Here is a 72089-nt window from a genome sequence, read left to right on the forward strand (position 1 = left end):
TGGCGCATTGGTCAAACCAAAAGACATCACTGTGAACTCATATAAACCATACTTGGTAATGAATGCCGTCTTCGGAATGTCCGAAGGTCGGATCCTGAGCTGATGATAACCTGACCTCAGATCGATCTTGGAGAACACACTGGCTCCTCTCAACTGGTCGAACAGATCTTCTATTCTGGGCAAAGGATACTTGTTCTTTATCGTGACCTCATTCAAAGCTCGATAATCGATGCACATCCTCTTAGTGCCATCTTTCTTCTCCACAAACAAGACAGGGGCGGCCCAAGGCGAGGTGCTTGGCCGGATGTAACCTTTCTCTGACAGCTCATCAATTTGCTTCTTAAGTTCACCCAACTCTGGTCCAGATATTCTGTAAGCTCTCTTGAAGATAGGGGCGGTTCCAGGAAGAAGCTCTATAGCAAACTCAACTTTCCGCTCGGGTGGCATACCCGGTAAATCCTTTGGAAACACATCTGGGAATTCAGACACAACCTTGATACTCTCAATTGGGTCTGCTTCACTGCTATCGACAGCCATCTGATAACAACTTCCTTTCTTTGGCTCAGGCGGGACTAACTCGGTCACCACTTCCTCTCCTAGTGGGGACACCAACTTGATTGTCCTTTTATCACAACTGATAACTGCCTGATACTTATCTAACCAATTCATCCCTAGGATGACATCTATTCCCTGAGTACCCATTACTATAAGGTTGGCGGGAAATGCTATCCCCCTTATTTCCACACTTACATTTAAACAAATGCTATCAGCTCGAATTCTACCACCGGCTGAGTCAATTTGAATGGGGGTTAACATGGTAGTAGTTGGAAGATTATGTGCTTCTACCCATGATGCAGTAATGAAAGAATGTGTTGCTCCAGTATCAAATAACACTTCTGCAATATGGGAATCGACTGGGAACATACCTACTGTCATGTCGGGGGTCTCCTGAACTGCTTCAGCCTCCAAGTGATTCAATCTTCCATGATTATAGCGCTGCTGAGAGCGATTGCCTGCTCCAGGCTGAGGCACATTCTGCTTTGCTGGGGCATTGGGGCCTGACTGCTGCTGGGCTGCCTTCTTCGGACATTGCATCACCCAGTGGCCTTGCTCTCCACAGTGGAAACACGCTCTGTTTCCAACCTGAGCTGGTGCTGCCTGACTGTTCTGCTGATTTGCTGGGGCAGGAAGACGAGGTGCTTGCTGATTCTGCTTTTGAAACTGACCTCCTGACTGATTGCTCTGACGATTCTGGTACTGGTTCTGAGGGTACTGCCTTTGGAACTGCTGATACTGCTGACGCTGCTGATGCTGCTGAGGTGGACGCTGGTTCTGCCTGAACTGCTGAGGTTGATTGCCTGAGAAACGGGGACGGCTGCTGCTTCCAGGCTGGGGTCCACTGATCTTGCGCTTACGATCTTCCATCTCCTTGCGCTTTCTCTCTGTCATGATCGCTCTATCAATCAGGTGCTGGAATGTCGGGAAGGTGTGGTTCATCAGCTGATACTGCAGAGGGTCAACCAAGCCTCTCAGGAAACGGTACTGTCGCTTGGCGTCGGTGTTGACATCTTCAGGAGCATAGCGAGACAACTGCAGAAACCTGTCCCGATACTCACTGACAGACGATGACCCTTGCTTAAGGGCCAGGAACTCCTCCTTCTTCACTGTCATCAGACCTGCAGGCACATGGTACTGACGAAAGCTACTTCTGAATTCTTCCCAGGTGATGGTGTCGGGGTTGGCATGGGTGGCGAGGTAAGACTCCCACCATGACTGGGCTGCTCCTCTCAACAGACGGGGACCATACAGAACTTTCTCCCTGTCATCGCACTGAGCGGTATGCAACTCCCGCTCCACAGTGCGCAGCCAATCTTCAGCATCCATGGGGTCAGAAGAGTGAGCGAACGTTGGTGGATGACCTCTCATGAATTCAGCACGCTTGTCTCTAGGCATCTGAGGCATCTGAGGCTGAGGTGGTGCTTGCTGCTGTTGCTGCTGCTGCTGCTGAATGGCGGCCAGAGTCTGACCGATGGCTTGAACTGCCTGAGTCTGCATCAGAAACATCTGCTCAATCGACATCGGGGGCGGGGGCGGCAGGTGCTGCTGCTGGGGCACCTCATCCTGCGGAGCGGCTCGCTCCTGCTGAGCACGCCTTCCTCCTCTACGCCTGTTCTCTGACATCTGCAGAACGCAACCACACATCAGAACTGATCTGGCAAAGCTTGCAGCATAAGAAAAGAGTATAGAATTCTCCAACAGCACTGAACAGATGAGCATCTTCACTGATCTCCAACACAGACCACACAGCTTCTCAGATAAAGAGGAAAGGAGAATAATGGGTTTCCCAACTATATAACTAACTTTATTGACATAGTATGTAAACCAAAATGCAGGGGATACCCACACTCTGGTGACAATCATTACAAAGATCCAAACCAAACATAGTTCATCATGACAAACATAGATGCACAGGATATAGCAAACTACCCTGTCTAACTAAGACTAACTAAGACCGAGACTAACGCTAAGACTGAAGCTTCTATATATATATTTCGTATTAATTACAAGATCCAACTCTAACGAGCTATGGTTCCAGATTTATCTTGGTCTTGCAGGCGGGATTGCCATAAGACTGGTGTCCACGCTGAGGTGAGCGGTACGGGTGCTGAGTCCCAACGGGAGCGGGGGAACCACCGTCCAGAAAACGACGTTCCGCGCGCTCAGCCCGCAGCTGGGCGATCTCAGCACGAGCCCTACTCAGCTCGTCTAGTGCATGGTCCAGCTCCGTGTTTAGCACGGCGGCTAGGTTGACTGTGCTGCTCAACCTAGGATTGCCCTCACCGACAGGTGAGACAATCACGCCTCCTGTGCTGCCAGATGAACGGCGGGGGTAATACTTCAGGTCAAGACCGTCAGCTGCCCCACCGAAAACCGAGCAGTAGTGCGAAAGCGCACGCCGTGCAGCATCTTGCATGGCTGCCTCAGCTGAGTCCCGCTCAGAGATAGAATAGTGCTCTGAACAGGCCTCTGCACCCTGGAGACTGTCCTCCGGGCAGCGCACCAAGCAAGTTGCCTCCCAGCGGTCCGAGTAGACCCCGCGACTATGCTGGTAGACCACACAGCGATACTCGACAGACCAAGTATGCCGGTCAAATGCCCGACGTAGCAGGGTGTCGAGCGCATCGTGGAAGTGACACCCGCGAGCAGCGTCGCGAGTGATGGGTCGAGCAACCCATCCTTCCGGCTCAGGGTTAGCAGAGAAGTCGGTGTCGTGGCTCGAGCTGTCGTCGCCATCTCCGTCGTCTGGGTCTCCTCCAGCAGCTACTCCAGAAGCTGGGGCGCCCAGTGGTGGTGCAGGGGGCGGCTCCAGAGGAAGCACAGGGGAGTAGCTCCTCACAGACTCTATCTCCTGGTGGAGCGAGAGGGAAGAGCTCTGCTGCTCCTGTCGTCGACGTTCCTGCTCCTCACGCAGGCGGTGGTGTAGTCTCTCCAAGTGGCTGGACTGTCCGGCCACGGGACGGCGAAGCGGACGCTCAGCAAGGCGGGAGGGTAAGAAGGGGATGACTGACTTTCGTGCAGTGTGTCTAAGTCGAGCCATCTACAAAAGACATCGCAAGCAAAAGGGTGAGAACAGAATTAATATGACCAGCAAGTAATGAATCATAAATAAATGAAGGATCAGAATAAAACATGATTTTCAGCAAGGTATAATATATAGTAGAACATAGGTTTGGTCAGTAGGACCAACTTTTGAAGGGATATCAAAGTCAAGGAAGAGACAGAGGTCTATAATCCTTAGAACGACCATTCTACTCTAGGTTAGCGGTCCTACAGTCAGCACGGCTTTGATACCACTTATGTCACACCCGGTTTTAGAAGGCAAACCGAATGCGAACCATGTACGTGCCAGGATCAGTTATTCACGTACACAGCAGTTACATAATATGGACATCATCACACAGTGCTCAAAATAGTATTAATAAGGGAAATAGTCGATTACATCATACGTCTGAGACGTCCATATAGGTCTTACAATAAATCAAAGTGCGGAAAAGAAACGTAGATAACGCGGCCTTCACAGGCAGCCGACTGGGGGTTGCCGCTAACCCACACCTAGAACTCGTCGTAATCTTGGAACTCCTGGAAGTCTCCTTCCACAGCTTCATCTTCGCCTGAGCAGTGGTTGCAATGCTGACAACCTGGGGGGGGGTTTGGTGTGTAGAGCAAGGGTGAGTACACATCAACATACTCAGCAAGTATCCTGTTTGGCTGTAGTGGACTAGCTTTATGTGGGGATAAGTCAAGCAGTTGCTTTTAGTTGGTCAGATTATTATTTACTAGTAGAAAGCCAAGTTTTAGCATTACCCAAGTTATTAACCCGATGTACCCTTTCCAAACGGAAAGAATACCACTTACCAGCACCATAGTCATAACCAAAACCATCAATCTCGTAACCACCTGTACCACAATGTCTCTGATCAAGTATCACTAATCTCTGGAGCTCCCTTGGCCGCTCATAACCGCGAGCACGGCTGATATATCAGTTTCATAACACTCTGCAGAGGTTGTGCACTTTACCCACAAGCCGTGATTCCCTCTCTGGCCCGGGCTTGCAAGACCCTTATTCACTCCCGAGGTGAATGGCCAGGGATTCACTACGAAGCCTTTACAAAGATTCCCCGGGGCTGTAGCCACCCGTTAGGTTTCCTAAATGCACCGCACTCCTCCCCAAGGGGCGAACCCAAACTTGGCAGAGCGAGCCGCATACACCGAGCCCCATTGACGGCACGACGGCTAAGTGAACTACACCCCGGATCCTCTAATTATTCAGCTAAGGGCACCCCATTCCACCCTCATGGTTGCACTGTTTTCCCGGGCGGTCATCCATAGAACAGGTCCTTACGGAGAGGCACTCGAGAAACCGCTCGAGTCCCCTTGAAAACCACAAGTATAATCATAAAGAAGAACGGGAAAACAGCGTATCATAGATAATCACATCATGTTCATTGATTAGAGTTGAGCAATAGCATCAGACTAAGTAGTAATAATCCGACCCAAATAGGTAAACAAGGACATGGATAACAAAAGCTAGTCAATCCTTAGGTTTAAATGTGTAATGCGGGAGGTGAATTAAAGAATAAATAGGACAGAGATAGGTCAAAGGACACTTGCCTCCACCAACCGACTGCTGCTCAGGGGCTTCTCCTGCGAATTCCTCGGGCTCTTCGACCGGATCGTTCTCTATGCGAGCGCAAACATACATACATACATCCACATATTTAATACAAAAGAACAGTACACCATACAAGATAACAAATAAAGCGAACATGCATCAAGTATGACATTCGATAACGCATTTGTTATGGTTAGAAAGAAACGGGAAAGGTCTCGCAGGGGGTTAAATCTTATGCACTAATGACACAATTGGTTTTTAACAAAATAATTCTGTTATACATATTTATATATACTAATGGAAACCTAATCACTTTTAGTTGATCAACATTGCACAGGGTAAACAATTAACTACGTGAATCAATAACATAACGGAATTTTAAATTAAACTTCCTATTTTCCCATAGCATGAACAGTGATTAGCCTACTTAAAATACAGTAATTATGATCACAGAAAGTAAATAAAATAAAATAAAAATAAAAAAAAATAAAAAAAACAGAGGGGGGGAGGCGGTTGAACCGGCCCGGGGGCAGGCGGCCGAGCTGGGGCGGCCGAGCGCGGGGGGGGGCGGCCGAGCTGGGGCCGGGGGCGGCTGAGCCGGGGCCGAGGCCGGCTGAACCGGCCCGGGACAGGGGGGGGCGCGACCAGGGGCCAGGGCGGGCGGCGGGCGCGGCCAGGGGGCCGAGCGGGCGGCGGACGCGGCCAGGGGGCCGAGCGGGCGGGGCTGGGGGCGGCCGGGTGGCCGGGCGGCGCGGCCAAGGGCCAGCGGCCAAGGGGAGAAGGAGGGGAGGGGGAAGGAGAGAGGAGGGAGAAGGGGGAGGGGAGGGGGCTCACCGGCGAGGGGGGTGGCCGACGGCGAGGGCGCGCAGCCGGGGTCGGGGCAGCGGCGGCGGCTAGGGCAGGGAGGTGGGTGGGGGCGGCGGCTTGGGTGGGGAGGGAGAGAGGGAGAGAATGAGGGAGAGGGAGAGGGGATTTGGGGAAAAAGAGGGGGGGTGGGGGCGGCTGGGCCTGCTTTGGGCCCAAGAGGGGGGGCGCAAGGGGGCGGCTGGGCCGGCCGGGGTCGGCCCAGGGCGCGGGAGAGAGAGAGAGGGGAGAGAGAAAGAGAGAGAGAAAAGAGAAAGAAAGATCTTCTTCTCATTTTCGAAATCCGATCTTTCTACATGAATGCATTTGCACTTTCAAAGCAATCAAAAGAAATGCAAGGTTCGGCATGATGCATCAAACAACATAAAGCATTTAGGGTTTTTATACGTACGGGAATTCCAAACCGAATCCCGCTAGAACTTTGGAAAAGGTCAAGGTTTAGCGAGGGGAAAAAGAAAAGGGAAAGGTAACGCCCGAATTTTGGCGAGTAAAGAAAAGAAAAAATTCAACTGCAAAAATTCGGGGCGTTACATAAGCCCGGTCATTTTATTGCAAAATGTCCACTATCTAGTGACAGTGACAGGGGTGACGACAAGAAGGGGAGAAGAAAGGAGAAGAAGAGGTACTACAAGAAGAAGGGCGGCGATGCCCATGTTTGTCGCGAGTGGGACTCCGATGAATGCTCTAGCGACTCCTCCGACGACGAGGACGCCGCCAACATCGCCGTCACCAAGGGACTTCTCTTCCCCAACGTCGGCCACAAGTGCCTCATGGCAAAGGATGGCAAAAAGAAAAAGGTTAAATCTAAATCCTCCACTAGATACGAATCCTCTAGCGATGGTAATGCTAGTGATGAGGAAGATAATTTGTGTACTCTTTTTGCCAACTTAAACATGCAACAAAAAGAGAAATTAAATGAATTAATTTGTGTCATCCATGAGAAGGATGATCTCTTAGACTCCCAAGAGGACTTCCTAATCAAGGAAAACAAAAAGCATGTTAAAGTTAAAAATGCTTATGCTCTAGAAGTTGAAAAATGTGAAAATTTATCTAGTGAGCTAAGCACTTGCCATGAGACAATTGACAACCTTAGAAATGAGAATGCTAATTTGTTAGCTAAGGTTGATTCTATTGCTTATAATGTTTCAATTCTTAATCTTAGAAATGATAATGATAATTTGCTTGCTAAGATTGAAGAATTGAACATTTCTCTTACTAGCCTTAGAGATGAAAATGAAAAATTGCTTGCTAAGGCTAAAGATTTTGATATTTGCAATGCTACCATTTCCGACCTTAGAAGTAAAAATGATATATTGCATGCTAAGGTTGTAGAATTAAAATCTTGCAAACCATCTACATCTACCGTTGAGCACACTACTATTTGCACTAGATGTAGAGATGTTGATATTAATGCTATACATGATCACATGGCTTTAATTAAACAACAAAATGATCATATAGCTAAACTAGATGCAAAAATTGCCGAGCATGAAATTGAAAATGAAAAATTTAAATTTGCTCGTAGTATGCTTTATAGTGGGAGACGCCCTGGCATTAAGGATGGCATTGGCTTCCAACAGGGAGGCAATGTCAAAATTAATGCCCCTCCTAAGAAATTGTCCAACTTTGTTAAGGGCAAGGCTCCCATGCCTCAAGATAACGAGGGATAGATTTTGTACCCTACCGATTATCCTGAGAGCAAGATTAGGAGAATTCATTCTAGGAAGTCTCACTCTGGCCCTAATCATGCTTTTATGTATAAGGGTGAGACATCTAGCTCTAGGCAACCAACCCGTGCTAAGTTGCCTAAGAAGAAAACTCTTAGTGCATCAAATGATCATGACATCTCATTTAAAACTTTTGATGCATCTTATGTTTTAACTAACAAATCCGGCAAGGTAGTTGCCAAGTATGTTGGGGGCAAACACAAGGGATCAAAGACTTGTGTTTGGGTACCCAAAGTTCTTGTATCTAATGCCAAAGGACCCAAAACCATTTGGGTACCTAAAGTGAAGAACTAAACTTGTTTTGTAGGTTTATGCATCCGGGGGCTCAAGCTGGGTAATCGACAGCGGGTGCACAAACCACATGACAGGGGAGAAGAAGATGTTCTCCTCCTACGAGAAAAACCAAGATCCCCAACGAGCTATCACATTCGGGGATGGAAATCAAGGTTTGGTCAAAGGATTGGGTAAAATTGCTATATCTCTTGACCATTCTATTTCCAATGTTTTTCTTGTAGATTCATTAGATTACAATTTGCTTTCCGTTTCTCAATTATGCAAAATGGGCTACAACTGTCTATTTACTTATATAGGTGTCACTGTCTTTAGAAGAAGTGATGATTCAATAGCATTTAAGGGAGTGTTAGAGGGTCAGCTATACTTAGTGAATTTTGATAGAGCTGAACTTGACACTTGCTTAATTGCTAAGACTAACATGGGCTGGCTCTGGCATCGCCGACTAGCACATGTTGGGATGAAGAATCTTCATAAGCTTCTAAAGGGAGAGCACATTTTAGGATTAACCAATGTTCATTTTGAGAAAGACAGGATCTGTAGCGCATGCCAAGCAGGGAAGCAAGTTGGTGCTCACCATCCACACAAGAACATCATGACGACTGACAGGCCACTGGAGCTCCTACACATGGATCTATTCGGCCCGATCGCTTACATAAGCATCGGCGGGAGTAAGTACTGTCTAGTTATTGTGGATGATTATTCTCGCTTCACTTGGGTGTTCTTTTTGCAGGAAAAATCTCATACCCAAGAGACATTAAAAGGATTCTTGAGACGGGCTCAAAACGAGTTCGGCTTAAGGATCAAGAAAATTAGAAGCGACAATGGGACGGAGTTCAAGAACTCTCAAATTGAAGGCTTCCTTGAGGAGGAGGGCATCAAGCATGAGTTCTCTTCTCCCTACACGCCACAACAAAATGGTGTAGTGGAGAGGAAGAATAGAACTCTATTGGACATGGCAAGAACCATGCTTGATGAGTACAAGACTTCGGATCGGTTTTGGGCCGAGGCGGTCAACACCGCTTGCTACACCATCAACCGGTTATATCTACACCAAATCCTCAAGAAGACATCATATGAACTCCTAACCGGTAAAAAGCCCAATATTTCATATTTTAGAGTCTTTGGTAGCAAATGCTTTATTCTTGTTAAAAGAGGTAGAAAATCTAAATTTGCTCCTAAGACTGTAGAAGGCTTTTTACTAGGATATGATTCAAACACAAGGGCATATAGAGTCTTTAACAAGTCCTCTGGACAAGTTGAAGTTTCTTGTGACGTTGTGTTTGATGAGACTAACAGCTCTCAAGTAGAGCAAGTTGATCTTGATGAGATAGGTGTTGAAGAGGCTCCATGCATCGCACTAAGGAACATGTCCATTGGGGATGTGTGTCCTAAGGAATCCGAAGAGCCTCCAAATGCACAAGATCAAACATCCTCCTCCACACAAGCATCTCCATCAACTCAAAATGAGGATGAGGCTCAAGTTGATGAAGGAAAAGATCAAGCAAATGAGTCACCTCAAGATGATGGCAATGATCAAGGGGGAGATGCAAATGATCAAAACAAGGAGGATGAAGAACCAAGGCCGCCACACCCAAGAGTCCACCAAGCAATCAAACGAGATCACCCCGTCGACACCATCCTCGGCGACATCCATAAGAGGGTAACCACTAGATCTCGTGTTGCTCATTTTTGTGAACATTACTCTTTTGTTTCCTCTATTGAGCCACATAGGATAGAGGAAGCACTTCAAGATTCGGATTGGGTGGTGGCGATGCAAGAGGAGCTCAACAACTTCACAAGGAATGAGGTATGGCATTTAGTTCCACGTCCTAATCAAAATGTTGTAGGAACCAAATGGGTGTTCCGCAACAAGCAAGACGAGCATGGTGTGGTGACAAGGAACAAAGCCCGACTTGTGGCCAAGGGATACTCCCAAGTCGAAGGTTTGGATTTTGGTGAAACCTATGCACCCGTAGCTAGGCTTGAGTCAATTCATATATTATTAGCCTATGCTACTTACCATGGCTTCAAGCTTTATCAAATGGACGTGAAGAGTGTCTTCCTCAATGGACCAATCAAAGAAGAGGTCTATGTTGAGCAACCTCCCAGCTTTGAAGATAGTGAGTACCCTAACCATGTTTATAAACTCTCTAAGGTGCTTTATGGGCTCAAGCAAGCCCCAAGAGCATGGTATGAATGTCTTAGAGATTTTCTTATCACTAATGGATTCAAAGTCGGAAAAGCCGATCCTACACTCTTTACCAAGACACTTGAAAATGATTTGTTTGTATGCCAAATTTATGTTGATGATATTATATTTGGGTCTACTAACGAATCTACATGTGAAGAGTTTAGTAGGATCATGACACAAAAATTCGAGATGTCTATGATGGGGGATTGAAGTACTTCTTAGGATTTCAAGTGAAGCAACTCCAAGAGGGCACCTTCCTAAGCCAAACAAAGTATACTCAAGATATTCTAAGCAAGTTTGGGATGAAGGATGCCAAACCCATCAAGACACCCATGGTAACAAATGGGCATCTCGACCTCGACACAGAAGGTAAGTCCGTGGATCAAAAGGTATACCAGTCGATGATAGGTTCTTTACTCTACTTATGCGCATCTCGACCGGATATTTTGCTTTCCGCATGCATGTGTGCAAGATTCCAAGCCGACCCTAAGGAAGCTCACCTTACAGCCGTAAAACGAATCTTGAGATATTTAGTTTATACTCCTAAGTTTGGGCTTTGGTATCCTAGGGGATCCACATTTGATTTGATTGGTTATTCGGATGCCGATTGGGCGGGGTGTAAGATTAATAGAAAGAGCACATCGGGGACTTGCCAGTTCTTGGGAAGATCCTTGGTGTCTTGGGCTTCAAAGAAGCAAAATTCCGTCGCTCTTTCTACCGCCGAAGCCGAGTATATTGCCGCAGGCCATTGTTGCGTGCAACTACTTTGGATGAGGCAAACCCTTAGGGACTATGGTTACAAATTAACCAAAGTTCCTCTTCTATGTGATAATGAGAGTGCAATCCACATGGCGGATAATCCCGTTGAGCATAGCCGCACTAAACACATAGCCATTCGGTATCATTTTCTAAGGGGTCACCAACAAAAGGGAGATATCAAGATTTCATATATTAACACTAAAGATCAATTAGCCGATATCTTTACCAAGCCACTTGATGAACAAACTTTTAACAAACTTAGGCATGAGCTAAATATTCTTGATTCTAGGAATTTCTTTTGATATCTTGCATGCATAGCTCATAAATATACCTTTGATCATAACTCTTTCATGTGCTATGACTAATGTGTTTTCAAGAATATTTCAAACCAAGTCATAGGTGTCTTGAAAGGGAATTGGAGTCTTCGGCGAAGACAAAGGCTTCCACTCTGTAACTCATCCTTCGTCGTCGCTCCGAGCATCTCTCCGTCTTTGGTATAATCTTCACTCATATGTTTTATTTGCCAAAGGGGAGAAAAGTAGTTCAAAGGGCTCTAATAATTCCATTTTTGGCGATTTATGCCAAAGGGGAGAGAGCATGAGCCCAAAGCAAAAGGACCGCACCACCACCTAATTTTAAAAGAATTTTTCAATTGGTATGATTTTCAAATTGGTATCTCCTTGTGTTCAAAAAGGGGAGAGAGTAGTATTTTCAAAATCAATATCTTAAAACCCTCTAGAACACTAAGAGGAGGAATTTATCAAGGGGGAGTTTTGTTTAAGTCAAAGGAAAAGCATTTGAAACAGGGGGAGAAAATTTCAAATCTTGAAAATGCTTCGCAAAATCTTATTCATGTACCTTTGACTATTTGCAAAAGAACCTTGAAAAGGATTTACAAAAGAATTTGCAAAAACAAAACATGTGGTGCAAGCGTGGTCCAAAATGTCAAAAATCAAAGAAACAATCCATGCATATCTTATAAGTATTCATATTGGCTCAATTCCAAGCAACCTTTGCACTTACATTATGCAAACTAGTTCAATTATGCATTTCTATACTTGCTTTGGTTTGTGTTGGCATCAATCACCAAAAAGGGGGAGATTGAAAGGGAATTAGGCTTACACCTATTTCCTAATTGATTTTGGTGGTTAAATTGCCCAACACAAATAATTGGACTAACTAGTTTTGCTCTAGTGTATAAGTTATACAGGTGCCAAAGGTTCACACTTAGCCAATAAAAAGACCAAGAATTGGGTTCAACAAAGAGAGCAAGGGATAACCGAAGTGTGTCCTGGTCTGGCGCACCGGACTGTCCGGTGTGCCACCGGACAGTGTCCGGTGCACCACCGGACAGTGTCCGGTGCACCAGGGGACTTCACGCTGAACTCCTCACCTTCGGGAAAATCCAGAGGTGCTCCGCTATAATTCACCGGACTGTCCGGTGTACACCGGACAGTGTCCGGTGCCCCAGGGGAGAGCGACTCTGGAACTCGTCAGCTTCGGGAATTCGCTCCGCTATAATTCACCGGACATGTCCGGTGTACACCGGACTGTCCGGTGAGCCAGCGGAGCAACGACTACTTCGCGCCAACGGTCACCTGCAGAAGCATTAAATGCGCGCCAAAGCGCGCAGAAGTCAGGCACGCGCGAAGTGGCGCACCGGACATTCTACAGTACATGTTCGGTGTGCCACCGGACATCCAGGCAGGCCCAGCAGCCAGAGCTCCAACGGTCGGAACCCAACGACCTGGCGACGTGGCTGGCGCACCGGACACTGTCTGGTGTGCACTGGACTGTCCGGTGCACCATGCGACAGACAGCCTCCACCAAACGGCTAGTTTGGTGGTTGGGGTTATAAATACCCCCAACCACCCCACATTCAAGTCATCCAAGTTTTCACACTTCCAACCACTTACAAGAGCTAGGCATTCAATACAAGACACACCCAAGTGATCAAATCCTCTCCCAATTCCACAAAAGCTTTAGTGACTAGTGAGAGTGATTTGTTGTGTTCTCTTGAGCTCTTGCATTTGGATTGCTTTCTTCTTTCTCATTCTTTCTTGAGATCAATACTCACTTGTAACCGAGGCAAGAGACACCAATTGTGTGGTGGTCCTTGCGGGGAAGTTTTGTTCCCGGTTGATTTGAGAAGAGAAAGCTCACTCGGTCCGAGGGACCGTTTGAGAGAGGGAAAGGGTTGAAAGAGACCCGGTCTTTGTGACCACCTCAACGGGGAGTAGGTTTGCGAGAACCGAACCTCGGTAAAACAAATCCACGTGTCACACTCTTTATTCGCTTGCGATTTGTTTTGCACCCTCTCTCGCGGACTCGATTATATTTCTAATGCTAACCCGGCTTGTAGTTGTGATTAACTTTGTAAATTTCAGTTTCGCCCTATTCACCCCCCTCTAGGCGACTTTCAATCGACCGCGCAATCTTCACGCGACATGTGGTCGCGCCAACAGTCGGTTAGGCACACTAGACTGTCCGGTGTGCACTGGACAGTGTCCGGTGTGCACCGGACAGTGTCCGGTGCGCCAACCGATTCCGGGGACCAACGGTCGGTTGCTCTCCGCATGGAAAGAAATCGAGCACCGAACATAAACAGTAGTTGTCCGGTGGTGCACCGGACTGTCCGGTGCACCACTCGACAGAAGGCAAGGATGGCCTTCCAAGTTGGCCTCCAATGGCTCCTAGTTGCCTTGGGGCTATAAAAGGGACCTGTAGGCGCATGAAAGAGGCATATAAGCATTTCACTAAGCATTCTAAGACTCCCACACTCCGCCTCCACGCATTTGATCGATTGTGTTAGTGATTTGAGCTCCGTTCGAGATGTGAACTCTCTGTACTACATTTTGAGCTCAAGTCTTGGCTTGTGTGCGTGTGTGTGCTGCGGATTTGTGTGTTGTGTGTGTTGCTCTCCTAGCCTTACTCTTATGCCTTCTTTGTGATCTTCATTGTAAGGGCGAGAGGCTCCAACTTGTGGAGATTCCTTGCAAACGGGAGAAAAACTATAAGGAAGAAAGACGTGGTATTCAAGTTGATCATTGGATCACTTGAAAGAGGTTGAGTGCAACCCTCGTCCATTGGGACGCCACAACGTGGAAGTAGGCAAGTATTACTTGGCCGAACCACGAGATAAAAATCGCGTGTCTCTCGTGATTGCTTTCTCTGTGATTGTTTTGTCCACAAGAACTCGCCTCAAAACTACTTAGTCGCACTAACACCTCTATAACTAAGTTTTGTGGCTATTTAGTGTTTAATTTTACAGGATCACCTATTCACCCCCCCTCTAGGTGCTCTCAACCTTCGGCGGGGAAAAATATACTCATCACAAAACTTTTCTTATGACGACGCTCCTGTAATATTTAATAATATACTAGAAACAAAAGGTTAGTCGTTTTTTGAGGACCTTCGGAAGAGGAAGGCCCCCAACATTACCCGTGAGTAAAATATACCTGCATTATACCACTATTATCAATAACAAAGCACATCTTAGCTAAAAGAAAATCCTATGGGTTATTATATTTTAAGTTAAACTTATTTTATATATTTATTTGACATTTTTGAGTGATTAGAATATTAAAATTTGAGATTTTCCTAGCAAGTACGGGTTACCCGACGGGTAAAATTACCTGCGCGAGTATGTGTAATATTTTATACCCGCAAGTGAATATTGGTAACCCAACATATATATTTTTTGTTGACGAGTACGAGTATGGAATGGTACTACCCAATGGATATATACCCGTTGTCATCCCTACTCATGAGTCTAAGTCTCTATGGATCTTTGTGTCCTAGGGCACTATGACATATATGGGTGCTTGGGATAGTCCATCCCTAAGAGAACTTGAAGACACTTAGAGCTGAAGACCCTATGCTTCACTAGGTCCCTAATAACCTCACATTATGAGAGCAACTAGGCCTCAAACCCTTTGAGGCACTAAGTTCCCATGGAAACAAGGGACTTAGGCGATTAAGTGCAATCCTATCATAAGACAAAAGCATGTGTTGTTCCACCAATGGGTGATATGATCCTAAGGGTTGGACCCCACATCTAAAGCCTTAATGACAAGTGTTAGTTTATTGAATAAGTCTTAGATACAACATTAAATGTGTGATGTGCGGTATTATAGTCTTAACAAGCATGTTGTTGCTATGACTTAGGCCATATGATACTTAAGACCACTGTACAACACATGCATCTAACATATAGCCACACATGCACAAGTGGATGCGTTGTGAAGTATTATCAAGTACAAAAGGCTACATTAGTTAAACGACATGGGTCATGATGCTTGTGTATGCAACATATCATACCTACTATGGTAGAGTAGTGAATGACATCTCCTACATTGTGCCACAACCAAAGGCATGACCTAGTACGACTTTAAGAACATAATAATAATGGGGTAGTTGGATGTTAGCCAGTGAAACCTAAGGTTCATCTAACATCTCTCCTCCCTTGCACTATAAAAGGGAGGGATAAAGTAACGTTTTAGGGGACCGATTCAAACCTAGTTGGACACATAACGATTTGTTTCCTCATATAAAATCCCTTGCCGGTTTGCATTTGATTGAATGCCTTAGTGAAGATGATATCAATAGCACTGTTATTATCAACCAATACATCATGAATGGTGAAGCCTTTTATGTTGTAGCTGGTTACCATGACATCGTTGTGTGGGTAGTCCTTAAGTTAAAGATGTTCCTGGGTAAAAGTTATTAGGATATGGGACTACTCTGTTCTTACATAAGGCCCTTGAACGTCTATGTGATAGACTTCTCTCTAGAGATCTTCCTTTTGCCTTTGTTATGAGGTCCAAAGCTTGGTCTCCCCATGATCCAGAATATGTGTTTGGGTATTGGAACCAAACTATTAAATATTTGAGCTTCAATTTCATCCTACATACTGGCTTGAATGTACCGCTTCATTTTTCGTTGTTGTGGGTGTAGATGCACCACCTTGGATTGTATTGTGGTAAGCTTTAACATTGAGGATTGTAATTTCCCATTCTTACAACTATTAATACATGGTTGGGCTCGAGACCGATTGATGTTGAGTGTAATTTAGATGTTGAATGTGTGACATCATATAATTGTTTGGGCAATATGATGTTGTATGACACACATCCTTTGGCTAGCTTTCTTGATTTGAAGTTGCCAACTCTTTCTATTTATAAATGTTATGGTAATGTTGCAATGCTCCAGTGTGTCCTTTGTCCTCTCAATAAAATACATAGTACAACTTTCTTGGTTGGTTGTTATAGGGAAACTTGGCTCTAAACGTGTGACTGTGCATTGTGCCTCTTGGTGTTGTACCCCCTCGAAAATGGCTTTGTTGGCTATGGTGGGGCCTATATGAGGATTGGCTCGAGCCTGAAGCTAAGGATCTTTTTTCTCTTTGTAAAAGAGGGATACATTCTAAATGTTTCGACATGTCTTGCATCCGTACCAAATGTTCTCATTATTTATCTATACTTTTTTTGTTCTTGTTGATGTTATATGCAATCATTTTCTATTTTGATGCACTCCATCTTGCAAAACAACTTTTCCAACGTTCGTTGTGGTCGCTTTCTAGTGAAGTAATGGGAGCATGGCCTATTTTTTAGTCCCTTGATTGTTTATTCAATAATGATCTCATCTAGCACTCCAAGGGTATATGCTTTGACTTGAACTAACCTTCCTAGGTAACTTTGAAGGGATTCAAGTGTCTATTGAATGCAAAGGAATAAAGTTTGTGTTGTGATCGATTTTAATTAAAATCCTTGAAAGCTTGCTATCAATTGATTCTTTAGCTGCTCCCATGTTGCAATTGAACCTCAACAAAAGGATGAATACCATATTTGAGTTATCCCTTTTGCATCAATGATGAATGATTTGGCCATCACTGATGTGTTCCCACTAAAGGATGCAATCGTTGCATCGTAGTTCATGAGAAATTGCTTCAACTCAAATTGCCCATCATATGTAGGAAGTAATGTTGGCTTGTACCTATCAGGCTAAAGAATAGATTGTAACTCCCAAGAAAGTGGTGATATGTTATTGTAGATGTGGTTGGCATAGTTCTGCTCCCCTTATTTGAAGGTGTTTGTGTTCTAGTATATAATGTATTCTTGCATTTGCTCTTGATTTTCACCATGTCTTGGGTGGTAGAGTTATTTTGATGCTTCATGTATATATGTTTCTAAAGCTAGGCATCTCGAAGCAACTATTGCTTCTGCACTTCCATGTGCCTTTGAATGCTTCTAACCCTTGAATTTCTACATCGATATCATCTTGCTCGACCAATGGCTCTATAACTTTCCTTTTCTCTTGCTTTCTTTGTGTGGTTTTAAGTTGATTGCCTTCATCACGATACTCCTGCTCTTCAACATTATTGACACAATTTGTTATGCTGACTATTCTTTCACATCGTGGAGGCATGACCATGGTCATTAATGGGTACACCTAAAGTGGGAGTCAAATGTTAGTACCTATCGAAATTTTGAAAGAACAACAATAGAGCAACACGATTATGCTTTTAGCTCCTCCTACTTTAGAAGGGGAAGGTCGTGTAAGGGTCTTTTACCCTCGCTACCAATCGATGGATGAAATAAGTGATTTTTCAATTTTTGTCCCTTGATTATTGTTATGTGAAACAATAATCTTTGAGACAAACTATGATATAAGGAAAATATTTTGACATAAGCCAAAGTATGAGTCAGATATAAATGAATGAACAACAAAATGCATGTGTGAATAATGGCAAGAGCTTTGCAATAGAATTATAACTTCGAATGCTCTTTGTTAACTCGAGATAATGTTGATTATCGAGGTCATAAATGGTCCACTGTTTTGGCAAATACACTGTTAACCTATTTATAGGGGTTGAGTTCCTATACAATCTTATGTGCAATTACATTTTACCCTTTCTCTTACATAGAAACGTTTCACATTCAATGGTGTACATTTATGTCTTATCACTATACTAGCATGCCATGCACATATTCTCCTAGTTGAGATTTCTTATAGATGCCACTCTTGGATGAAGGCCTCCAAATTCCTATCATCGTCGGAGCTTCATTATTAGCTCCTTTGGTGGTATTTAATCTTGGTTCTCTACTAACTGGACAAAGCAATCTAATGAAGTCGTCTGACAAAGGTTGGAGGACCAAGGTTGTACCCCTTTGAACCACATCATCCCATTGTCCTAAAACAATAATTATAAATTGTTTTGATTGTCTAGAGCCTTTGATTGAAGACCTTCTCCCTAACAAGTGGTGTTGCTAGCTCGATATATCCAACCTCTGTGGAGATTATCCACCTCTTGGGTCTGACCTCCCTAAATGTTACCTTGCTATTTCCTTTTATAGAGCAATGGAGGAGAAATGTTACAATTGATGAACTTTAAATCACACCATCTAAGACCAAACTACCCTATTCTTATCATGTTCTTGCAATCCCACACAAAGCCATACCTCTAGTCGTGATAGAGTGTTGAGGATGCCATTCTCCGGTCGGTTGTCATACCTGTTGTGGGGCATCTATGATATGTTGTGTCCATGATCATTGAAAGTGCATTCATCCCTTTTGTGAGTTTTGGTGATTTGGATAACAACACATTTAAAGGTCTAACGAGTTTGCTAAGTGTTGAACAGGAAATTCAGTATGATGAACATACTTGAATAGTGTATAATGATCAGTGAACGGAGGTTCAACACGAGGTTAAATAACCAATGAGACAATGCAAATGGATATTATATGATCTCTATATTGGTTTGAATATATGGACAAGACCCGAGAAATCACTACATACATATGATCAAAATAGAGGATGAAGTGATTAAGAGGATAGGTCAAGCCAAAGTGAATAAGATATGAGGAATCGTGAATTGGCTTGACCATATTACTATTAGTCCATATATGAATATATGAGAATCAAACTAGAGCTTGATTGATCTTGACAGTTATATCTAGAAGACATTCAAGCAAGGTTCACAATATTGAAGAAATGATTCTCTCAATGGATGCTCAATATGATGTGACTCAAGAATGGCTTAATAGGGTGAAGATAGCAAGGAAAGGGCTTCGAGGAACTAAGCGAAGGTGAAGGCCAAGCGACGGCTTGTAGACCGAGGTACCATGGCTAAGGTGAAGAAGAGAGTACTTGCACTAAGTCGATGAACTAATCAGCTATGAAGAGTTACAACATGTTGATGCATCAGTAAGGTGACTTGAAGCCATGATTTGAACTCATATAAGGTGATATGGTACAAGTCACAGGGTTTGATTTGAGTTTGCTTCAAAAGGTGAGACAAAGATGTTTGTGATCCTTATGAAGCAATGCCATGGAGAAATCACACATGAGACACCAATGACTCAAGGAGTTTACTTCATTTTATTTTATTTAACTTGAGTATAGGAATCGTCGTACTATAAAGGGGGATCCAAAAAGAAGGTTGGTGTTTGCCAAAGCTCAAACCTCTCTATTCAAAAGCTATTTATGAAAAGCAAAAATCTCTTTATCGTTCTATGGTTGACCATGGTTAGGTTTGAGAAACCTAGAGTGTTCTTGCTGAAAAGCAGCTGAACTTGTTCAGCTGCAGCTGAGCTTTTCAGCTGAGCTGGACTTCAGCTGAGCTGAGCTCCTTCAGCTGCAGCTGAGCTTTTCAGCTGAGCTGGACTTCAGCTGAGCTGAGCTTCTTCAGCTACAGCTGAGCTTTTCAGCTGAGCTGAACTTCAGCTGAGTTGAGCTTCTTCAGCTGCAGCTGAGCTTTTCAGCTGGGCTGAACTTCAGCTGAACTCAACTTCAGCTGTGAACCTCTTTGACCATACACCAGCTGAACTTGCCTCCGGGCAGTTGAGCTGGGGTTTTCTCTCCTAAACTCTCTGGTCAAGACCGGTTGAACTGGTCCTGAGGGGCAGTTCAACTGGTCTCTGACCCCTCTGACCTCTGATCTGCAGTCTGCCAGTCAGACTGGCAAACAGGTCGCCAGGAGCTGTCAGGGGCGGTTCAACCGCCCCCCTGGGCGGTTCAACTGGTTTTGGTCAACTTTGACCAGTCTGCGGTCAGTCTGCGCGTCAGTCTGCCAGTCAGACTGGCAGACAGGCTGCCAGGCCTGCCAGGGGAGGTTCAACCGCCCTAGGGGGAGGTTCAACCGGTCTCAGGCAGAAAAATCTGCCCAACGGCTAGTTTTGAGCTCCACCTATATATACTACCTCCTACCTCTCTCCCCAAAGGAGTGAGCACGATTTGAACTCCATTTCTAACCCAAGAAACACCTCCCTCTCCCTCACACACATCTCTTGCCTCTCCCATTTCAAATCTTTGGAGAGGAATCTTTGAGTGAGCTTGAGAGCTGCGGTTTTTGTGCTCCATCTCTAAATCTCTCTTGCTCTTCTTCATTCGAGCTTTGGTACTACATCGAGTTCTTTGTGGATTCATTACTCTTGGAGCTTCTAGCTCCTAGACGACTAGGTGTCTCTTGTGAGTCTCCAAATCTTGTGGAAGACCACAAGAAAGTTTGTATTACCCGCTCGTTTGAGCAAAGATTATTGTGTGGGCTTGACCTTTGTGGTCGGCAAAGGGAGGATTAGGGTTGAAAGAGACCCGGCTCTTTGTGGGCGCCTCAACGAGGAAGTAGGGCACCTTTTGTGGTGTGACCGAACCTCGGGATAAATCTTGTGTCTCTTGTGTTCTTGCTCATTGTGTTTGTTTGTGTTCTTCGCTCTCTCACCATCCCGCGAAAGAATTGTTTATATCTTTTTGGTGTGTGGATTTTGAGAAGTGCCCTTCTCAGATCTACTACTTTGAACCCTGTGAATCATTTAGAACATCTCATTTCCAAAGTTAACTGGGTGAATTTCGAGATCAATTCAGTTTTACCCAGTTTGCTTCTAGTTTTTGTTGAAAAAGTTTTAACTTGCCTATTCACCCCCCCCTCTAGGCAAATTTCAATTGGTATCAGAGGCTAATCCTCGTTCTAACGCTTAACCGCGTGAGGAAAGATCATGTCGGGGGGACTAAGAAACGAAAGTGCTTCTAAGCTTGAAAAAGTTGAGGTTGCCTCGACTTTATCTTTTGGTGCAGATGTTGATCCTAGGGCAATAGATCTTGCCATGAGAATCGCCGAAAGGATGTTCCTCAAATGAAGGAAGATGAGGCGAAGAACATTATTGAAGAAGAAGAAAATGATCGATGGAGACCAAACGATGAATCCACCTCTTCACAAGGTTCGTCTTTCAAATCCACTTCTCATATGTGCTTTGTTGCTAATGAGAGTGACAGTGAAAGCGAAAGTGAGGATGAGGAGGAGCATGAAAGTGATAGTGAAGATAAGGATGATCTTCAAAAATTCTTCGCTCAACTAAGTAAGAAGAACCGGATGAGCTTGCTCAAACTCATGAAAAGAGCGGAAGAACAAAAGGAAATGCTTCATAAGCAAGAAGATATCCTCATCGAAAAAATCAAAGACTTGGAGAAGTTGACCAAAGAGCATGAGAAGCTAAAGTGCTCTCATGATGATTTGGTCCAAAGGTATGAAGACATTTTAATTGAGCAAATTAAAGCTGTTAATCATTCATCATATATTGCTCAATTAGAAAATAAAAATGTTATGTTCAAGAACACAATAGAAAGGCTAAATATTGAAAATCTAGCTTTGCAAGAAAAACATGATATGCTTGTGTGCTCTCATAATAAATTTATGGATTCACATATCATGTTAGAAATGGCTCATGAGGTTGTGTTAACTAATTTGAAATCATACCAACCTCACATATGCACATGTACTCAAGTAGAAACTATATTATCATGTGCTAACAAATGTTGCTCTCAAGAAAGCCAATCTTCCATTAAGCTAGAAATTTCAGGAACTAGTGATATTTCTATCACACAAGAAAATAAAGAGCTCAAGGAAGAAGTTGGAAGGCAAAGAAGGAGCTTAACTCTTTTGAAGGGAAAGTGTCATGCTCAACCTTCTCAAGATAACCGTGATAATATGGTGAAAAAGCTTGAGAAGGGGACAACCGTAGCATGCACAAAACCCCTTCAAAAGAATACCAAGCTTTCCAAGAAAGTCATGAGCAAACATCAAGATAAGAAATCCAAAGCTCATGACAAGTGCCTCAACCACGTCTCCACATGCTCCACAGAAGGTAACAAACAAGCCACTCTTCCAAATAAGAGAAGATGCACTAGAAAGTGTTATCAATGTCATGAGAAGGGACATGAGATTAAGTCATGTCCCTACATAAAAGATAGTGGCTTAACTTTAGAAAGAAAGAGGCTCACTAACCATGTAGCAAACAAGAAGCAAGGCAAGAAGGAGTCTTGCAAAATTAAAAATCAGATTTGCTACACTTGCCGAAGAAAGGGACACCTATGCAAGGATTGTCCCATGAGTAAGTATCCTAAGCCTACCATGTCAATTCATTCATATTCGCTTAGGAGACCCAAAATGACATTTGTGCTAGAAAGGTAATTAGTTCACCTAAAACTAGCACAAAGGCCATTTGGGTGCCTAAGTACTTGTTAGCTAACCTTGGTGGACCCATCCAAAGATGGGTACCAAAATATACTTGATAAGTTTTGTAGGTACCCACAGATGATATGAAGCTTTGGGGTGCTTGAGCGGTTTAACTCAATTCTTATCTCAAGCTATCAATCTTACATTGTCTATCCTTTAAGATTGACCCAAAGATGAATTGAGTTGTTATATCACTAACTTCATATTCATCTCTAGCAAGAACTTGTGTTGTAGGGAATAAGGATTAACCTTTGTGGGAATCAAGCAAAAGGCCTACAACCAAGTGGTATCCAAAGGATGGTAACAATTAATTCTTAAGTGCACATTGCTTTTAATTGGTATATTCCTTTGTGTCTTTTGTAGCCACATAGGAAAAATGAAGCACTTGAGAATGAACTTAAAAGATTTTACCTTGCTTTGGAAAGGATCTAATTATATGGTAGATTGCAAGTTCATATTTTTATTATGACAATCTACATGCTTTAAATTTGGTTGTATGTATCTTGTGGCATATGTCAAGTTATTCATCATATTATTGCCATGACCTAGACATAAAGAGTATTATCCCATGTTCTTAAATGAATAGAGTGCTAAGTAAGAAATTCAAATTCTTAAAGCACTTACCAAAAGGGAATTCTCTATATGACTAGAGTTGTGAGACTAATGTTTCTATCCAAGTGTTTATGTAGTCTCACAACATGAGAATGTGTTTCCCAAATGGAGTGTGCCATTCAACATTCAAAGAAGATCGAACCAATACTATGCGAAGTATTCATTCTTGTTTAAATTGGTTTTGAGTCTTCTACATTAATCACTCACCATGCTATGAATTAAACTTGCCATGTTAACTTAATTAAATAATCATGCTTCTTTCACCTTGTTTAATTTTGGTGTTATGCATGATGCTTGTAAGGGCAATTTAGTTCATATCATGAGGTTTCCTTATTTTAGTAACCTTCTTGTCATTCATATACTAGAGGTTTCTAAATAGGATATTATTGTTTGTGTTTCTAATGCAATCTCTTTTAAGCCATTTCATGGAAATTGATAAGTAGAGATTGTGCTCTTTCATTTGGTAAAATCACAAGCATTAAAGGTTAATCTTCACCTAAAAGAAAGATTAGGAATGCTCAAGGCAAAGGTATGGAACTAATTGTTTCATTTGGTATGTGACCAATAATAGTTCTTTTCAAGTGGCATTCTTTCAATTGGTAATAATCTATTTTATGGAAAGAAATGTCAATATGAAGGTTAAATTCCTTTTGGCTTAAATTTGTAAATTGGTGCATATTATTAATTCACTCCTCCATGTGCATTAACTTAAAAAGAATTTAAATTTATGCCTTTATGCCTCATAAATGATGATTTGTTTGCCATTCATATATAGATATCATCATTCATTAAATACTTTCTTGTACTACTAATACCTCTTTTCAAAGTGTTTTATCGACTAGTTTTAAAAGGAAAAGAGATAACAAAGAAGGAAGTCTCCACAAATGATGAAAAGAAGAATACTAAGGTGACACTACCACAAATAGTAAGATCTGTCAAATTGGTATATCAAATGGTACGTTCTATATGGTGGTAAGTATTCTTAGGCATAAGTTAATTCATTGCAAATTTGTCATGCCTTGACCATGATATGTAATGTACTCCTCATGAGACTCTTAACTGAATTGAAAGTGCATGTGGTAAGTCATTCAAATACTTGATGCACATATCTAGTGGGAGAACATTATATATCTTGTGTCGTAGAGAATAAGTTTCCCTTGAGTAAGCTATACTAAGACAATCCAAAATGGTAAATTTGTATCTCATTCATATGGATTGTAATCTTTGTTTTTTTAATAGCTACTCTTGATGCAGTTTAAAATTCCCTTATCGTTAATTCTAAAAGTGCATAAGAATCTTTTTGTTAATATTCATCACATACATATGCACTAACATGGATATGATTTTTAAACTGTAAAAGGTACAATTAGTGATCCATACTCTCTAAATTTTGGAAACCCATATTTTGATATCTTAGAAATCTACTTCAATCGGTATCCATATGCTTCACATTGAATTGGATCACTAAGTTGTAAATTCCATGCATAACTTGTCTTCATGATATGAATGCTTGTGCGACTAACCTTGATAAGCTAGGTGCACCCAAGGTCAAGCTAGGTTCATCATCAAGAAGGCGACACAACGATGTATCAAGAAAAGGAGAAAAGGCTCTTATTCTTAACTCTAGTTTTTATCTATGTGATTAAAAATTGAATTGAAACCATGTAAGATGGTTGTCATGTATATGTGGGTGCCTACACAAAGAGAAAGGCCACAATAAGGATTATGTGGGTACTCAAGGCTTTTACTACTAATCTCAAAGGACCCAATTCAAATTGGGTACCAAGATATGAAGCTTAAACTTGTTTTGCAGGATCACTCCTTCAATGGATCAAGTTGGATGCTCAATAATGAATGTATAAATCATATTTGGAGATAGTAACAAGGGTGGTAACAACTGAATCTCAAGTGCATATTATTTTCAAATCTTATCTCTTTTGTGACTTGTGTAGCCACTAAGGGAAAAGAAGCACTTGAGGATATACATCAGTTGTTGACTATGAAATAAAGGTCTAATTGGAAGTTGGTATGGTGAACAATCCAAAATTATGTGACGTATTCTCTATCTAGTTAATTTGGATTTGATTCTTCTATATTAGACACTCACCATAATATGGATTAAGTCATCCCTTTAGACTTCATTGAATAACCATGCATATTATCCATGTCATTCAAAATATATTATGCATGAGGGCTCAAGGGAAATCTAGTCCATATTATGAGGTTTCTCTATTTTAGCAACTCGCTTGCCTTCCACATATAAAGGGTTGCTAAATAAGAAACTAGTGCTTGTGCTACTAATGTCATCTCTTGTGTTAAGTTTATCCATAGAAAATCTATGTTAAGAGATGGTGCTTGTTTTAAATTGGATAAATCACAAGCTTAAAGGATACTATTCAACTAAAGTAAGATGAAGTTGATAAGAGGCCAAGGTATGAAAACTTCCTCTTCCTCAGTTGTTTTAGTATTCTATCCTTAGTGGGATGTACCATAGTATAGGTTAATTTCCTTGCAATATAAAATGTCCAATAGTGCATATAATTTTGAGATCAACTATATGTGTGCACTAATTTAAAGGAATTTAATTTATCCTTTTGGGTTTCAATAATGATGATTCATTTGCCATCCACCTATAAGGATCATCATTTGTGAAACCCTCTCTTGTGATTCTAATGCTCTCTTTTCTAAGTATTTCAACAAGGTCCTTCCAAGTGCTTTCAAGATGGATTCAAAATCTACAAATATAAGAGTCTTGGTTCTTTCAATCATCGAGTTTCAATGGGTCTCATATCAAGCATGATCGAACCAAGCAAAGATGAATGAAGTTCAAGATCGCTTGGTTGGATGAAATCATAAAGAGAAAAGAAATCACAGTGAATCAAGAAGGAAGTTGAACTATCATGAAAACCAAATAATGAAGAAGTAGTGACATAATCATATAATATACTTCATTATGAGGTTTGAAGTTCATATTAGCATGCTTTACCCTTCAAGATTTCAATTGATATACTTTCAGTTCTTAAATCTTCAATTGGTTTAATTTTCATCATCTATATAAAGCATGTTATGTTAAGCCAAGATATAGTACAAACATCTCCTTTAACCTCACATTGTTAATGTGCATAAGTGTACTTTGTGTACTCTTATATACACAGATTGAGGGAGAGTTTAGCCTATATCTTGTGAGACTAATGACTTCTTTCAAGTTCATGTTGTGTAGTCTCACACCATGGAGAACATCAAATGAGGATGAATGGTTCCATTGAAATGAAAATGAATTTCTCTTGATCGATTGAAGAGGATAAGTTTCTCTTTGAAATGTCAAGCCTATCAAAAGCTAAGATGGAAATTCATGATTATAATGAAGACCATGCGACATAGAACAAAGGTGTGTCACTCCATGAACTATTGTATTATATTTGTGTATCTAGGCTCTTACATGCTAGTGTGTGCATGTATATGCAATATCTCAAGTCACATCATAAGGTTGCACTTGTGGTGACGATTAAAGAATCTCTAGATATTTGATTAATACCTCTTGTGGTGATATCATAAGTTAGTCTTAAGTCATCTTAGTGAGGTATGAGTCAAACATGCTAACTTCTCAAGAATCTTGGCTTAAAATATTGCATATCATGTCTATTAGTATACCTTTTGATTATGAGTAATTCCTTAAATTGGTACAATTTCACTTGTTTATATCTTATTTGTACTAAGGTTCAAATTGTAGAACTTAATCCCCTGGCCTCACAAGTCCAAGTGCATAAGCTAAACAAGTATTCATCACTTGTATGCACACATTTAGGGGGAGAATGGTCTATAATTTGAATCTTTGAGACTAACTTCATTTTCAAGTCTATTATGTGTGTAGTCTCAAATTAGAAAGGAATCTTCAAGCAAAGACAATCGCTTCCACTGCAAATTTTGATGGGTATCAAAGATTCTTTGCTCCAATAAATGTATCTTCTATATATTTCATAAGAGAATGAGTTTCTCTTGTATATGCTACTCCAACATCATCTAAAATTGGTAAACATGTATCACATCCTTTTGGATTGCAAATGTCTGAAGTAGCATAGCTTATAAATTCTCCTGTCTAGAACTTAACTGATTAAATAGTGCACATGTTTCTTATGTTGCATGATTATGTTCAATTGATACTCCTTTTATGCCAAGGGTACTTTAAGTTGCAAATAAGTACTCTCAACAGATATCAATTGAATTCATATATGTGTGTGCACTAAAACTTGAGGAGAACTTAATGTAATATGATATTAGTAATCTGCTTATCTATCAAATTGTATCAATTGGTATTTTTCAATTGATATTTTCAATACATGATCACTAGTTGCATAATCCATACTTGTGCAATTTTCATGTTGCCTCTTGTTGTGATAAGAAAATGCTAGGTGACATCTAGACTCCAGGTATCAAGATTTATCTTTCAGTTAGTATGACCATCTTCATTTGATGTTTTGGACATATGTCACAATTATGCCAACAAGAGCTTGCAAATGAATTCTAAATCCAACACAAGTCTGGAAACCCCTTGAAAAGGTAAAACGCAAAGGTACATCACTTATGACACTTATCCATTACCTTTGTGCCATCTAAGGATCCCTTTTCATGATAGTGTGTTCACATCTCGCTTAATCATAATTTCTATCCTTTATATTCTTTGTATCCTTTTTGGAGATTTATGACAAAGGGGGAGAAATTGTGCATTAAAGCTTACCTTTAGTCTTATGTAACTAAGTGTTAGAAGACTTTTAAGAAGGGGAGATATAATTAACAAAAGGGGGAATCATAAGAAAAACATAAGATGTAGAAAATTGATGAGTGCATACTATGTCATGAGCATCACGTTTATTTTATGACACACTGCACCCTATGAATAGTATGATATAAGTTGTCTATACTTTGACCTAAATATGTGCTTTTGGCATTTGAGTACAAAAGTGTTATTTTCTGAAATGCACATATTTAGGGGGAGGAAACTATATCATAGGATTCAAAATCTTATTTATCAAATCTTATGTAAGCTTTAAATGTGTTGTCATCAATCACCAAAAAGGGGGAGATTGAAAGTGCATTCATCCCTTTTGTGAGTTTTGGTGATTTGGATAACAACACATTTAAAGGTCTAACGAGTTTGCTAAGTGTTGAACAGGAAATTCAGTATGATGAACATACTTGAATAGTGTATAATGATCAGTGAACGAAGGTTCAGCACGAGGTTAAATAACCAATGAGACAATGCAAATGGATATTATATGATCTCTATATTGGTTTGAATATATGGACAAGACCCGAGAAATCACTACATACATATGATCAAAATAGAGGATGAAGTGATTAAGAGGATAGGTCAAGCCAAAGTGAATAAGATATGAGGAATCGTGAATTGGCTTGACCATATTACTATTAGTCCATATATGAATATATGAGAATCAAACTAGAGCTTGATTGATCTTGACAGTTATATCTAGAAGACATTCAAGCAAGGTTCACAATATTGAAGAAATGATTCTCTCAATGGATGCTCAATATGATGTGACTCAAGAATGGCTTGATAGGGTGAAGATAGCAAGGAAAGGGCTTCGAGGAACTAAGCGAAGGTGAAGGCCAAGCGACGGCTTGTAGACCGAGGTACCATGGCTAAGGTGAAGAAGAGAGTACTTGCACTAAGTCGATGAACTAATCAGCTATGAAGAGTTACAACATGTTGATGCATCAGTAAGGTGACTTGAAGCCATGATTTGAACTCATATAAGGTGATATGGTACAAGTCACAGGGTTTGATTTGAGTTTGCTTCAAAAGGTGAGACAAAGATGTTTGTGATCCTTATGAAGCAATGCCATGGAGAAATCACACATGAGACACCAATGACTCAAGGAGTTTACTTCATTTTATTTTATTTAACTTGAGTATAGGAATCGTCGTACTATAAAGGGGGATCCAAAAAGAAGGTTGGTGTTTGCCAAAGCTCAAACCTCTCTATTCAAAAGCTATTTTTGAAAAGCAAAAATCTCTTTATCGTTCTATGGTTGACCATGGTTAGGTTTGAGAAACCTAGAGTGTTCTTGCTGAAAAGCAGCTGAACTTGTTCAGCTGCAGCTGAGCTTTTCAGCTGAGCTGGACTTCAGCTGAGCTGAGCTCCTTCAGCTGCAGCTGAGCTTTTCAGCTGAGCTGGACTTCAGCTGAGCTGAGCTTCTTCAGCTACAGCTGAGCTTTTCAGCTGAGCTGAACTTCAGCTGAGTTGAGCTTCTTCAGCTGCAGCTGAGCTTTTCAGCTGGGCTGAACTTCAGCTGAACTCAACTTCAGCTGTGAACCTCTTTGACCATACACCAGCTGAACTTGCCTCCGGGCAGTTGAGCTGGGGTTTTCTCTCCTAAACTCTCTGGTCAAGACCGGTTGAACTGGTCCTGAGGGGCAGTTCAACTAGTCTCTGACCCCTCTGACCTCTGATCTGCAGTCTGCCAGTCAGACTGGCAAACAGGTCGCCAGGAGCTGTCAGGGGCGGTTCAACCGCCCCCCCCTGGGCGGTTCAACTGGTTTTGGTCAACTTTGACCAGTCTGCGGTCAGTCTGCGCGTCAGTCTGCCAGTCAGACTGGCAGACAGGCTGCCAGGCCTGCCAGGGGAGGTTCAACCGCCCTAGGGGGAGGTTCAACCGGTCTCAGGCAGAAAAATCTGCCCAACGGCTAGTTTTGAGCTCCACCTATATATACTACCTCCTACCTCTCTCCCCAAAGGAGTGAGCACGATTTGAACTCCATTTCTAACCCAAGAAACACCTCCCTCTCCCTCACACACATCTCTTGCCTCTCCCATTTCAAATCTTTGGAGAGGAATCTTTGAGTGAGCTTGAGAGCTGCGGTTTTTGTGCTCCATCTCTAAATCTCTCTTGCTCTTCTTCATTCGAGCTTTGGTACTACATCGAGTTCTTTGTGGATTCATTACTCTTGGAGCTTCTAGCTCCTAGACGACTAGGTGTCTCTTGTGAGTCTCCAAATCTTGTGGAAGACCACAAGAAAGTTTGTATTACCCGCTCGTTTGAGCAAAGATTATTGTGTGGGCTTGACCTTTGTGGTCGGCAAAGGGAGGATTAGGGTTGAAAGAGACCCGGCTCTTTGTGGGCGCCTCAACGAGGAAGTAGGGCACCTTTTGTGGTGTGACCGAACCTCGGGATAAATCTTGTGTCTCTTGTGTTCTTGCTCATTGTGTTTGTTTGTGTTCTTCGTTCTCTCACCATCCCGCGAAAGAATTGTTTATATCTTTTTGGTGTGTGGATTTTGAGAAGTGCCCTTCTCAGATCTACTACTTTGAACCCTGTGAATCATTTAGAACATCTCATTTCCAAAGTTAACTGGGTGAATTTCGAGATCAATTCAGTTTTACCCAGTTTGCTTCTAGTTTTTGTTGAAAAAGTTTTAACTTGCCTATTCACCCCCCCCCCCTCTAGGCAAATTTCAATCATCGAGGCCCATGTCATTGGGTATGACATAATTGGTAGACGGTGTATCCTTTTGTACCTGATGATACTTCATGGTACTCTTTTGTGCACATGCATGGCTATAGGGTTGATACACATACCAAATAGTGTCTTTAGGTACCCTACAACCTAAGACATGGCAACATCATGCATGGACCGTATTAAATATGTTGTACTCAAGAAATATGATAAGCTAATGCTATGAACTCATCAACATGCCTTTGTTGTGGGCCCTGACCTCGAGGTCATAAAACCCTTGGTGGGCCTAGGCACATCCTTGTGTCTTATGACATGATTGTACTTAGTTGTATGAAGTCCTTTGTTCCAATAGGGACTTCGAGACCCATATGGTTTAGAGCCCTACCATTCTCATAATGCAAGGTTAGGGACCCAAGGGCCATGAGAGGGCACTAAGCATCTAAACGTTGTTAAATGCTCTGATGGATGGACTACCTTGAGCATCGATTACTTCATGAGCATCCTAGGGCATGAGGGGCCCCAGACTTAGATTCATGAGCATCCTACGACACAAGGGGTCTCAAGGATAAATTATTGTAGCTATGAATGATTTGGAGCATTAGGGCTCGAACCTTGAAGTGCCTTGAGCCTAGTGGGTCTCGAGTCTCTAGTGGCTTCTTACTAGATTTCATGGTGTAGTTCGGGGTGCTTTGATATCAAATTAGTCGATGTCAAGCCATCTATCTGGTCGGTATCAAGGGAGGTCCTTAGGGCATTATACCTCGGAAGCAGTGGCCCTAGTAGATGGGTTTTGCGATAACTTCTTATATCGAGATTCTTAAATGTGTCTTCGTAGTAGCTATGAGTATGACATTCCCCATATGATGATGTTATCTCTTTCTTTACATGTTCATGTAATTTTATTGTTGTATCCAAAAGCCAATGAAAATTTTTCTACATTTAGAGTTCCTATAGACCACGAATTTTATGCAAGTCCAATGCTATATTTTTTCTAATTCATGTATTACGAGAATTCTATGTTTCTAAGAGGACCTTATTTTCTGAGCGTACTTATGATTTATTTAGCAAGGGCCCATCATTTTTAGAAAATGTTGGGCTATGGAGTCATTTGAAAAAATGCTTGGAAAATCATCTTTTCATGTTTTTTTATGAATGGTTAAAAGAGGCCAAATATTCGTAATCCCCTATTATTTGGCTTGCTTGTACACATGCTTACACGAGTTATATGTTTGATTTGACTCATTTATAATGTGGCCACATAAAATGGTCTAAGCTTAATGATGAGATAGGTGATAGATTATAAATTTACACTACTGATATAGGGAGTGTTCATTTGTGCTTTTTAGCAACGGTTGTGACTTCTAGACCCCTTCAACATCTGAAGAGTACTTATTGAGATGGTTTGCTACCGCAGCAAACACAACTGAATATACCCATAAGAACCCACACCTGACACAAGACGAGACTTGACCAAACAAATTCTGCAAAAATATAGTCCTAAGCAACATCATTTGGCATAAAATAGCAAGCCAAAATACTATAACCCTTGCTTCATTTTCCGGCGTTGCTTGCTTTACAGACAACCTAGCATCTATCGAAGTTGAGTAGGTGTGTTAATTAGGCTGATCCTAGCGACCTAGGTTATCTCTACAAGATACTATATCTCATCTTATATATTATCTTTTATTTTAAACTTCACTATGTAAACAATGTCAAACAGTTTCACGTCCCTGGCATGCAATTTTGCATTTTTGAAGAGCACGATGCGCAAAACTACCCATTATCTCTCCTCTTCGCATCAACCGTCAAGTGCTTGCATTTTTTACGAGATGATTGCAGCTGCGCTTCGCTTTCAATTTCCGCTATCTGCATCATACAAAATGCTACACCGTGTCAATATGGCTCAACCAACACATCAATATGCAGCGTTCCCATAAGTTTTGAGCAGTGGCTTCGTGGTCCTCTATAGCCAAAAGAAATTGCCATCACATGATAAAAGTAGAGTCCTGAGAGCAACTCGAGTAGATGACCAAAAAGAGCCCTAACTCAATAATTTAGCCCTAACTCAAAAATTGCCATCACATGATAAAAGTATAGTGCAAAAGTGACAAAATATTTACATTTTCTCTTTCATATGGCAAAGAGGGAAAAGTTTAGATATATCCCCGCAGGGAGCGTCGACCTGCACTGCTGGGACGGAGCGAGGTAGGGCGCGAACAGCGCTGTGTCAGAGGGGCACATGGAGGCCCATCGAGCAAGCTATGGGCCACGACTGGGGATCCCACTGCACGGGCGACGCACGACACAAGAATGATAATAGTTCAGTTTTTTTCTATCAGTTTTTCTAAAAATCCGGCTGCGAGAAAAATCTAAGCATCGTGAAGATTACGTACGGAGAAAGATAAATTATTCTAAATGGTTCAGAATTTAGAAAACAATGAATTCCTACTATCACGACGACTCGACCGACGACTCGACCGATTTGATGTTTATGTTGATTTTAGACGGTTTTTACTAAAATGATTCTTATAGAAACGGGCTAAAAACCTAGGACGTTTAACAATCCGCAGCAGTTTTTGGTAGGCAGAAGCTGAAAAAACCCAAACAAACAGGGCAAGCCAATTCTTCTTCAAATCTACATTTCACACTTCAAGAAAAAATATCAACATAGGCACACATTATTAAAAATTATACAATAGTTTATGACAAAGGACATGAGACCAACTGCTCTGCGTCTACTAATCTAAGTGCAGAGAAACTTAAGACTAATTTCCATTGAATGACATCCAGAATGTCATTCATAAATAGTACCCAGACAAGGACTAAACTCGTAACAAGATTGTCAGTATCATCTTGCTGAATCGATGTGGGAACCAGCTTCACTGCTTGAAGTGCTGCAAACAGAGATCTCTGATAAGATATATAAAGCACTAAAACCACCAACCGACCAAGATAGAATGGAACTATACTCGGACAGAAGAATAAACAACAAAGCAAAATTATTTGAAGCGACAAAACAAAATTATTTGTAAGCAACACAAGCAAGATTTATTCCTTACATCTTTCTGGCCACGAGCTTCCTTCAATTGTTCCGATAACTCCTCCCTCACTTCCTTAGCTGAAAAGGGAATTAAGTCAATCGTCATTAGATATTTAGATTTGATAGATGAACACATTGCACAACTAACAAAAGCAGCCAAAACTAGCAATCTGGTACACTGTTCTAGCATAGTAGCAAAATAGGTACTCAAAATACTCAATTCATGTTCAGCAGTACTTATGTCCGAGTAATAAAGCACAAAAAAGTAGAATTTGCAGCAATCTGTAAGGACTTCACCATCAGAAAATTCTACCTTTAGACGATAGGCTCTCAAGAGTCCTGTTGGTCTTCACAGCGAACCTCTGGAATGCACGGCTGCAAAATATCGTGCTCATAAGGACAATCAGTAACCAAACAATCACCTCACGTCAGAAGCTCCAACACAAAAACTTGAATAGCACAACAAGTAGATTTATTAGGATATATAAAGTCAGTACTAGAATATAGTTCCTCCACGTCAAGCAGCATCAAACAAAAATCTGCCCTGGATAGCAAGAGGAAGCACCGAGACTTTTGCTTCACCTTTCCAAAGGTCATGAACCCAAAAAAAAACAGCTCATGTGCATGAACCAAGAGAAGCAGCACAAACTAAAACCGTGCTTTGGAGAACTGAACCAAAACTGATACCAGCAAATAAACCTATCATACAAAAAATTAGAGCATATCCCTTAGATGTTCTTTGGATCATGGATCATTTTGCAAGAATCAACACACGTCTGTAACTGTAGATGGATTCATCACTGTCGGTGAATACACATCACTTCCAATTTAAGCTTTAGAAGGAGAATTTCACTAGCCAAAATCCAAGCTTTAGAAAAAGGAGAATCTCACTGGCCAGTAAACCTATCAGAAAAAAAATCTGGAACGATGAAATCATGACAAGTCATCCTAGGATGTTCTTTGAATGATGCGATCATTCCCGCAACAACCATCACAGGTCTGTAACTGTGTTAAAAAGCTAAGCTGATCATGATCATGACCGCAAGAATCATTACAGATGTGTTAGGGCTCATCACCGTGGTGGACACATCTCGAAAGCAATCCATGAAAACAAGAATAATCAATAGCACAAAACAAATTTCTAAAAAAATCATGTATGTAAGAGCCGTGGGGTGCCCCTGTTCATGAGGAATATCCGAAGGCACACGATAAAGAGCCGGCCCAAGATACAACGGGAATCTGTAGCTTCAAGGGAACGAGTCCGTTGGGAACCGATTGGAAAAACCAATCCTCCCAACGACCAGATGACGAAGCGCTACGAATCGCATCAAATCTAATGAAACCAACATCGATCGTAATCGCGCGATGTCGCGAGGCGCGGGTAAACGGATCTAGGGATAGGGTAATACAAGGGGAGGGTTGGGAGGAGATGTGCTTACTTGTTGGCGAGGCCCTCGACGAGGAGCTCGTTGACTACGTAGCTCAGCGCCCGCCCGAACAGGTTGCCGCCGGCCATGACGGAGTCGGAGGCGAGGAGGAAGAAGCTTCCAGACTCCAGAGACGGGAAGGGCTACAGGCGGCGGGTCGATGGAAAGTCGTTACACGGGCCAATGACTTGAAGATTTCTTTTATCTCAACCCTAGAGTTGGCCAGAGCCGGGTTTGGGCGGCAGTTTAATGCGCGATTGGGCCGAATACCGGAAAACTTGAGTAGATTTCATGAACGGGCCTTTGTTAATGACAGAGATGACGTAGATAGCTTTCAAAGAATTGTTCTTTTAATCACACAAACATTTAGTTTAAAAACAAACTTTTCAGACTATTCAATCTATTCTTTTGATTTCAGCTTGCAGTTAAATAGTCTGAATCAAAGTTGAGGTTACCCTTTATTTAAAGTTCGCAGTGCCGAAATAAGTTGGGTGTTCTTTTATCGATCAAAAAAAATATTAGCTTGAAATTCTAGAGCATTGTCAAACTTACCAGTGAAGTTTTCTTCGAGTAGTCATAAAATCTCCATGATGTATTATTTGACTTGAAAAATATCAAATCACGTAACCTTTTTTTATACAAATATTTTTCCTTCAACGCCCCAACTTGATGTCGATGTTACTTGTGACCTCCCTAAATGAAAGAACGATTGAACATGACAATGTTCATGGTCCAAATGAAGGGTAAACATATTTTCTCGCACAAAAAACACTCATTTTTAAGTTGATTGTAATATTCTTGTCAAACATCTCAAAAACTTTATAGTAGAGCTGCAAATACGCACTAAAGAGCAAATTTTATTTTTAGACGATAGTTTGCACAGACATGAGGGATGGCGCTATTACTAAATCTGACATTCATGAATGAAATTTGTTCTATCCACCAAAGAAGAAGCAGAATAAGTTTACTTTAATGATGGAGCAACTGAAACATCTAGCTATATTATTTCCAAGCTAGCTATATTCTTTTAGAAAACCATAATTGCTTGTTAACTCAAGTGGGTGATATTCCAGGAGACTGTCGAATGGAAGAATAGAGTAAGGCTATCTCATATCTCCATCAGCTCTCCTATCATATTCCAAATCTCACATCATGTTTTAAACTTCACTCTGGAAACAATGTTATTTATAGTACAGAATAATGTTTTATACGACCATATGCATGATCTACTGGATACAGTCTAACCCTAGAGGAAGTGCGGATAAAGCAGACTGACAAGGTTTCTGAAAGGTGCCCTATCAACACTATAACCTCATTTAGCCTCCGCCTTAGTCTCCTGGGTGTGAGTTTGTTGGAGGTGTGAGCTTGAGAGTTTCGTTTTCTCAGTTCTTAGGCGATCTTCAGCAACATCGTCTATATTCATCCTCTATATCTATCCTTTAGGCTATCTTCAGCAGACTCTCTATCCCACCTCCTATTTCAAACTCTACTATGTAAACAGTGCAATCTATAGTGCAAACAATGTTTTGCACGCCTCTTTACACGGTCTGCTGGAGATGGCCTTACAATATCCTCTATAAGATCTACTCCTCTATATCTTCTTCCTGTCCAGCAACATCTTCTGTATCTTGTCTTGGGTGTGAGTTTCTTAGAGGTGTGAGATTGAGATTTTCGTTTTCTCGGTTCTTAGGTTGTCTCCAGCAACATTCTCTATATCCATCCTCTATATTCGTCATTTACAATCTCCTCTATATCTCCTTCCTCTCCAGTGACATCCTCTATATCTCGTCCTAGGCGTGAGTTTGTTGGAGGTGTGAGGTTGAGAGTTTTGTTTTTTCGGTTCTTATGGTTGTCTCCAGCAATATCCTTTATATCCATTTTCTATATCCATCCTTTATGATCTCCTCTAAAAGATTGTTTTCTCAGTTCTTATAGTTGTCTCCAGCAATATCCTTTATATCCATCCTTTACAATCTCCTCTAAAAGATTCACTCCTCTATATCTCCTTCCTCTCTAGCAACATCCACTATATCTCGGCCTCTATACATAAATACTTATATTAGAGGCATATTTTACTTTTAATGTTTGTTCTCTCCAACATCATCCTCTATATCTCGTTCTCTATACATAAATACCTATATTAGAGACATATTTTACTTTTAATTTTTGTATGTATGTATTTGTTATACTTTCAAATGTTTTGTACACATTTTAGTTTTGTTAAATCAGTTGTTTAAAGTATTAAAATAGATAGATAGATAATAGAGAAAGAACCTCTATATACAGAGGACGAAAGAATGTCATCTATATTTAGAGGGTCATTTAGAGAACGTTGTTGAATGGATAAAGAACGAGAATATCCCCTAAATTTTAGGATACAGGACACCTTAGACTGTCTTCAACGCTTCCTGCAGGACGCCCCCTCCCTGTGTTTGTTTAGGGGCACGCTTTCGGTGCAGCAGTCCCCTAAGCCCTTCCCTACCAGCTATAGTTCAACGTGATGCACATGTATCCACCAAATTTAGGAGTTCGGCTGTCGGCCCCTGCTCTTAAAGGTCGTGCACGACAATGATTGTTAGTAGAGAAAAAATCAGTAATAGATGATAAATATGTATAAAAAATAATATTTTATGGTTGTATTAGGGTATAAAGGAAGAATTTAGAGAAAACCGATGCAGTAGATTAAAAAGTATGGGTAAAATCTTGACGACACGGTACAAAATTGAGATATAGGAGGGAATTTGTGGAAAACTATTAGGCCTCGTTTATTTCGTTGGAATTGAATTCCATTTTAATAATTATAATTTAGACAAAACTAATTAAGTTCATATATTTAAATATGTAATATATTTGTATATTATCCTAAATTATATGAGATAGATAGTTATTGTCAGCGTTTCGACCCCGGGGGGTCCCTGGACCGACGAGTAAATTGTCGCCGCGTGCCCCAGCCCAGATGGGTCGGCGCGAGACGGAGCGCGAAGGGGGGAGAAAGCCGGAGGGAGACAGGCGTAAAAGAGGAAACCCACGGCCTTCGTGTTTGTCTCGCGCCCAGGTCGGGTGCGCTTGCAGTAGGGGGTTACAAGCGTCCGCGCGGGAGGGAGTGAGAGGCTTACGCGCGCGCCGTCCCGTCCTTCCCCGCGCGGCCAACCCTCTGTAAGAGGGCCCTGGACCTTCCTTTTATAGGCGTAAGGAGGGGGTCCAGGTGTACAATGGGAGGTGTAGCAGTGTGCTAACGTGTCTAGCAGAGAAGAGCTAGTGCCCTAAGTACATGCCGTCGTGGCAGCCGGAGAGGTTTTGGCACCCTGTTCGTGTGGTATCGTGGCCGTCGGAGGAGCGCGGGAGCCTGGCGGAAGGACAGCTGTCGGGGCTGTCGAGTCCTTGCTGACGTCTCCTTGCTTCTGTAAGGGGGTTGAGAGCCGCCGTCGTCATGGAGCATGCGGGGCGCCATCATTACTTATTTACCGAGGCGAGCCAGATGGGACGCCGGTCTTGTTCCCCGTAGCCTGAGTTAGCTTGGGGTAGGGTAATGATGGCCCCTCCTGTGACGTGGTCGGTCCGAGCCCTGGGTAGGGCGAGGCAGAGGCTCCTCCGAGGTCGAGGTCGAGTCTGTCTTTCGAGGTCGAGGTCGAGTCCGAGCCCTTGGGTCGGGCGAGACGGAGACCGTCGGCTGAGGCCGAGGTCGAGTCCGAGCCCTGGGTCGGGCGAGGCGGAGTTCGTCGTCTTCCGAGGCCGAGGCCGAGTCCGATCCCTGGGTCGGGCGAGGCGGAGTTCGTCGTCTTCCGGGGCCGAGGCCGAGTTCGAGCCCTGGGTCGGGCGAGGCGGAGTTCGTCGTCTTCCGGGGCCGAGCCAGAGTCCGAGCCCTGGGTCGGGCGAGGCGTAGCTTCCTATGGCGCCTGAAGCCGAACTTGGCCGCTGTCAGCTTCACTCTGTCGAGTGGCACAACAGTCGGAGCGACGCGGGCGGCGCTGTCTTCTTGTCAGACTGGTCAGTGGAGCGGCGAAGTGACTGCGGTCACTTCGGCTCAGTCGACTGAAGGGTGTGTGTCAGGATAAGGTGTCAGGACACCTTTGCATTAAATGCTCCTGCGATACGGTCGATCGTCGTGGCGATTTGGCCAAGGTTGCTTCTTGGTGAAGACTGAGCCTCGGGCGAGCCGAAGGTGTGTCCGTCGCTTGAGGGGGCCCTCAGGCGAGACGTGAATTCTCCGGGGTCGGCTGCCCTTGCCCGAGGCTAGGCTCGGGCGAGGCAAGATCGTGTCCCTTGGGTGGACCGAGCCTTGACTTAATCGCACCCATCAGGCCTTTGCAGCTTTGTGCTGATGGGGGTTACCAGCTGAGATTTAGGAGTCTTAGGGGTACCCCTAATTATGGTCCCCGACAGTAGCCCCTGAGCCTCAAAGGGAGTGTTAATACTCGCTTGGAGGCTTTTGTCGCACTTTTTTGCAAGGGGACCGGCCTTTCTTGGTTGCGTTTTGTTCCGGTGGGTGCGCGCGAGCGCACCCGCCGGGTGTAGCCCCCGATGCCTCGGAGGAGTGGTTTGACTCCTTCGAGGTCTTAATGCGTTTCGCGATGCTTCGGCCGGTCTGGTTGTTCCCTCATGCGAGCTGGCCGTAGCCCGGGTGCACGGTCGGGTCCCAAGTTCTCAGGCTGGTATGTTGACGCTGTCAACGGTTTGGCCGGAGCCGGATTTGCGAGAGCAGCCCCCGAGCCTCCGCACAGAGCGAGAGAACAGTCAAGGACAGACTCGACTTTTTACATATGCCCCTGCGTCGCCTTTCCGCAAGGAGGAGGGGGGAAAAGCGCCATGTTGCCCTTGGAGGGCGCCGAACATGGTGTCTCCAGTGAGCTGCTAACGGGTAATCCGAGTGGACGCCCGTGCCCCATTTGTTAGGGGTCGGCTAGAGGTCCGGAGGCGCGCTCCAAAAGTACTTGCGGGTGATTTGCCGGACCCAGTCCCCTTTTGACTGGGTCCGAGGGCTCGATGCCTCCCTTTGATGGGATTCCGTTACAAAATCGTTCCCGTTGGTCTCGGAAATGTCCTAGGGTACCTCGGGAGCGTAGCCCGAGCCTTGGTTATGTATCGAACGTACCCAGGGTCATCCCTCGCTCTGCGTCTGAAGCGGCTGTGAACCCTTCGAGGGCCAGCCTACGAACCCCTGATCAGTAGTGGGCGCGGAGCCCGAGTGGCCTGAGGCGGCCGTTGAACCATTCCGAGGGGCCGGCCTTCGAACCTCTGACCAGTAGCGGGCGCGGAGCCCGAGCGCTCTGAGGCGGCTGTTGAACCCCTCCGAGGGGCCAGCCTTCGAACCTCTGATCAGTAGGGGGGCTCGGGGCCCGTTTCCTTCGCGGAGAAGGATCCCTTTCGGGGTATCCCCTTTCCTGGTCCCTGTTGTAAGAGAGAGAAAGAGGAAGAGCAAAAGGATACGAAATCGAATGACGTGGCACACCTTTTTTTGACGCGGTCATTATGGCGGAAACAAAGCGTCGCCTGCTTCGCCCGCCAACGGTGCCGCCCGTCCTGCCGCAGAGTTAATGCGACGGGACGAATGGTTCGCGGGGCAGCCGTTGCGCGTGCGCGAGCCGTTCGAGGAACGGAACACGGGCGCGCCGTCTTCACGCCGTGGGAGAGGGTTCTCTCGCTGTCCCAGGAGGGGACGTGAGCTTGGCTGACGACGTGACCGCTGCTTCCGCCCGCCTGCCACCGCCATTACTGTCGGCCCATTTCTGGCCGTATCGACCGTCGCGCCTTCTCCCGCGGCTGACTGACCCATGACCGATGTGCCTGGCTGGCACTGTTGGGTCATACGCAGGGTTGCCTCGAGTCGCGGTACTGGTTCCGCAGTCGAGGAGGCACGGTAGTGGCGCGAGTGGCGGCGCAGTTCCTTGCACGTAGCAACCGGCGCGTCGGTTGCATGACGCGTGGGCCTGGGCCCCCATGCTGGGCGCGTTGGAGTCGAAAGGGTGCGCCCACTTGGTGCGGTTGCATGCCGCCTGCACGGCGGTCCGCCCTTTTACCCGCTGGTCTGGGCGAAAGTGGAGGAATGCTTGTAACCACTGGGCAGTTGCGCGCACCGCGCGCGGCGGTTTGGCTTCTTCTGCCCTAGGCCAGCTTGCATGACACGTGGGACCCAGCCCCCGTGTCGTAGGGGGAGGACCTTGGATCGTGTTGCAGAAGACTCAGCCCGCGATGGCTGAGGACGCAAGTGGGGAGAGTCGCCTTTAAAAGGAGGGTGACCCCCTTGAAAGGCAACCATGTCTTTGCGCTCCCCTCATGCATCGTGTCTTTCCACCTTCAGAGCCCCCGGATGGGGGACACTCGCAGTTCTTCTGCCTTGTCGTCGGAGGAACGCAACTTCGTGGAAGTTGGTACCTTTCAGCCATCGTTCGGCTTCAAGAATTTTCATCAGGCAGCCCGGCCGCATCCCCTCGCCGACGGTCACCCAAGACGGTGACCACCAGCTCCTGGGTGAGGAGAAGCAAACCGGGCTGCGGCCTCTGCCCCTCCCTCAGCTTCAAGGATGTTCATCATCAGTGCTGGGAGGGGAGTGCGCCAAGTTGGGGTCGGTCTCCGCGCGGGCAGCGGCCCGCTCCTTCCCTCAGCGATCGGGGGAAGGGCGTTCGCCGTTCGTGGCGCCGGCAGCTGCCGTGTGTCTGGCTCTCCGGTCCGAGCGGCTTCGGCGCTGCTTCCGGTGCCACCTTCCGCCGCGGCAGCCGGAAGAGGTTTCTCCGCCGACGAGATAGTTGGTGCCGCCCGCGGACTGACCTCCAACTCTACGGCCTTCTGCTCGTCCTCGCCCCTCGAGTGGGGACGTGGGCGAAGGCCTTATGGCAGCAGCATCCGCCCTGAGGTCATCGCTGCTGCTGTTCGGCCGCTCGGAGCAGAAGTCGTCGTCGCCGCTGCTAGAGCGGGCGACGGTGAGCCATCCGTCGGCCTTCTGTTGCTCCGTAGGCCCTCCAATCGTGGGGGGTTGTTCGTACCTGCGGAGGTGGAACCGGAGTTCCGTTTGTAATGGCACCTTGAGTGCCGGTGTCTTGTTCATTGTGGTTGTTGAGGCCTGAACATGTATGTATTTTCGGCATGGAGCCATGTTTTTTCCTCATTTCGAGCACTAGGACTCGCCTGTCGGCTAACTGAACCGCTTAACCAAGTGTGAGTTGCCTCGTGCGAAGGTGACGAGTGAGGTATCTGTATCCCGGAGGCGTAGGAGTCCCTCGGCTCGGTCGGCCTTGCCGCCCGAGGCTTCTCTTGCTTAGTTAAAGGAAATCCTCAGCCGCTCTTCGATGAGCCGAAGCCGGAGGCAGCGGTGTCAGCATGGACAAAGGCAGAGTTGGCTCGAAAAGAAGATTTTTGGTCGGCCAGAGCCTGGCCGGGCCGTCCACTGGTGGGACCGTCGCCGGAGTCGAGTTGCCGAGGCCACGAGCCGGGCTGATGTCCTCGGGGGACAGCTGGCTGAGACTCTAGGGTGGCCGGCCGAGCTGTCTGCTCGAGCCGGATTCCTGGATGAGACCCTGGCGGCGATGGCCCGGGCGCGGTGCTGATGTCGTCCTTCGGAGCGGAGATCCTCCGACCGCGTTGCCGTCCGAGGCTCGATCGGACTTTGTCGAAGGTGTGGTTGACGCCGAGGGTGCTGCTGCTCCCCCTCCGTCAAGGTCCGAGCCTGCAGGATCGGTTTATCTTGTAGTGTGCGTATGTTTTCTGCGGCCGCCGAGGCCCAAACACACTGTTGTCGTGTTTGTAAAGTTGTGTTTCTTTTCCTCTTGTTTTGAGTGTCTGGACTTATTTGTCGGTAACAGAATTGTTTGTCCGAGCGAGAGTTACTTTTCACGGAAGGTGATGAGTGAGGTATCCGTATCCCGGAGGCGTAGGAGTCCCTCGGCTCGGTCGGCCTTGCCGCTTACGTGTACTCTTACTCGTCCGTAGGATTCTGCTATCGATATAGTCGAGAAGGCCCGAAAAATTGTTTCGGCAGAAGAGTTTTCGAGCGTGAAGACTTGTTCGGTCCGCGGAGTCACCTATCCGAGCGTGAGTTACTTATCGCAGAAGGTGATGAGTGAGGTATCCGTATCCCGGAGGCGTAGGAGTCCCTCGACTCGGTCAGCCTTGGCTGCTTACGTGTACTCCGTCGTTTTCAGGATCCCACTTTCGAAGTAGTCGAAAAGCACGAAAGACGTTCTGGCAGAAAAGATCTTTTTCGAGGAAAATTTTGACGCGGAGGGGGTTCCCCCCTTCTAGCCCCCGAGGGAGGGTCGGGCTTTGCCGAGGCAAGGCTGACCCTTCCTTGATGGTTAGACTTTGTGTGTGAACGAGGTGTACGAACAACTTGAAAGCATCTTAAGGGTAGAAACGACGTAGCTGTCGGATGTTCCAAGCATTGCTGTAGACCTCGCCTTGACTGTTGGCCAGTTTGTACATCCCGGGCTTCAAAACCTTGGCGATGACGAACGGCCCCTCCCAGGGAGGCTTGAGCTTGTGCCGCCCTCGGGCGTCTTGTCGCAGTCGAAGCACCAAGTCGCCCACCTGGAGGTCTCGGGACCGAACCCCTCGGGCATGGTAGCGTCGCAGGGACTGCTGGTACCGCGCCGAGTGTAGTAGGGCCATGTCCCGAGCCTCTTCTAGCTGGTCCAGTGAGTCTTCTCGGTTAGCTCGATTGCTTTGGTCGTCGTAGGCCCTCGTCCTCGGGGAACCATATTCTAAGTCTGTGGGCAAGATGGCCTCGACCCCATAGACTAGAAAGAACGGTGTGAAGCCTGTGGCTCGGCTCGGCGTTGTCCTCAGACTCCAGACCACCGAGGGGAGCTCCCTCATCCATCGCTTGCCGAACTTGTTGAGGTCGTTGTAGATCCGCGGCTTGAGCCCTTGCAGAATCATGCCGTTGGCACGCTCCACTTGCCCATTCGTCATGGGGTGAGCCACGGCGGACCAGTCCACCCGGATGTGGTGATCCTCACAGAAGTCCAGGAACTTTCTGCCAGTGAACTGGGTGCCATTGTCGGTGATGATGGAGTTCGGGACCCCAAAACGATGGATGATGTCGGTGAAGAACGCCACCGCCTGTTCGGACCTGATGCTGTTTAGGGGTCGGACCTCGATCCACTTGGAGAATTTGTCGATGGCGACCAGCAGGTGCGTGTAGCCCCCGGGTGCCTTCTGCAAGGGACCGACGAGGTCCATCCCCCACACAGCAAACGACCAGGTGATGGGTATCGTCTGCAGGGCCTGAGCGGGCAAGTGTGTCTGCCTCGCATAGAACTGACACCCTTGGCAGGTGCGGACAATTCTAGTGGCGTCGGCCACCGCGGTCGGCCAGTAGAAACCTTGTCGGAAGGTGTTTCCAACAAGGGCTCGAGGCGCTGCGTGATGGCCGCAAGCCCCCGAGTGTATTTCTTGTAAGAGCTCCTGGCCTTCGGTGATGGATATGCATCGCTGGAGGATGCCTGAGGGGCTGCGGTGGTAGAGCTCCTTCCCGTCCCCCAGCAAGACGAACGACTTGGCGCGCCGCGCCTGAAAGGGAATTAGGCTTACACCTATTTCCTAAATGATTTTGGTGGTTGAATTGCCCAACACAAATAATTGGACTAACTAGTTTGCTCCAGTGTATAAGTTATACAGGTGCCAAAGGTTCACAACTTAGCCAATAAAAAGACCAAGAATTGGGTTCAACAAAGGAGCAAAGGGATAACCGAAGTGTGCCCTGGTCTGGCGCACCGGACAGTGTCCGGTGCACCAGGGGACTTCACGCTGAACTCTTCACCTTCGGGAAAATCCAGAGGCGCTCCGCTATAATTCACCGGACTGTCCGGTGTACACCGGACATTGTCCGGTGCCCCAGGGAAGAGCGGCTCTGGAACTCGCCAGCCTCGGGAATTCGCTCCGCTATAATTCACCGGACTGTCCGGTGAGCCAGCGGAGCAACGGCTACTTCGCGCCAACGGTCACCTGCAGGCGCATTTAATGCGCGCCAGAAGCGCGCAGAAGTCAGGCACGCGCGAGACGGTGCACCAGACAATCTACAGTACTTGTCCGGTGTACACCAGACAGCCAGGCGGGCCCAGAAGTCAGAAGCTCCAACGGTCGAATCCCAACGGCCTGGTGACGTGGCTGGCGCACCGAACTGTCCGGTGCACCATACGACAGTCAGCCACCACCAAACGGCTAGTTTGGTGGTTGGGGCTATAAATACCCCCAACCACCCCACATTCAAGTCATCCAAGTTTTCCCACTTCAACTACTTACAAGAGCTCTAGCATTCAATTCTAGACACACCCAAGTGATCAAATCCTCTCCAAACTCCACACAACGCCCTAGTGATTAGTGAGAGAGATTTGCTTGTGTTCTTTCGAGCTCTTGCGCTTAGATTGCTTTCTTCTTTCTTTGATTCTTCATTGCGATCAAACTCACTTGTAATTAAGGCAAGAGACACCAATCTTGTGGTGGTCCTTGTGGGAACTTTGTGTTCCAAGTGATTGAGAAGAAAAGCTCACTCGGTCCGAGGGACCGTTTGAGAGAGGGAAAGGGTTGAAAGAGACCCGGTCTTTGTGACCACCTCAATGGGGAGTAGGTTTGCGAGAACCGAACCTCGGTAAAACAAATCCATGTGTCTCACTCCTTATTCGCTTGCGATTTGTTTTCCACCCTCTCTCGCGGACTCGATTATATTTCTAACGCTAACCCGACTTGTAGTTGTGATTATTTTTGAGAATTTCAGTTTCGCCCTATTCACCCCCCCTCTAGGCGACTTTCAATTGGTATTAGAGCCCGGTGCTTCATTAGAGCCTAACCGCTCGAAGTGATGTCGGGAGATCACGCCAAGAAGGAGATGGAGACCGGCGAAAAGCCCACTACAAGCAACGAGAAAGCTCTATCGGGAGAGTCCCGCAACAAGGAGAAGAAGAAGGAAAAGAAGACTTCTTCCCACAAGTCGCATCGAAGTGGCGACAAAATAAAGAAGATGAGGAAGGTGGTCTACTACGAGATCGACACTTCATCACCTTCTACCTCCGGCTCCGACGCACCCTCCATAACTTCTAAGCGCCATGAGCGCAAGAAGTTTAGTAAGATCCCCTTACATTATCCTCGTACTTCTAGACATACTCCATTACTTTCCGTTCCATTAGGAAAACCGCCAACCTTTGACGGTGAAGATTATGCTAGGTGGAGTGATTTAATGAAATTTCATCTAACCTCACTCCACAAAAGTATATGGAATGTTGTTGAGTTTGGAGCACAGGTACCATCCGCAGGGGATGAGGATTATGATGAGGACGAGGTGGCCCAAATCGAGCACTTCAACTCCCAAGCCACAACCATACTCCTCACCTCTCTAAGTAGGGAGGAGTACAACAAGGTGCAAGGACTAAAAAACGCCAAGGAAGTTTGGGACGTGCTCAACACGGCGCACGAGGGTGATGAACTCACCAAAATCACCAAGCGGGAAACGATCGAGGGGGAGCTCGGTCGCTTCCGTCTTCGCCAAGGGGAGGAGCCACAAGATATGTACAACCGGCTCAAGACCTTGGTGAATCAAGTGCGCAACCTCGGGAGCAAAAAGTGGGATGACCACGAGATGGTTAAGGTTATTCTAAGATCTCTTATTTTCCTTAACCCTACTCAAGTACAATTAAATTCGCGGCAATCCAAGATATACACTAATGACTCCCGAGGAAGTAATCGGGAATTTTTTGAGCTTTGAATTTATGATCAAGGGCTCACGAAAGATCAACGAGCTTGACGGCCCCTCCACGTCCGACGCACAACCGGTCGCATTTAAGGCGACGGAGGAGAAGAAGGAGGAATCTACACCAAGTAGACAACCAATCGACGCCTCCAAGCTCGACAATGAGAAAATGGCGCTCGTCATCAAGAGCTTCCGCCAAATCCACAAACAAAGGAGGGGGAAGGACTACAAACCCCGCTCCAAGAAAGTGTGTTACAAATGTGGTAAGCCCGGTCATTTTATTGCAAAATGTCCTATATCTAGTGACAGGGGCGACGACAAGAAGGGAAGAAGAAAGGAGAAGAAGAGATACTACAAGAAGAAGGGCGGCGATGCCCATGTTTGTCGTGAGTGGGACTCCGACGAAAGCTCTAGCGACTCCTCCGACGACGAGGACGCCGCCAACATCGCCGTCACCAAGGGCTTTCTCTTCCCCAACGTCGGCCACAAATGCCTCATGGCAAAGGACGGCAAAAAGAAGAAGGTTAAAACTAAATCCTCCACTAGATATGAATCTTCTAGTGATGAAAATGCTAGTGATGAGGAAGATAACTTACGCACTCTTTTTGCCAACCTAAACATGCAACAAAAAGAAAAGTTAAATGAATTAATTAGTGCCATCCATGAGAAGGATGACCTCTTGGACACCCAAGAGGACTTTCTAATCAAGGAAAATAAAAAGCATGTTAAGGTTAAAAATGCTTATGCTCTAGAAGTTGAAAAATGTGAAACATTATCTAGTGAGCTAAGCACATGCCATGAGACTATAGACAACCTTAGAAATGAGAATGCTAATTTGTTAGCTAAGGTTGATTCTATTGCTTGTAATGTTTCAATTCCCAATCTTAGGAATGATAATGATGATTTGCTTGCTAAGATTGAAGAATTAAACTTATCTCTTGTTAGCCTTAGGAATGAAAATGAAAAATTAATTGCTAAGGCTAAAGATTTTGATGTTTGCAATGCTACTATTTTCGATCTTAGAGACAAAAATGATATATTGCTGTCGGGGACCATAATTAGGGGTACCCTCAAGACGCCTAATTCTCAGCTAGTAACCCCCATCAGCATAAAGCTGCAGAGGCCTGATGGGTGCGATTAAGTCAGGGATCAGTCCATACGAGCGACTCGATCACGCCTCGCCTGAGCCTAGCCTCGGGCAAGGACAGCCGACCCCGAGGGATTTCCGTCTCGCCCGAGGCCCCCCTTTAACGGCGGACACATCTCTGGCTCGCCCGAGGCCTTGCCTTCGCTAAGAAGCAACCCTGACTAAATCGCCGCACCGACCGACCGAGTCGCAGGGGCATTTAACGCAAAGGTAGCCTGACACCTTTATCCTGACGCGCGCCCCCCGGCAGAGCCGAAGTGACCGCCGTCACTTCGCCGCTCCACTGACCGGTCTGACAGAAGGACAGCGCCGCCTGCGCCACTCCGACTGCAGTGCCACTTGACAGAGTGAGACTGACAGGCAGTCAGGCCTTGCCAAAGGCGCCATAGGAAACTCCGCTCCGCCCGACCCAGGGCTCGGACTCGGGCTAAGCCCCGGAAGACGGCGAACTCCGCTCCGCCCAACCCAGGGCTCGGACTCGGGCTAAGCCCCGGAAGACGGCGAACTCCGCTCCGCCCGACCCAGGGCTCGAACTCGGGCTAAGCCCCGGAAGACGGCGAACTCCGCTCCGCCCGACCCAGGGCTCGGACTCGGGCTAAGCCCCGGAAGACGGCGAACTCCGCTCCGCCCGACTCAGGGCTCGGACTCGGGCTCAGCCCCAGAAGACGACGAACTCCGCTTCGCCCGACCCCAGGGCTCGGACTCCGCCCTGGCCTCTGCCGAACAACCTCCGCCTCGCCCGACCCAGGGGCTCGGGCTGGGCCTCGGCCATGGAAGACCGACTCGACCTCGGCTTCGGAGGAGCCTCCACGTCGCCCTACCTAGGGCACAGGCTAGCCACGTCAACAGGAAGCGCCATCATCACCCTACCCCGAGTCGACTCGGGCCGCAGAGAACAAGACCGGTGTCCCATCTGGCTAGCTCCGCCAGATAGGCAATGATGGCGCCCCGCTAGCCCTGTGACGACGGTGGCTCTCAGCTCCCTTACGGAAGCAGGGGGACGTCAGCAAGGACTCAACCGCTCCGACAGCTGTCCCTCCGCCAGGCTCCGTTGCTCCTCCGACAGCCACGACATCACACCAGCAGGGTGCCAAGATCTCTCCGGCTGCCACATTGGCATGTACTTAGGGCGCTAGCTCTCCCCCCGCTAGACACGTAGCACTCTGCTACATCCCCATTGTACACCTGGATCCTCTCCTTACGCCTATAAAAGGGAGGACCAGGGCCTTCTTAGAGAAGGTTGGCCGCGCGGGGACGAGGACGGGACAGGCGCTCTCTTGGGGCCGCTCGCTTCCCTCACCCGCGTGGACGCTTGTAACCCCCTACTGCAAGCGCACCCGACCTGGGCGCGGGACGAACACGAAGGCCGCGGGATTTCCACCTCTCTCACGCCCGTCTCCGGCCACCTCGCTTCTCCCCTTCGCGCTCGCCCACGCGCTCGACCCATCTGGGCTGGGGCACGCGGCACACTCACTCGTCGGCTTTGGGACCCCCCCGTCTCGAGACGCCGACAGTTGGCGCGCCAGGTAGGGGCCTGCTGCGTGCTGACGAACAGCTTCCCATCAAGCTCCAGATGGGCAGTCTCCAGCAACCTTTCCGGCCCGGGACGGTGCTCCGTTTCGGGAGTCTTGAGTTCATGTCCTTCGACGGCAGCTACGACATGATACTCCTTCCACCGCCGCGCGACAACGACAATGGCGGCCGACAACCCGCCCGCCGGCGGCGGAATCGACGACATCTTCCCCGCGTGGTGGAAGAACAACATTCGAGCTCGCCCCGTCCTCTCCCCCGCCAACGGAGGAGGAGGCGGGGCAACCAAGGCCAAGCGGGAGGCCGCGCTTCGTCGGCTGTCGAGCGAATCGACGTCCCCAGTGCCCCAACGGGGGGCGCGTCGGGCGACGACCTTGCGTTTGAGACGAAGGCGAGCGCCGTCCCCCCGCGACACACCAATCCCGAGCAAGTGGACGACGCCAGCGCGCTCGCGGAGAGCTTGCAGGACGTCGCCCTCGTACCTGAGACGACGGTGCAATCAGTCCCCGATGTGACTACGTCGCTCCTTGTCGACCAAAAGGTACTGACTGATTCCCATCCTACGTCATTTCGACTCGGCCTCAACCCGCCTAGCGACCTCGCTTTGGCGGGCGCTCTCGTTGAGGCGAGTGCAACCCCTCTGGGGTTTCGTATGCGGTCGCCTTGGGACCAATTGATGGACGTCTCGACCTACGGGCCCTCTGGGTCCGAGGAAGATGACGATCCCAGCATCTGTTGGGAATTCTCTGGATTTGGCAACCCCAGTGCCATGCGGGACTTAATGACCGCATGTGACTACTGCCTCTCCGACTGCTCCAACGGAAGCCGCAGCCTTGACGACGAGGACTGCGGCCCAAGCCGCGAATGTTTCCACGTCGAGCTAGGGGATCCCTCCGAAGGCAACCATCTCGGCATGCCGGAGGACGGTGATCTCCCTAGGCCGGTGCCTCGTGCTGACATCCTGCAGGAGCTAGCTGTGGTCCCCGTTCCGGCGGGGGGTCACGACCCACAGCTCGAGCAAGTCCGCGGGGCGCAGGCCAGGCTCGACGAGGGAGCAGGAGCGCTTGAGTCGATCCGCCGGGACGTCGGGCAGGTATGGGCGGGCCAACCCCCGGCCGGAGAAATACGTCACCTGCCCTAGGGTTTCCAGCACCGCGTCGCCAACGACGTCAGGGTCAGGCCGCCACCCGCATCCAGCGGGGTCGGTCAGAACCTGGCAGCCGCGGCGATGCTCCTCCGCGCGATGCCGGAGCCATCAACCACCGAGGGTCGGCGAATCCAGGGAGAGCTCAAGAATCTCCTGGAAGGCGCTGCGGTCCGACGGGCCGAGAGCTCTACCTCCCGAAGGCAGGGATACCCCTCGGAACCTCATGCCACGACTTCCCGATTCATGCGGGAAGCCTCGGTCTACACCGGGCGCACGCGCAACACCGCGCCTGCGGCCCCGGGCCACCTCGGCAACGAGCACCATCGTCGCAACCGTCGGGCCCACCTCGACGAAAGGGTGCGCCGAGGCTACCACCCCAGGCGTGGGGGACGCTACGACAGCGGGGAGGATCGGAATCCCTCGCCCGAACCACCCGGTCCGCAGACCTTCAGTCGGGCCATCCGACGGGCGCCGTTCCCGACCCGGTTCCGACCCCCGACTACTATCACAAAGTACTCGGGGGAAACAAGACCGGAACTGTGGCTCGCAGACTACCGCCTGGCCTGCCAACTGGGTGGAACGGACGACGACAACCTCATCATCCGCAACCTTCCCCTGTTCCTCTCCGACACTGCTCGCGCCTGGTTGGAGCACCTGCCTCCGGGGCAGATCTCCAACTGAGATGACTTGGTCCAAGCCTTCGTCGGCAATTTCCAGGGCACGTACGTGCGCCCCAGGAATTCCTGGGACCTCCGAAGCTACCGACAACAGCCAGGAGAGTCTCTTCGGGACTACATCCGGCGATTCTCGAAGCAGCGCACCGAGCTGCCCAACATCACCGACTCGGATGTCATCGGCGCGTTCCTCGCCGGCACCACCTGCCGCGACCTGGTGAGTAAGTTGGGTCGCAAGACCCCCACCAGGGCGAGCGAGCTGATGGACATCGCCACCAAGTTCGCCTCTGGCCAGGAGGCGGTCGAGGCTATCTTCCGAAAGGAGAAGCAGCCCCAGGGCCGCCCATCGGAAGAGGCTCCCAAGGCGTCTACTCCGCGCGGCGCCAAGAAGAAAGGCAAGAAGAAGTCGCAAGCGAAACGCGACGCCGCCGACGCGGACCTTCTCGCCGCCGCCGAGTACAAGAACCCTCGGAAGCCCCCCGGAGGTGCTAACCTCTTCGACAAGATGCTCAAGGAGTCGTGCCCCTATCATCAGGGGCCCATCAAGCACACCCTCGAGGAGTGCGTCATGCTTTGGCGCCACTTCCACAGGGCCGGGCCACCCGCAGAGGGTGGCAGGGCCCGCGACGACGACAAAAAGGAAGATCACCAAGCAGGAGAGTTCCCCGAGGTCCGCGACTGCTTCATGATCTACGGTGGGCATGCGGCGAATGCCTTGGCTCGGCATCGCAAGCAAGAGCGCCGGGAGGTCTGCTCGGTGAAGGTGGCGGCGCCAGTCTACCTAGACTAGTCCGACAAGCCCATCACCTTCGACCAAGCTGACCACCCCGACCACGTGCCGAGCCTGGGGAAATACCCGCTCGTCGTCGACCCCATCGTCGGCGACGTCAGGCTCACCAAGGTCCTGATGGACGGGGGCAGCTGCCTCAACGTCATCTACGCCGAGACCCTCAAGCTCCTGCGCGTCGATCTGTCCTCCGTCCGAGTAGGCGCTGCGCCCTTCCACGGGGTCATTCCTGGGAAGCGCGTCCAGCCCCTCGGACGACTCGACCTTCCCGTCTGCTTCGGAACGCCCTCCAACTTCCGAAGGGAGATTTTGACGTTCGAGGTGGTCGGGTTCCGAGGAACCTACCACACGGTACTGGGGAGGCCATGCTACGCGAAGTTCATGGCCGTCCCCAACTACACCTACCTGAAGCTCAAGATGCCGGGCCCCAACGGGGTCATCACCGTCGGCCCCACGTACAAACACGCGTTCGAATGCGACGTGGAGTGCGTGGAGTACGCCGAGGCCCTCGCCGAGTCCGAGGCCCTCATCGCCGACCTGGAGAACCTCTCCAAAGAGGTGCCAGACGTGAAGCGTCATGCCGGCAACTTCGAGCCAGCGGAGACGGTTAAGGCCGTCCCTCTCGACCCCAGTGGCGACACCTCCAAGCAGATCCGGATCGGTTCCGGGCTCGACCCCAAATAGGAAGCAGTGCTCGTCGACTTTCTCCGCGCAAACGCCGACGTCTTCGCGTGGAGTCCCTCGGACATGCCCGGCATACAGAGGGATGTCGCTGAGCACTCGATGGATATTCGGGACGGAGCCCGACCCGTCAGGCAGCCTCTGCGCCGATTCGATGAGGAGAAGCGCAGAGTGATAGGCGAGGAGATCCACAAGCTAATGGCAGCAGGGTTCATCAAAGAGGTATTCCATCCCGAATGGCTTGCCAACCCTGTGCTTGTGAGGAAGAAAGGAGGGAAATGGCGGATGTGTGTAGACTACACTGGTCTCAACAAAGCATGTCCGAAGGTTCCCTACCCTCTACCTCACATCGATCAAATCGTGGATTCCACTGCTGGGTGCGAAACCCTGTCCTTCCTCGATGCCTGCTCCGGGTATCACCAAATCCGGATGAAAGAGTCCGACCAGCTCGCGTCTTCTTTCATCACGCCCTTCGGCATGTACTGCTATGTCACCATGCCGTTCGGTTTGAGGAATGCGGGCGCGACGTACCAGCGGTGCATGAACCATGTGTTCGGCGAACACATCGGTCGCACAGTCGAGGCCTACGTTGATGACATCATAGTCAAGACAAGGAAGGCTTCCGACCTCCTCTCCGACCTTGAAGTGACATTCCGATGTCTCAAAGCGAAAGGCGTCAAGCTCAATCCCGAGAAGTGTGTCTTCGGGGTGCCCCGGGGCATGCTCTTGGGGTTCATCGTCTCCGAGCGAGGCATCGAAGCCAACCCGGAGAAGATCGCAGCTATCACCAGCATGGGGCCCATCGAGGACTTAAAAGGCGTACAGAGGGTCATGGGATGTCTCGCGGCCCTGAGCCGCTTCATCTCACGCCTCGGCGAAAGAGGTCTGCCTCTGTACCGCCTCTTAAGGAAGGCCGAGTGTTTCGCTTGGACCCCTGAGGCCGAGGAAGCTCTCGGGAACCTGAAGGCGCTCCTTACAAAGGCGCCTATCTTGGTGCCCCCAGCTGATAGAGAAGCCCTCTTGGTCTACGTCGCCACGACCACTCAGGTGGTTAGCGCCGCGATTGTGGTCGAGAGGCAAGAAGAGGGGCATGCATTGCCCGTTCAGAGGCCAGTTTACTTCGTCAGCGAGGTACTGTCCGAAACCAAGATCCGCTACCCACAAGTTCAGAAGCTGCTGTATGCAGTGATCCTGACGAGGCGAAAGTTGCGACATTACTTCGAGTCTCATCCGGTAACTGTGGTGTCATCCTTCCCCCTGGGGGAGATCATCCAGTGCCGAGAGGCCTCGGGCAGGATCGCAAAGTGGGCAGTGGAAATCATGGGCGAGACAATCTCGTTCGCCCCTCGGAAGGCCATCAAGTCCCAGGTGTTGGCGGACTTCGTAGCCGAATGGGTCGACACCCAGCTGCCGACGGCTCCGATCCAACCGGAGCTCTGGACCATGTTTTTCGACGGGTCGCTGATGAAGACGGGAGCCGGCGCGGGCCTGCTCTTCATTTCGCCCCTCGGGAAACACCTACGCTACGTGCTACGCCTCCATTTCCCGGCGTCCAACAATGTGGCTGAGTACGAGGCTCTGGTCAACGGGTTGCGGATCGCCATCGAGCTAGGGGTCAGACGCCTCGACGCCCGCGGTGACTCGCAGCTCGTCATCGACCAAGTCATGAAGAACTCCCACTGCCGCGACCCGAAGATGGAGGCCTACTGCGATGAGGTTCGGCGCCTGGAAGACAAGTTCTACGGGCTCGAGCTTAACCACATCGCTCGGCGCTACAACGAGACTGCGGACGAGCTGGCAAAAATAGCCTCGGGGCGAACGACGGTTCCCCCGGACGTCTTCTCCCAGGATCTGCATCAACCCTCCATCAAGATCAACGACACGCCCAAGCCCGAGGCAACCTCGGTCCAGCCCGAGGTACCCTCGGCCCCCGAGGGCGAGGCACTGCACGTCGAGGAGGAGCAGAATGGGGCCACGCCTGATCGAAATTGGCAGACCCCGTACCTGCAATATCTCCGCCAAGGAGAGCTACCCCTCGACCAAGCCGAGGCTCGGCGGGTAGCGCGACTCGCCAAGTCGTTCGTCTTGCTGGGCGATGAGGAGGAGCTCTACCACCGCAGCCCCTCGGGCATCCTCCAGCGATGCATCTCCATCACCGAAGGTCAGGAACTCCTACAGGAAATACACTCGGGGGCTTGCGGCCATCATGCAGCGCCTCGAGCCCTTGTCGGGAATGCTTTCTGGCAAGGCTTCTACTGGCCAACGGCGGTGGCTGACGCCACTAGAATTGTCCGCACCTGCGAAGGGTGCCAATTCTATGCGAAGCAGACCCACCTGCCCGCTCAGGCTCTGCAGACGATACCCATCACCTAGCCCTTTGCTGTATGGGGTCTGGACCTCGTCGGTCCCTTGCAGAAGGCGCCCGGGGGCTACACGCACCTGCTGGTCGCCATCGACAAATTCTCCAAGTGGATCGAGGTCCGACCCCTGAACAGCATCAGGTCCGAGCAGGCGGTGGCGTTCTTCACCAACATCATCCATCGCTTCGGGGTCCCAAACTCCATCATCACTGACAACGGTACCCAGTTCACCGGCAGAAAATTCTTGGATTTTTGCGAGGATCACCACATCCGGGTGGACTGGGCCGCCGTGGCTCATCCCATGTCGAATGGGCAAGTAGAGCGTGCCAACGGCATGATTCTACAAGGGCTCAAGCCCCGGATTTACAACGACCTCAACAAGTTCGGCAAGCGATGGATGAAGGAACTCCCCTCGGTGGTCTGGAGCCTGAGGACAACGCCGAGCCGAGCCACGGGTTTCACGCCGTTCTTCCTGGTCTACGGGGCCGAGGCCATCTTGCCCACTGACCTGGAATACGGCTCCCCGAGGACGAGGGCCTACAACGATCAAAGCAACCAAGCTAGCCGAGAAGAATCGCTGGACCAGCTGGAAGAGGCTCGGGACAAGGCCTTACTACACTCGGCGAGGTACCAGCAGTCCCTGCGACGCTACCACGCCCGAGGGGTCCGGCCCCGAGACCTCCAGGTGGGCGACCTGGTGCTTCGGCTGCGGCAAGACGCCCGAGGGAGGCACAAGCTCACGCCCCCTGGGAGGGGCCATTCGTCATCGCCAAAGTTCTGAAGCCCAGAACGTACAAGCTGGCCAACAATCAAGGCGAGATCTACGGCAACGCTTGGAACATCCAACAGCTACGTCGCTTCTACCCTTAAGATGTTTTCAAGTTTTTCATATACCTCGCACCCACGCAAAGTTTAGTCATCAAGGAAGGGTCGGCCTCGCCTCGGCAAAGCCCGACCCTCCCTCGGGGGCTAAAAGGGGGGGGACCCCCTCTGCGTCGAAATTTTCCTCGAAAAAAGATCTCTTTTAGCAGAATATCTTTTGTGCTTTTTGACTACTTCGAAAAGCGGATCCTGAAAACGACGGAGTACACATAAGCAGCCAAGGCTGACCAAGCCGAGGGACTCCTACGCCTCCGGGATACGGATACCTCACTCATCACCTTCTGCGATAAGTAACTCGCGTTTGGATAAAGTGATTCCGCGGACCGAACAAGTCTTTACGTTCGGAAGCTCTTCTGCCGAAGCGGTCCTTCAAGCCTTCTCGACTGAATCGGTGATAGGGCCTCATGGACGGGTGAAAGTACGCGTAAGCGGCAAGGCCGACCGAGCCGAGGGACTCCCACGCCTCCGGGATACGGATACCTCACTCATCACCTTCCGCGAGAAGCAACTCTCGCTCGCACAAACATCCCTGTTACCGACAAAAAAGTCCAGATGCTCGAAATAAGAGGAAAGGAGACACAGCTTTACAACGCAGCGAGGGTGTGTTTTCTGGCCTCAGCGGCCGCAGAAGGCACACGCTACAAGACAATCTGATCCCGCAGGCTTGGGTCTTCACGCTGGAAGGGGGCTGTAGCACCCTCAGCATCGACGACACCTTCAGCGAGGTCCGACCCAGCCTCGGACGGCGACGCGGTCCAGGGACTTCTCCGGGAATCCGGCCCGAGCAGGCGGCTCGGCCGGTTTCCCCAAGGGCCTCGGCCAACCATCTTCCAAGGGCGCCAGCCCGGTCCGAGGCCTCGGCTGATCAACTCCGGCATCGGTCCCGCGGGTACGAACAACCCCACAAAATCGGGGAACCCGCGGAGCGATCGCGAGCTGACGGGCGGCCCGCCGCCGCCCGATCCGGCAACAGCGGCAACCACCCCCGCCCCGGGCGGCGAAGCAGCTTCGGCAGCGGCTTCGAGGCAGGTGTTATGACAGGAGGGCTCTCACCCGTAGAGGACGAGAACCAGCCATTCAGGCCGGGAGACGGAGACCCAGGGCTAATGGCGGAGTTGGCAATCTCATCGGTAGAGAAGCCATCTCCGGCTGCCGACGCCTCGAAGCGCGCCGGCAGGTCTTCGCCCTAGTCAGAACCGCCCAGAGCATGGGCGCCGCCCTCGTGGTACGCAGCACAACCGTCGTCCGGACGGAGGGCGTAGTGCTGCGCCCTAGCCGAGTGATGGCGGCCCACCTATCCCGGCATGGTTGGAGGAAGTCTCCGCGAAACTGGAGGATGCCATTCTTCCCCAGACGCCAGGGGAAGAAAAGGGCAGCCGACCCACGCGGGGGCAGCCCTCCGACTCGCCTCATCCTCCATCTTGGCCTGGATGACGAAAATCCTTGAGGCTGAGGGAGGGGCAGGGGCCGCAGCCCGGCTCGCTTTCCCCCACCATCAAGCTGGAGGTCACCATCTTGGGTGACCGCCGGTGGAGGGGTGCAGCCGGGCTGCATGATGAAAATCCTTGAAGCCGAACGATGGCTGAAAGGTACCAACTCCCACGGAGTTGCGTTCCTCCAACGATGAGGTGAAAAGACGGCGGGTACCCCCCATCCGGGGGCTTGGAAGGTGGAAAGACGCGACGCATAAGGGAGGAAGAAGACATGGTCACCTTCCGGAAGGGGTCGCCCTCCTTTTAAAGGCAACTCTCCCTACGTACGCCCCCAAACGTCACGGGCTGAGTCTTCTCCAATACGCTCCAAGGCCCTCCCCTGCGGCGCGGGGGCTAGGTCCCGCATGTCATGAAAACTGGCTCAGAGCAGAAGAAGCCAAACCGCCGCGCGTGGTGCACACAACCGCCCAGCAGTTACAAGCGACCCCCCACTTTTGCCCAGACCAACGGGCGGAAGGGGCGGGCAGCCATGCAGGCGGCATGCAATCGCGCCAGGTGGACGCGCTTCTCCGACTCCCAACACGCAGGCATGGAGGCCCAGGCCCACGCGTCACGCAACCGGCGCGCCAGATGCTGCATGCAAGCAACTGCACCGCCACTTGCGCCACCACCGCGCCTCATCGGTTGCGGAACCAATACCGCGACTCGAGGCGGCCCAGCGCACGACCCAGCAGCGCCAGCCTGGCGCGACGGTCAATACGGCCGAAAGTGGGCCGGCAGTAATGACGGTGGCAGGCGGGCGGGAGCAGCGGTCACGTCGTCGGCCAGACTCACGTCCCGTCCGGGGGCAGCAAGAGAACCCCCTCTCACGGCGTGAAGACAGGGCGCCCGTGATCCGTTCCTCGAACGGCTCGCGCACGCGCAACGGCCGCCCTGCCAACAACTCACCCCGTCGCATTAACTCCGCGGCGGGACGGGCGGCGCTTCTGGCGGGAGAAGCGGGCGACGCTTCGCCTTCGCCGTAATAACCGCGCCAAAAAAGGTACGCCATGTCGTTCGATTTCGTATCCTTTTCCTTTTTTCCTCTTTCTCTATCTCTTGCAACAGGGACCGGGAAAGGGGGATACCCCGAAAAGGATCCTTCCCTGTGAAGGAACCGGGCTCCGAGCCCCCCTACTGATCAGAGGTTCGAAGGTTGGCCCTCTGAGGGGTTCAACAGTCGCCTCAGATCGCGTGGGCCCTACACCCACTACTGGTCAGAGGTTCGAAGGCCGGCCCCCCGAAGGGCTCCACGGCCGCCTCAGGCTACTCGGGCTCCGCGCCCATTACTGATCAGGGGTTCGAAGGCTGGCCCCCGAAGGGTTCACAGTCGCCTCAGACGCCGAGCGAGGGATGACCAGGGGTACGTTCGATACATAACCAAGGCTCGGGCTGCGCTCCCGAGGTACCCTAGGACATTTCCGAGACCAGCGGGAGCGATCTTGTAACGGAATCCCATCGGAGGGAGGCATCGAGCCCTCGGACCCCGTCGCCAGGGGACCGGGTCCGGCAGATCACCCGCAGGTACTTTTGGGCGTGCCTCTGGGCCCCTAGCCGACCCCCAACAAACGGGGCACGGACGTCCACTCGGATTACCCGCTTGCAGCTCACCGGAGACACCATGTTCGGTGCCCATCGAGGGTAACATGGCGCTCTCCCCCCATCCTCCTTGCGGAAAGGCGACGTAGGGGCGTATGTAAAAAAGCCGAGTCTGTCCCTGATCGTCCTCTCGCCCTGTGCGGAGGCTCGGGGGCTGCTCTCGCAAAATCGGCTCCGGCCGAACCGTTGACAGCGTCAACATACCAGCCCGAGAACTTGGGCCCCGACCATGCACCCGGGCTACGGCCAGTTCGCATGAGGGAACAACCAGACCAGCCGAAGCATTACGCAAGGCATTAAGACCTCGGGGGAGTGAAACCACTCCTCCGAGGCCTCGGGGGCTACACCCGGCGGGTGCGCTCGCGCGCACCCACCGGAACAAAATGCAACCGAGAAAGGCTGGTCCCCTTGCAAAAAAGTGCGACGAAAGCCTCCAAGCGAGTGCTAACACTCCCTTCGAGGCTCGGGGGCTACTGTCGGGGACCATAATTAGGGGTACCCTCAAGACGCCTAATTCTCAGCTGGTAACCCCCATCAGCATAAAGCTGCAGAGGCCTGATGGGTGCGATTAAGTCAGGGATCCGTCCATACGAGCGACTCGATCACGCCTCGCCCGAGCCTAGCCTCGGGCAAGGGCAGCCGACCCCGAGGGATTTCCGTCTCGCCCGAGGCCCCCCTTTAACGGCGGACACATCTCTGGCTCGCCCGAGGCCTTGCCTTCGCTAAGAAGCAACCCTGACTAAATCGCCGCACCGACCGACCGAGTCGCAGGAGCATTTAACGCAAAGGTAGCCTGACACCTTTATCCTGACGCGTGCCCCCCGGCAGAGCCGAAGTGACCGCCGTCACTTCGCCGCTCCACTGACCGGTCTGACAGAAGGACAGCGCCGCCTGCGCCACTCCGACTGCAGTGCCACTTGACAGAGTGAGACTAACAGGCAGTCAGGCCTTGCCAAAGGCGCCATAGGAAACTCCGCTCCGCCCGACCTAGGGCTCGGACTCGGGCTAAGCCCCGGAAGACGGCGAACTCCGCTCCGCCCGACCCAGGGCTCGGACTCGGGCTAAGCCCCGGAAGACGGCGAACTCCGCTCCGCCCGACCCAGGGCTCGGACTCGGGCTAAGCCCCGGAAGACGGCGAACTCCGCTCCACCCGACCCAGGGCTCGGACTCGGGCTAAGCCCCGGAAGACGACGAACTCCGCTCCGACCGACCCAGGGCTCGGACTCGGGCTAAGCCCCGGAAGACGGCGAACTCCGCTCCGCCCGACCCAGGGCTCGGACTCGGGCTAAGCCCCGGAAGACGGCGAACTCCGCTCCGCCCGACCTAGGGCTCGGACTTGGGCTAAGCCTCGGAAGACGGCGAACTCCGTTCCGCCCGACCCAGGGCTCGGACTCGGGCTAAGCCCCGGAAGACGGCGAACTCCGCTCCGCCCGACCCAGGGCTCGGACTCGGGCTAAGCCCCGGAAGACGGTGAACTCCGCTCCACCCGACCCAGGGCTCGGACTCGGGCTCAGCCCCAGAAGACGACGAACTCCGCTTCGCCCGACCCCAGGGCTCGGACTCCGCCCTGGCCTCTGCCGAACAACCTCCGCCTCGCCCGACCTAGGGGCTCGGGCTCGGCCTCGTCCATGGAAGACCGACTCGACCTCGGCTTCGGAGGAGCCTCCACGTCGCCCTACCTAGGGCACAGGCCAGCCACGTCAACAGGAAGCGCCATCATCACCCTACCCCGAGTCGACTCGGGCCGCAGAGAACAAGACCGGTGTCCCATCTGGCTAGCTCTGCCAGATAGGCAATGATGGCGCCCCGCTAGCCCTATGACGACGGCGGCTCTCAGCTCCCTTACGGAAGCAGGGGGACGTCAGCAAGGACTCAACCGCTCCAACAGCTGTCCCTCCGCCAGGCTCCGTTGCTCCTCCGACAGCCACGACATCACACCAGCAGGGTGTCAAGATCTCTCCGGCTGCCACATTGGCATGTACTTAGGGCGCTAGCTCTCCCCCCGCTAGACACGTAGCACTCTGCTACATCCCCATTGTACACCTGGATCCTCTCCTTACGCCTATAAAAGGGAGGACCAGGGCCTTCTTAGAGAAGGTTGACCGCGCGGGGACGAGGACGGGACAGGCGCTCTCTTGGGGCCGCTCGCTTCCCTCACCCGCGTGGACGCTTGTAACCCCCTATTGCAAGCGCACCCGACCTGGGCGCGGGACGAACACGAAGGCCGCGGGATTTCCACCTCTCTCACGCCCGTCTCCGGCCACCTTGCTTCCCCCCTTCGCGCTCGCCCACGCGCTCGACCCATCTGGGCTGGGGCACGCGACACACTCACTCGTCGGCTTTGGGACCCCCCGGTCTCGAGACGCCGACAATTGCGTTCTAAGATTGTTGAACTTAATTCTTGCAAACCCTCTACATCTACCGTTGAGCATACTACCATTTGCACTAGATGTAGAGATGTTAACATTGATGCTATACATGATCACATGGCTTTAATTAAACAACAAAATGATCATATAGCAAAATTAGATGCTAAAATTGTCGAGCATAACTTAGAAAACGAAAAGTTTAAATTTGCTAGAAGTTTGCTCTATAGTGGGAGACGCCCTGGCATTAAGGATGGCATTGGCTTCCAACAGGGAGGCAATGTCAAAATTAATGCCCCTCCTAAGAAATTGTCCAACTTTGTTAAGGGCAAGGCTCCCATGCCTCAGGATAACGAGGGTTACATTTTATACCCTGTCGGTTATCCCGAGAGCAAAATTAAGAGAATTCATTCTAGGAAGTCTCACTCTGGCCCTAATCATGCTTTTATGTATAAGGGTGAGACATCTAGCTCTAGGCAACAAACCCATGCTAAGTTGACTAAGAAGAAAATTCCTAGTGCTTCAAATGACCATGACATCTCATTTAAAACTTTTGATGCATCTTATGTTTTGACTAACAAATCCGGCAAGGTAGTTGCCAAATATGTTGGGGGCAAGCACAAGGGGTCAAAGACTTGTGTCTGGGTACCCAAAGTTCTTGTATCTAATGCCAAAGGACCCAAAACCATTTGGGTACCTAAAGTGAAGAACTAAACTTGTTTTGTAGGTTTATGCATCCGGGGGCTCAAGTTGGGTAATCGACAGTGGGTGCACAAACCACATGACAGGGGAGAAGAAGATGTTCTCCTCCTACGAGAAAAACCAAGATCCCCAACGAGCTATCACATTCGGGGATGGAAATCAAGGTTTGGTCAAAGGATTGGGTAAAATTGCTATATCCCCTGACCATTCTATTTCCAATGTTTTTCTTGTAGATTCTTTAGATTACAATTTGCTTTCTGTATCTCAATTATGCAAAATGGGCTACAATTGTCTATTCACTGATGTAGGTGTCACTGTCTTTAGAAGAAGTGATGATTCAATAGCATTTAAGGGAGTGTTAGAGGGTTAGCTGTACTTAGTAAATTTTGATAGAGCTGAACTCGACACCTGCTTAATTGCTAAGACTAACATGGGCTGGCTCTGGCATCGCCGACTAGCACATGTTGGGATGAAGAATCTTCATAAGCTTCTAAAGGGAGAGCACATTTTAGGACTAACCAATGTTCATTTTGAGAAAGACAGGGTTTGTAGCGCATGACAAGCAGGAAAGCAAGTTGGTGCCCATCATCCACACAAGAACATCATGATGACCGACAGGCCACTGGAGCTCCTACACATGGACCTATTCGGCTCGATCGCTTACATAAGCATCAACGAGAGTAAGTACTGTCTTGTTATTGTGGATGATTATTCTCGCTTCACTTGGGTGTTCTTTTTGCAGGAGAAATCTCACACCCAAGAGACCTTAAAGGGATTCTTGAGACGGGCTCAAAATGAGTTCGGCTTGAGGATCAAGAAAATTAGAAGCGACAATGGGACGGAGTTCAAGAACTCACAAATCGAAGGCTTCCTTGAGGAGGAGGGCATCAAGCATGAGTTCTCCTCTCCCTACACACCACAACAAAATGGTGTAGTGGAGAGGAAGAATAGAACTCTGTTAGACATGGCAAGAACCATGCTTGATGAGTACAAGACTTCGGATCGGTTTTGGGCCGAGGCAGTCAACACCGCCTGCTACGCCATCAACCGGTTGTATCTACACCGAATCCTCAAGAAGACCTCATACGAACTCCTTACCGGTAAAAAGCCCAATATTTCATATTTTAGAGTCTTTGGTAGCAAATGCTTTATTCTTGTTAAAAGAGGAAGAAAATCTAAATTTGCTCCTAAGACTGTAGAAGGCTTTTTACTAGGATATGACTCAAACACAAGGGCATATAGAGTCTTTAACAAGTCCTCTGGACAAGTTGAAGTCTCTTGTGACGTTGTGTTTGATGAGACTAACGGCTCTCAAGTAGAGCAAGTTGATCTTGATGAGATAGGTATTGAAGAGACTCCGTGCATCGCGCTAAGGAACATGTCCATTGGGGATGTGTGTCCTAAGGAATCCGAAGAGCCTCCAAATGCACAAGATCAACCATCCTCCTCCACGCAAGCATCTCCACCAACTCAAAATGAGGATGAAGCTCAAGTTGATGAAGTAGAAGATCAAGCAAATGAGCCACCTCAAGATGACGGCAATGATCAAGGGAGAGATGCAAATGATCAAGACAAGGAGGATGAAGAACAAAGGCCGCCACACCCAAGAGTCCACCAAGCAATCCAACAAGATCACCCCGTTGACACCATCCTAGGCGACATCCATAAGGGGGTAACCACTAGATCTCGTGTTGCACATTTTTGTGAGCATTACTCTTTTGTTTCCTCTATTGAGCCACACAGGGTAGAGGAAGCACTTCAAGATTCGGATTGGGTGGTGGCGATGCAAGAGGAGCTCACCAACTTCACTAGGAATGAGGTATGACATTTGGTTCCACGTCCTAACCAAAATGTTGTAGGAACCAAATGGGTGTTCCGCAACAAGCAAGATGAGCATGGTGTGGTGACAAGGAACAAAGCTCGACTTGTGGCCAAAGGATACTCTCAAGTCGAAGGTTTGGATTTCGGTGAAACCTATGCACCCGTAGCTAGGCTTGAGTCAATTCGTATATTATTGGCCTATGCTACTTACCATAGCTTTAAGCTTTATCAAATGGACGTGAAAAGTGCCTTCCTAAATGGACCAATCAAGGAAGAGGTCTATGTTGAGCAACCTCCCGGCTTTGAAGACAGTGAGTATCCTAACCATGTCTATAAGCTCTCTAAGGCGCTTTATGGGCTCAAGCAAGCCCCAAGAGCATGGTATGAATGCCTTAGAGATTTTCTTATTGCAAATGGATTCAAAGTTGGAAAGGCCGATCCTACACTCTTCACTAAAACTCTTGAAAATGACTTGTTTGTATGCCAAATTTATGTTGATGATATTATATTTAGGTCTACTAACGAGTCTACATGTGAAGAATTTAGTAGGATCATGACACAAAAGTTCGAGATGTCTATGATGGGGGAGTTGAAGTATTTCTTAGGATTTCAAGTGAAGCAACTCCAAGAAGGCACCTTCCTAAGCCAAACGAAGTATACTCAAGATATTCTAAGCAAGTTTGGAATGAAGGATGCCAAACCCATCTCGACCTCGATGAAGGAGGTAAATCCGTCGATCAAAAGGTATACCGGTCGATGATAGGCTCTTTGCTATATTTATGTGCATCTCGACCGGATATTATGCTTTCCGTATGCATGTGTGCAAGATTCCAAGCCGACCCTAAGGAAGCTCACCTTACGGCCGTAAAACGAATCTTGAGATACTTAGTTTATACTCCTAAGTTTGGGCTTTGGTATCCTAGGGGATCCACATTTGATTTAATTGGTTATTCGGATGCCGATTGGGCGAGGTGTAAAATCAATAGAAAGAGCACATCGGGGACTTGCCAGTTCTTGGGAAGATCCTTGGTGTCTTGGGCTTCAAAGAAGCAAAATTCCGTAGCTCTTTCTACCGCCGAAGCCGAGTATATTGCCGCAGGTCATTGTTGCGCGCAACTGCTTTGGATGAGGCAAACCCTTAGGGACTACGGTTACAAACTAACCAAAGTCCCTCTCCTATGTGATAATGAGAGTGCAATCCGCATGCCGGATAATCCCGTTGAGCATAGCCGCACTAAACACATAGCCATTCGGTATCACTTTTTAAGGGATCACCAACAAAAAGGAGATATCGAGATTTCATACATTAACACTAAGGATCAATTAGCCGATATATTTACCAAGCCTCTTGATGAACAAACCTTTAACAAACTTAGGCATGAGCTAAATATTCTTGATTCTAGGAACTTCTTTTGTTGATTTGCACACATAGCTCATAAGTATACCTTTGAACATATCTCTTTTATATGTTATGACTAATGTGTTTTCAAGTCTATTTCAAACCAAGTCATAGGTGTATTGAAAGGGAAATTGGAGTCTTCGGCGAAGACAAAGGCTTCCACTCCGTAACTCATCCTTCGCCGTCACTCCAAGCAACTCTCCATTTTTGGGGGAGAAAGCATGAGCACCAAGCAAAAGGACTCCGTCTTTGGTATAATCTTCACTCATTTATTTATGACCAAAGGGGGAGAGAGTAATTCCAAGGGCTCTAATGACTCCGTTTTTGGCGATTCATGCCAAAGGGGGAGAAAGTATTAGCCCAAAGCAACCACCACCTAATTTTAAAACGAGTTTTTCAATTGGTATGATTCTCAATTAAAAAAATTGGTATCTTATTGTGTTCAAAAGGGGGAGAAAGTAGCATTTCAAAATTGATATATCAAAACCCTCTTGAACACTAAGAGGAGAATTGTATTTAGGGGGAGTTTTGTTTAGTCAAAGGAAAAGCATTTGAAACAGGGGGAGAAAATTTCAAATTTTGAAAATGCTTCGCAAAAATCTTATTCATTTACCTTTGACTATTTGCAAAAAGAACTTTGAAGAGGATTTACAAAAGAATTTGCAAAAACAAAACATGTGGTGCAAGCGTGGTCCAAAATGTCAAAAATTGAAGAAACAATCCATGCATATCTTATAAGTATTTATATTGGCTCAAATTCCAAGCAACCTTTGCACTTACATTATGCAAACTAGTTCAATTATGCACTTCTATATTTGCTTTGGTTTGTGTTGGCATCAATCACCAAAAAGGGGGAGATTGAAAGGGAATTAGGCTTACACCTATTTCCTAAATGATTTTGGTGGTTGAATTGCCCAACACAAATAATTGGACTAACTAGTTTGCTCCAGTGTATAAGTTATACAGGTGCCAAAGGTTCACAACTTAGCCAATAAAAAGACCAAGAATTGGGTTCAACAAAGGAGCAAAGGGATAACCGAAGTGTGCCCTGGTCTGGCGCACCGGACTATCCGGTGTGCCACCGAACAGTGTCCGGTGCACCAGGGGACTTCACGCTGAACTCTTCACCTTCAGGAAAATCTAGAGGCGCTCCACTATAATTCACCGGACTGTCCGGTGTACACCGGACAGTGTCCGGTGCCCCAGGGAAGAGCGGCTCTGGAACTCACCAGCCTCGGGAATTCGCTCCGCTATAATTCACCGGACTGTCCGGTGTGCACCGGACTGTCGGGTGAGCCAGTGGAGCAACGGCTACTTCGCGCCAACGGTCACCTGCAGGCGCATTTAATGCGCGCCAGAAGCGCGCAGAAGTCAGGCACGTGTGAGACGGTGCACCGGACAATCTACAGTACTTGTCCGGTGTACACCGGACAGCCAGGCGGGCCCAGAAGTCAGAAGCTCCAACGGTCGAATCCCAATGGCCTGGTGACGTGGCTGGCGCACCGGACATGTCTGGTGTGCACCGGACTGTCCGGTGCACCATACGACAGTCAGCCACCACCAAACGGCTAGTTTGGTGGTTGGGGCTATAAATACCCCCAACCACCCCACATTCAAGTCATCCAAGTTTTCCCACTTCAACTACTTACAAGAGCTCTAGCATTCAATTCTAGACACACCCAAGTGATCAAATCCTCTCCAAACTCTACACAACGCCCTAGTGATTAGTGAGAGAGATTTGTTTGTGTTCTTTCGAGCTCTTGCGCTTGGATTGCTTTCTTCTTTCTTTGATTCTTCATTGCGATCAAACTCACTTGTAATTAAGGCAAGAGACACCAATCTTGTGGTGGTCCTTGTGGGAACTTTGTGTTCCAAGTGATTGAGAAGAAAAGCTCACTCGGTCCGAGGGACCGTTTGAGAGAGGGAAAGGGTTGAAAGAGACCCGGTCTTTGTGACCACCTCAACGGGGAGTAGGTTTGCGAGAACCGAACCTCGGTAAAACAAATCCACGTGTCTCACTCCTTATTCGCTTGCGATTTGTTTTCCACCCTCTCTCGCGGACTCGATTATATTTCTAACGCTAACCCGGCTTGTAGTTGTGATTATTTTTGAGAATTTCAGTTTCGCCCTATTCACCCCCCTTCTAGGCGACTTTCAGCGCCAACTGCCGAGCTTCAGCTCGGTCGAGGGGTAGCTCTCCTCGGTGGAGATATTGCAGGTACGGGGTCTGCCAGTTTCGATTAGGCGTGACCCCGCTCCGCTCCTCCTCGACGCGCAGTGCCTCACCCTCGGAGGCCGAGGGTGCCTCGGGCTGAGCCGAGGGTGCCTCGGGCTGAGCCGAGGGTGCCTCGGGCTGAGCCGAGGCTTTCTCGGGTTTGGGCGCGTCATCAGTCTTGACGGAGGGTTGATGCAGGTCTCGGGAGAAGACGTCCGGGGGAACCGTTATCCGCCCCGAGGCTATCTTAGCCAGCTCGTCCGCAGTCTCGTTGTATCGTCGGGCGATGTGGTTGAGCTCGAGCCCGTAGAACTTGTCTTCCAGGCGCCGAACCTCATCGCAGTAGGCTTCCATCTTCGTGTCGCGGCAGTGGGAGTTCTTCATGACTTGGTCGATGACGAGCTGCGAGTCACCGCGAGTGTCGAGGCGTCGGACCCCTAGCTCGATGGCGATGCGCAACCCGTTGACTAGAGCCTCATACTCGGCCAGATTGTTGGACGCCGGGAAGTGGAGGCGTAGCACGTAGCGTAGGTGCTTCCCGAGGGGCGAGATGAAGAGCAGACCCACGCCTGCCCCTGTCTTCATCAGCGACCCGTCGAAAAACATGGTCCAGAGTTCCGGTTGGATTGGAGCTATTGGGAGTTGGGTATCGACCCATTCAGCCACAAAGACCGCCAAGACTTGGGACTTGATGGCCTTCCGAGGGGCGAACGAGATTGTCTCGCCCATGATTTCCACCGCCCACTTTGCAATCCTACCCGAGGCCTCTCGGCACTGGATGATCTCCCCAGGGGGAAGGATGACACCACAGTCACTGGATGAGACTCGAAGTAGTGTCGCAACTTCCGCGGCGTCAGGATCACCGCGTACAACAGCTTCTGAATTTGTGGGTAGCGGATCTTGGTCTCGGACAGTACCTCACTGATGAAGTAGACTGGCCTCTAGATGGGCAATGCATGCCCCTCTTCTCGTCTCTCAACCACGATCGCGGCGCTGACCACCTGAGTGGTAGCGGCGACGTAAATCAAGAGGGCTTCTCCGGCCACGGGGGGCACCAAGATGGGCGCGTTCGTGAGGAGCGCCTTCAGGTTCCCGAGGGCTTCCTCGGCCTCAGGGGTCCAAGTGAAGCACTCGGCCTTTCTTAAGAGGCGGTACAGAGGCAGGCCTCTTTCGCCGAGGCGCGAGATGAAACGGCTCAGAGCCGCAAGGCATCCCGTGACCCTCTGTACACCTTTCAAGTCCTTGATGGGCCCCATGTTGGTGATGGCCACGATTTTCTCCGGGTTGGCCTCGATGCCCCGCTCGGAGACAATGAACCCCAAGAGCATGCCTCGGGGGACCCCGAAGACGCACTTCTCGGGATTGAGCTTTACGCCTTTCGCCTTGAGACACCGGAATGTCGTTTCAAGGTCGGAAAGGAGGTCGGAGGCTTTCCTTGTCTTGACTACGATGTCATCGACGTAGGCCTCGACCGTTCGACCAATGTGTTCGCCGAACACGTGGTTCATGCACCTTTGGTATGTCGCACCCGCATTCCTCAAACCGAACGGCATGGTAACATAGCAGTACATGCCGAAAGGTGTGATGAAAGAAGTCGCGAGCTGGTCGGACTCTTTCATCCTGATTTGGTGATACCCTGAGTAGGCATCGAGGAAAGACAGGGTTTTGCACCCAGCAGTGGAATCCACGATTTGATCGATGCGAGGCAGAGGGTAGGGAACTTTTGGACATGCTTTGTTTAGACCAGTGTAGTCTACACACATCCGCCATTTCCCTCCTTTCTTTCTCACAAGCACAGGGTTGGCAAGCCATTCGGGATGGAATACCTCTTTGATGAACCCTGCCGCCATTAGCTTGTGGATCTCCTCGCCAATGGCTCTGCGCTTTTCTTCGTCGAATCGGCACAGAGGCTGCTTCACGGGCCGGGCTCTAGCTCGGATATCCAGCGAGTGCTCGGCGACATCCCTCGGTATGTCGGGCATGTTCGAGGGACTCCACGCGAAAACGTCGGCGTTTGCGCGGAGAAAGTCGACGAGCACTGCTTCCTATTTGGGATCGAGCTCGAAGCCGATCCAGATCTGCTTGGAGGCGTCGTTGCTGGGGTCGAGAGGGACAGACTTAACCGTCTCCGCTGGCTCGAAGTTGCCGGCATGGCGCTTCACGTCTGGAGCCTCCTCGGATTCGGCGAGGGCCTCGCTGTACTCCACGCACTCCACGTCACATTCATACGTGTGTCGGTATGTGGGGCCAACGGTGTTGACCCCGTTGGGGCCCGGCATCTTGAGCTTGAGGTAGGTGTAGTTGGGGACGGCCATGAACTTGGCGTAGCATGGCCTTCCCAACACTGCGTGGTAGGTTCCTCGGAACCCGACCACCTCGAACGTGAGGGTTTCCCTTCGGAAGTTGGAGGGAGTCCCGAAGCAGACGGGTAGATCGAGTTGTCCGAGGGGCTGGACGCGTTTCCCGGGGATGATCCCGTGGAAAGGCGCCGCGCCCGCCCGGACCGAGGACAGATCGATCAGCAGGAGCCCGAGGGTCTCGACGTAGACGATGTTGAGGCTGCTGCCTCCGTCCATGAGGACCTTGGTGAGCCTGACATTGCCAGTGACGGGGTCGACAACGAGCGAGTATTTCCCCAGGCTCGGCACGCGGTCGGGGTGGTCGCCCTGGTCGAAGGTGATGGGCTTGTCGGACCAGTCTAGGTAGACTGGCGCCGCCACCTTTATCGAGCAGACCTCCTGACGCTCTTGCTTGCGATGCCGAGCCGAGGCGTTCGCCACTTGCCCACCGTAGATCATGAAGCAGTCGTGGACCTCGGGGAACTCTCCTGCCTTGTGATCTTCCTTCTTATCGTCGTCGCGGGCCCTGCCACCTTCCGCAGGTGGCTCGGCCTTGTGAAAGTGGCGCCGAAGCATGGCGCACTCCTCAAGGGTGTGCTTGATGGGCCCCTGATGATAGGGGCACAGCTCCTTGAGCATCTTGTCGAAGAGATTGACGCCTCCGGGAGGTTTCCGAGGGTTCTTGTACTCAACGGCGGCGACAAGGTCCGCGTCGGCGGCGTCGCGTTTCGCGTGCGACTTCTTCTTGCCTTTCTTCTTGGTGCCGCGCTGAGTGGACGCCTCGGGGACATCTTCCGGCTGGCGGCCCTGGGGCTGCTTATCCTTCCGAAAGATGGCCTCAACTGCCTCCCGGCCAGAGGCGAACTTAGTGGCGATGTCCATCAGCTCACTCGCCCTGGTGGGGGTCTTGCGACCCAGCTTGCTCACCAGGTCACGGCAGGTGGTGCCGGCGAGGAACGCGCCGATGACATCTGAGTCGGTGACGTTGGGCAGCTCGGTGCGCTGCTTCGAGAACCGCCGGATGTAGTCCCGGAGAGACTCTCCCGGCTGCTGGCGGCAGCTTCGGAGATCCCAGGAGTTCCCAGGGCGCACGTACGTGCCCTGGAAGTTGCCGGCGAATGCTTGGACCAGGTCGTCCCAGTTGGAGATCTGCCCCGGAGGCAAATGCTCCAGCCAGGCCCGAGCGGTGTCGGAGTGGAACAGGGGGAGGTTGCAGATGATGAGGTTGTCATTGTCCGTCCCACCCAGGTGGCAGGCCAGCCGGTAGTCCGTGAGCCACAGTTCCGGCCTCGTCTCCCTCGAGTACTTTGTGATGGTAGTCGGGGTTCGGAACCGGGTCGGGAACGGCGCCCGTCGTATAGCCCGGTTGAAAGCCTGTAGACCGGGTGGTTCGGGCGAGGGACTCCGATCTTCCCCGCTGTCGTAGCGTCCCCCACGCCTGGAGTGGTAGCCTCGGCGCACCTTGTCGTCGAGGTGGGCTCGACGGTTGCGGTGATGGTGCTCGTTGCCGAGGCGACCCGGGGCCGCAGGCGCCGTGTTGCGCGTGCGCCCGGTGTGGACCGAGGCTTCCCGCATGAATCGGGAAGTCGCGGCGCGATGTTCCGACGGGTGCCCCTGCCTTCGGGAGGCAGAGCTTTCGGCTCGTCGGACCGCGGCATCCTCCAGGAGATTCTTGAGCTCTCCCTGGATACGCCGCCCCTCGGTAGTTGATGGCTCCGACATCGAGCGGAGAAGTATTGCCGCTGCAGCCAGGTTCTGGCCGACCCCACTAGAAGCCGGTGGCAGCCTTGCCCTGACATCGTCGGCGATGCGATGCTGGATGCCCTGGGGTAGATGACGCGCTTCTCCGGCCGGAGGTTGGCCTGCCCATTCCTGCCCGATGTCCCGGCGGAACGACTCAAGTGTTCCTGCTCCCTCGTCGAGCCTGGCCTCTTGGTCGACGGGCAGTGACGAAGTCACGTCAGGGGCAGACTGCACCGTCGTCTCAGGTACGAGGGTGACGCCCAGCAAGTCTTTTGCGAGCGTACTGGCGTCGTCCGTCCGCTTGGAGTTGGCGTGTTGCGGGGAAACGGCGCTCGTCTTCGTCTCAAACGCGAAGTCGATGCTCGACGTGTCCCCCGTTGGGGCGCCGGCGCCGTCGACTCGCTCGACAGCCGACGAGGTGCCGCCTCCTGCTTGGCCTTGGTTGCCCCACCTCCTCCTCCGTCGGCGGGGGAGGGGA

General features: G+C 49.1%; 1 protein-coding gene and 1 non-coding gene across 2 annotated transcripts; both read right to left on the reverse strand.

Annotated features, from left to right (window-relative positions):
• Positions 1-33218: 33218 nt before the first annotated feature.
• On the reverse strand, positions 33219-35269 carry LOC100276274 (uncharacterized). Its single transcript, NM_001363800.1, has 4 exons — positions 35083-35269; positions 33957-34018; positions 33663-33721; positions 33219-33497 (listed from the first exon to the last, which is right to left on the reverse strand). Exons 1-4 carry the CDS (start codon positions 35157-35159, stop codon positions 33483-33485), a joined length of 213 nt encoding a protein of 70 aa, NP_001350729.1. The 5' UTR covers positions 35160-35269; the 3' UTR covers positions 33219-33482.
• Positions 34669-34726, reverse strand: LOC111590998 (small nucleolar RNA SNORD25). Its single transcript, XR_004856767.1, has one exon. It is a non-coding gene; the product is annotated as a small nucleolar RNA SNORD25 (small nucleolar RNA).
• Positions 35270-72089: the final 36820 nt, after the last annotated feature.

The sequence above is a fragment of the Zea mays genome, chromosome 2, assembly GCF_902167145.1.
Source record: "Zea mays cultivar B73 chromosome 2, Zm-B73-REFERENCE-NAM-5.0, whole genome shotgun sequence".
NCBI classification, from domain to species: Eukaryota; Viridiplantae; Streptophyta; class Magnoliopsida; order Poales; family Poaceae; genus Zea; species Zea mays.

Coding starts and splice junctions, on each gene's coding strand:
- LOC100276274 (NM_001363800.1), bottom strand. CDS start 35,159: ATGGCCGGCGGCAACCTGTTCGGGCGGGCGCTGAGCTACGTAGTCAAC. Junction 34,019..35,082: donor GTCGAGGGCCTCGCCAACAA/GTAAGCACATCT, acceptor GATATTTTGCAG/CCGTGCATTCCAGAGGTTCG. Junction 33,722..33,956: donor TGAGAGCCTATCGTCTAAAG/GTAGAATTTTCT, acceptor TTCCCTTTTCAG/CTAAGGAAGTGAGGGAGGAG.